Genomic DNA, 71,232 nt, shown 5'->3' with positions numbered 1-71,232 from the left:
GCTGCTCAAAGTGCTCAGAAGACGGCTGCTCCGGGTACTGGTACTGGGGCTCCTCAACTGGATCAGCGTCTACTCACGAACACATGGCCAAAACAATGCACAACAATAAGCATACAAGCAAATACTAACAAAAACTAAGAAACAGTACATCAATACATAAGAACATCACACTAAACTACACTAATACTGTTCTACGCGTTACAACGATCGCGTGGATATAAAGAACGCTAAAAACGGAGCTAAGACGCATAATCTAGGCCAAAAACAAGGTTCAGGGGCTTATTTGCAATAAAAACAGGGTTCCAGGGACTTTTCTGCTAAAACCGAGGGCTAAAACATAAATAAACGTTAAGTCCAGGGCCTAACTCATAAAAGAACCAGGGCTGGACGACGGGTTTAAATCTGGTAAAACTCAGGGGGCTACGCGTTAAAATCAGGACCTCTGCGTAAATATTTTTGAACAAGTTCGGACTGCGGGTTGATTTCAACAGAACCGGGGGTCTCTTTAACAAAAGTACCGGCCGAACCGGTACGTGCGGTTTCTGGCCGCTGGATCTAGATCTGAGGGTCTAGATCTAATGGATCCCAGACCTAATCTGGCGCGTTGATCCAAGATCCGGCGGTCCGGGGCAAAGGGGCGCGGGGTGGCGGCGGAACGTCGCCGGAGAAACCTTCCCCACGGCGGCGCCTCGCCGGAGAGGCCCGAAATCGGCCATCCTGGGGTCGAATCGACGGTTTATTGGGTCGGGAGGACTCCACGCAACATGCGTGATCCACTGGGAGGTTTTCCGGGGCTCAGGGAGGCTCGGCTGGGGCTCGCCATGACGCGGGGCGGAGCTGAGTGGTGGTGCTCGCCGGCGCAGGGCGATTCGGGGTCTCTCGGGGCTACAACTACCAAATTCTAGCGCCAAAAGGAGCGGGGGAAGTTGCGGGTGCTCACCAGGCTCGGAAACGAAGGAAAGGGCCGGGCGAAGTCGATGGCGAGGCTGACCGGCGGCGGAGCGGGGACGGTGATCGCGGAGGAGATGCTGCAGCGGTGCTCTGGTCGTCCTTTCCCCAAGGAAGGTCCGCGGTGGTGCTGTGAAGGCGTTCAAAGGGTCAGCTTGGCCGGCGGTCCATCGACGGCGAGGAATCGTGCGGCGAACAGAGCTCACCCGAGTTGAAGTTCGGGCTCAATTCCGGCGACACAAGGGCCCAAAGTCGGTGCAGGGGCTGCAGGAAGTCTCCTAGGGCTGCGGCGAAGCTTATGTGGGGGTTGGGGCGGCCCAGTATGCAGCGGAGCAGTGGTTCTTCGGCGGCACAGGGGCGCGGCACGGCGGAGCTGCGGCGGGGCGTGGCTGTGCTTGGCTCTGGGCTGCGCTGGAGGGCGAAGGTGGCGGCGGCGTGGCGTGTGAGGTGCAGGGAAGGTCGCAGGCGCTAGATAAGGAGGACCGGGGATCCTGGGCAAGCGTGCCACGGATGGAAAACCGGCAAGATTCGCGGGATTGAATCCGCGCGCGTGAGAAGCGGATCGAGCCGTTGCGCTGCGTGATCCCGGGCTCAGGCGAAGCTTCTAGAGGCTGGGCGAGGCTGTTCTGTGGGTCACGGGGGCGGGTGGCGCGGCTTGGTCCACGGCGCAGAGGAGCGGAGCGAGCAGGGCAGACGGGAGCGCGAGCGGGCGTCACGGCGGGGAAGATGGGTCTGACCCGTGGGGTCCGGGTGGCAGGGGGAGGAGGGGCGCGTGCGACGCGGTGCTGGGTGAACGGGCTGAGGCGCTAGCAGGCCGCGCGCGACGAGTGGGCCTGCCTACGGGGCGTGCGGAGCTGGGCCGCGCTGAGGTGTGGGTCGGGCCGAGTGTGGGGAGGGATTGGGCCGACGGGTTTGGGCTGAGTGTTGGGCTGGGCTTGGGAAGTTGGGTTTGGGTTTTTTGCTTTGGGTTTTTTTTTCCTTTTCTACTTCTATTTCTATTCTATTTCTCACTCAAGCTCAACTATTTGAATTCAAAAGAAATTTTGAATTCAAACCCCTATGAAATCAAACAATTAAAGCAATGCATCAACATGAATGCATCAACAAAATTAAACCTAAGAAAATTTTTAATTACTTGTGAAACAAAAACTAGATTAAATGCAAGACTAACACAATAAACCTTAGGAATTGAATAAAGCCAATTAATTTTTTTTATTAAATGCTGAAATTTAAATTAGGGTGTTACATACCCTACCCCCTTAAAGAAATCTCGTCCCCGAGATTTAGCTGGGCTGGCTAGCAAAGAGGTCTGGATATGTCTTCATCAACTCATCTTCTCGCTCCCAAGTAGCCTCAGCTTCACTGTGGTGGCTCCACTGAACTCTGCACATCTTGATGCGCTTGTTCCGAGTAACCCTCTCTGATGTCTCCAGAATCTTCACCGGATGCTCGGTATAAGTCAGATCTTCCTGGACGTCCACTCCATCCAGGGGTGCCTGCTCCTCGGGTACTCGCAGGCATCTCTTCAGCTGAGATATATGGAAAACATCATGAACTCCTGAGAGGCTGAGAGGTAACTCCAGGCGATAAGCAACTTCGCCTTTCCGCTCTAGCACCTTGAATGGCCCCATATAACGAGGTGCTAACTTCCCTTTGACATTAAATCTGCGGATTCCTCTCATCGGAGACACCTTCAGATACACATAATCACCGACACTGAAAGTCAGGTCTCTCCGTTTGCCATCCGCATAGCTCTTTTGCCTGCTCTGTGCAATCCTCAGATTTTCTCGCACAGCCTGAACCATCTGCTCTGCATCATCTATGATCTCAGGGCCAAAGAGCTGCTTCTCACCGATCTGATCCCAATAGAGAGGAGTCCTGCACTTTCTGCCATACAATGCCTCGAAGGGGGACTTCTTCAGACTGGCCTGATAGCTGTTGTTATATGAGAACTCAGCATAAGACAGGCACTTATCCCAACTAGTACCATACTGAATAGCACAAGCTCTCAGCATATCCTCCAACACTTGGTTGGTTTTCTCTATCTGCCCATCTGTCTGAGGGTGATAAGCCGTACTGAAACGCAGCTTCGTATCCAACGAATCATGGAGCTGCTCCCAGAAACGAGAAGTGAACTGAGACCCTCTGTCAGATATAATCTTCTTCGGCACACCATGCAAGCAGACAATCCGAGAGATGTACAACTCCGCAAGTCTGGCACCGGAGTAAGTAGTGTTCACTGGAATGAAGTGAGCAACCTTCGTCAATCGATCCACTACTACCCAGATGGAGTTGTACCCTTTCTGAGTACGAGGCAATCCAACAATGAAGTCCATAGTGATCTCCTCCCATTTCCACTCTGGAATCTTCAAAGGCTGTAATAGACCTGCTGGCCTCTGATGCTCAGCCTTGACACGCTGACAGGTGTCACAAATAGCCACATACTCTGCCACTGAACGCTTCATCCCATACCACCAGAAACGTTCCTTCAGATCATAATACATCTTCGTGCTGCCCGGGTGAATAGAGTAAGCTGTATCATGGGCCTCACTCAGAATCAACTTCCGGAGATCCTTCACATCTGGCACACAGATCCGGTTCTTGTACCACAAAGTACCCTGATCATCCTCTCTGAAATGAGGAGCCTTGCCCTTCCTGAGCAACTCACGAATCTCCTGCAGCTTCTCATCATCTTTCTGATGCTGCCTGATCTCTGACTCTAGAGTCGGTACTGCCTCAAAAGCTGCACTGGAGGTATGATGCAAGAAACCCAGACTCAACTGCTCGAACTCCTCGCATAACTCTGGTGGCATCTGGAAAGCAACGGCCATGTTGACATAACTTCTTCTGCTCAGAGCATCTGCTACAACATTGGCCCTGCCCGGATGATAGTGAATTTCCAGATCATAATCCTTGACTAACTCTAGCCATCTTCTCTGCCGCATGTTCAGCTCATTCTGCGTGAAAATGTACTTGAGGCTCTTGTGATCAGTGTAGATATCACACCGCTGCCCATACAAGTAATGCCTCCAAATCTTCAGAGCATGCACAACTGCGGCTAACTCAAGATCATGAGTAGGATAATTCAGCTCATGCCGACGTAACTGCCGTGAAGCATAAGCTATCACTCTGCCCTCCTGCATCAGAACACACCCAAGACCATCCTTCGAAGCATCACAATATACCATGAACCTCTTTGTCTGGTCCGGCAGAGTCAGGACTGGCGCCGTAGTCAACCTTTTCTTCAGCTCATCAAAGGCCATCTGACGCTCATCAGTCCATATGAATGCCACATTCTTCTCTAGCAAAGAAGTCAAAGGCTTCGCGATCTTGGAGAAATTCTCGATGAACCTCCGATAATATCCAGCTAAGCCCAAGAAAGATCTGACTTCCTTCACTATCTGCGGTGTCTCCCACTCGAGCACATCCTTCACCTTGCTTGGATCAATAGCAATGCCTCCCTGAGAGATAACATGACCGAGGAATGGAACCTCGTCAATCCAGAACTCGCACTTGCTGAACTTGGCATATAGCTGATGCTCTCTCAATCTCTGCAACACGAGCCTCAGATGCTCTTCATGCTCTTCCTCTGTCTTGGAGAAGATCAGAATATCATCAATGAAAATCACCACGAAGACATCCAGATAATCCATGAAGACCATGTTCATCAGATGCATGAAGTAAGCCGGGGCATTAGTCAAGCCGAAGGACATGACTGTATACTCATATAGCCCGTACTTGCAGGTGAATGCCGTCTTCGGAATATCCCCAGGACGGATCCTCAGCTGAAAATAACCAGAACGAAGATCAATCTTCGAGAATATACGAGCACCTCGAAGCAGATCGAAGAGATCCTCAATACGGGGCAGTGGATGCTTGTTCTTGATAGTAACTGCATTCAGCTCCCGATAATCCACACACATCCTCTTCGAGCCATCCTTCTTGTCTACCAGCAACAATGGAAAAGCCCAAGGAGAGAAGCTGCGACGGATATAGCCCTTGGCTAGCAACTCATCAATAGTTTTCTTGACTTCTTCATGCTCTATAGGCGCCATACGGTAGGGCCGCTTTGCAATAGGAGCTGTGCCAGGCAAGAGATCAATACAAAACTCAATGGCGCGTTCAGGCGGCATACCTGGCAGATCATCCGGAAAGACATCCGGGAATTCAGACACCACGCGAATACCGTCCGTGGGTCTAGCCTCCATCTGATGAAGAAATCCAAAAGGCTCTACTGCACTGATAACAACCTCTTGGCCACTGGAAGCTGATAGCAAGACTGTCCTCTGAGCACAATCTATCCGAACTCCCCATTTGGCCAGAGTTTCCATTCCCAGAATGACATCAATGCCCTTGGTGTCTAGCACCATCAGATCAGTACAGAACTCTACTCCCCTCAAAGAAACACTGACTCTCGGGCAGTAAGTGTGAGACCTCAACTGTCCTCCCGGTGAAGATACTAACAGGCACCTCTTTAATGTGCTAGTATGAATACCATGATGCTCGACAAAAGACTGAGTAATGAAGGAATGCGTAGCACCAGTATCAAAAAGCACTGTAGCTGGATATGAATTAACCATGAACGTACCAATAACCACGTTGGGAGCCTCGGCCGCTGACTCGGCCGTCACGTGGTTCACCCTGCCCTGTGATGGCGCCCTGGGCTGAGCTGGGCACCCCTGCTGTCCCGCCTGCGCCTTCCGGGGGCAAGCGTTGGCGTAGTGCCCCGGCTGGCCGCAGTGAAAGCAGGTGCGAGGAGGTCCCTGAGCCTGCTGTCCGGTAGGAGCTGCCGGACGTGGAGCCTGCGGTGCCGGTGGAGCTGGTGGAGCAGCACGAGCCGGAGGTGCCGGTAACCTCTGGCCCTGCCCCGCCTGTTGCTGCTGTCGAGGCGGGTACTGCTGTGGTGGCCTCTGCTGGTACTGCTGAGGAGGCCGGTACTGAGGCTGGTACTGCTGGGGCTGCTGGAGTCGTGGACGAGTGTTGCTGCCGGAAGCAATGGGGACAACCTTCCTCTTCTTGTCCTCCATCTCCAGGTGCTTACGCTCAGTGTTGAGCGCACTGTCAACCAGATGGTTGAAGTCGTCGAAGCGGAGGTTGAGCAGCGCGTACTGGAGGTAGTCCTCAAGACCCTCCATGAAGTGCTCCTGCTTCTTGCGGTCATCCGCAACCTCGGCAGGGGCGTAGCGTGCCAGCTGAAGAAAGCGATCACGATACTCCGTGACCGACATAGTCCCCTGAATTCACAAAGGCAGATAGATATCGGAAGATTAACTCAAGATTCATAAGGATAGAACAAGGGGCATTAGCTCAAAAGAAACCGCTGAATGATTATATTTAAGATTACCTGCTTCAGTGCAAGGAACTCCTTCTGTTTCATCTTCATAACGCCCGCGGGGACGTTGTGGCTACGGAAACGCTCCCTGAACTGGAGCCAAGTGAGAGACTCGCGGTCATGGACTGGGTGGGACTCCCACCAGTCCAAAGCTGCCCCTCGCAGCTGTCCTGCTGCGTACAAGACGCGCTCATGATCATCGCACTGGGCGATGTCCAGCTGACGCTCCACTGCACGGAGCCAGTCGTCAGCCTGAAGAGGGTCGGACGTGTGAGAAAACGTCGGCGGGTGACCCCTCAGGAACTCAGCACGCCTGTCGCGAGGCTGCGGCGGTGGAGGAGGCGGAGGCTGAGTGTGAGCGTGCTGAAGAGCCTGAACGGTGTTGTTCAGGGTAGCCATCATCTGCATCTGGAGCTGGAAGTACTGCTCCGGAGTCAAAGGCGGAGGCATCGGGATCCCGGTACCCTGGTTGTTCTGACCCTGCTGCTGGCCAGAACTGGAACCGGTGCTCCTGGTGTTCACCATCTGATTTTGGACAAAAGATTTCACGAGTAAGGAATTTGCAGAAATAATTCAGATGGATATGATAAATCTTTGCGGAAAAAGACTCAGCCATGATAAAGTAGACAGGATAGAGTTGACTGTTTTACCCCCAACGATCTAACTCATTTTATTAATTAGTTAACTTTAACATCTGAGTGATTTTTTTAAACAAATTTAAACTACTAAGCTATGCAGTGATTCAAAAATCCAAATCAAACATGTAGCATAATAACAAGCAGACATTCTTCACGACTTAGCCGAGTTTAGCAATAGACTCGACTAACACAACGCGTCGCAGAACGTGCTATCGTATTATTATAAAAGGGTCACTAGCTAATACTCATGGTGGTCAGATGACTGATTCAGGCCAAAATCTACGAAACTATTCTTCAGAGAGAGAAATCGAGGCAAGGAGGGTAAAAGTCAAAGAAGTCAAGGGGTATAATAGTAAAATAGTTTCAGCAGGCAAGGATTGGAGAGAAGAAGTCCTAAAACTCGACCAGTACTATCCAGGCTTCGTCCTACAGTCGATACGGCTCTGATACCACTCTGTAACACCCGGTTTACAAAAGAACATAAACCGAGCAATCATATACGTGCCAGGATCAAGTCACACGTATATACAACAGAATGAACAGTATATCATAGCACATATCACGTAAAAAGATATAATAAAGCGAATACGAATGTTAATTATTACAATAATGACAAAATGTCTGATACAGCGGAAGCGAAGTACAAAAATACGATAAAGCTCTCCGAAGCTGAAGCAGGGCGCCACAGGGACGTCGACTGGGAGACGAACACCTAGAAGTCCTCGTAGTCCTGGTAGCGCTGGACGAACTCCCTCGTGTCGGCAGGAACTGAGCAGCAGTAGCGTAGCCAAGAGGAAAAAGTAGAGAAGAGGCAAGGGTGAGTACACAACTTGTACTCAACAAGTATAACACAAACTATGAGGCTCTAGGCTGGCTGACTCAACTGCATTAGCTTTTAAGTGTTGGCAAAATTTTATTTAAGCTATTTACTACGAGTTGATGAATTACCGTTAACCCAGTTACATAGTAATTAATCAGAATTAATTAAGAAACTACTAAGAACCAAACTGAAACCAAGCCACCAAGGTAAACCCCGAGAAGCACCTCCCTCGTCGGAAGGAGATAACTCCACTAATCAAAAGGAGGATCTGGGCCGCTCATAACCGTGAGCACGGCTAGTATACCAGTTTTACACTCTACAGAGGTTGCACATCTTTACCCACAAGTCGTGAGCTACGCCAGTTGTTCATCACACTTCCTTAGGTGAGATGACTAGCGACTCACTACGAGGCCTTTACAAAGAATCTCGTTGGTAAGGCGTAACCGCGAGAGATAGGTCGGCGACGATGGGGCCCACCTCTGGGGGTACAAGCACAGGAGCGCAATCCAAGCACAGACCAAGCCGGAGGAGCAGGGACCATTGAAGCTTACTACTCTTGCCCCGCAGGTAAGTTACTCCAAACCAAAAAGATCTAATTATTACGCCAAGTCTATCCCATTCTAGCCTTGTGGTAGCGCTGTTGTCCCAGGTTGTCGCTCTATGAACCGGTCCTTATGGAGAGTGGCCAACCAGGCAGTAAGCACCGTGCTGGCCCCCTAAACCATGTTTCTACAAAAACATCTTTTAACGAGACGTGAGCCACTCAAGCCACACAGAGTGCCACTCTCAGAATTAAGTTCAAGTAAACCATTAATCAAATTAATTAAAAAGGACCAAAGTGTGTTATAGCGCAGCAACCTAGCACAACTAACCAAAATGCAACCCAAAGGATATATGTAAAGGATATAAAGTGGCTAGGAAATCCTTATAGGCATACAGTATTAAATGCAGTATGAAAATGTATTTAAAAGTGATGGGTTGTTCATGTTATACTTGCCTTCCTCGTACTGCTCTGGCTGCTGCTCAAAGTGCTCAGAAGACGGCTGCTCCGGGTACTGGTACTGGGGCTCCTCAACTGGATCAGCGTCTACTCACGAACACATGGCCAAAACAATGCACAACAATAAGCATACAAGCAAATACTAACAAAAACTAAGAAACAATACATCAATACATAAGAACAGCACACTAAACTACTCTAATACTGTTCTACGCGTTACAACGATCGCGTGGATATAAAGAACGCTAAAAACGGAGCTAAGACGCATAATCTAGGCCAAAAACAAGGTTCAGGGGCTTATTTGCAATAAAAACAGGGTTCCAGGGACTTTTCTGCTAAAACCGAGGGCTAAAACATAAATAAACGTTAAGTCCAGGGCCTAACTCATAAAAGAACCAGGGCTGGACGGCGGGTTTAAATCTGGTAAAACTCAGGGGGCTACGCATTAAAATCAGGACCTCTGCGTAAATATTTTTGAACAAGTTCGGACTGCGGGTTGATTTCAACAGAACCGGGGGTCTCTTTAACAAAAGTACCGGCCGAACCGGTACGTGCGGTTTCTAGCCGCTGGATCTAGATCTGAGGGTCTAGATCTAATGGATCCCAGACCTAATCTGGCGCGTTGATCCAAGATCCGGCGGTCCGGGGCAAAGGGGCGCGGGGTGGCGGCGGAACGTCACCGGAGAAACCTTCCCCGCGGCGGCGCCTCGCCGGAGAGGCCCGAAATTGGCCATCCTGGGGTCGAATCGACGGTTTATTGGGTCGGGAGGACTCCACGCAACATGCGTGATCCACTGGGAGGTTTTCCGGGGCTCAGGGAGGCTCGGCTGGGGCTTGCCATGACGCGGGGCAGAGCTGAGTGGTGGTGCTCGCCGGCGCAGGGCGATTCGGGGTCTCTCGGGGCTACAACTACCAAATTCTAGCGCCAAAAGGAGCGGGGGAAGTTGCGGGTGCTCACCAGGCTCGGAAATGAAGGAAAGGGCCGGGCGAAGTCGATGGCGAGGCTGACCGGCGGCGGAGCGGGGACGGTGATCGCGGAGGAGATGCTGCAGCGGTGCTCCGGTCGTCCTTTCCCCAAGGAAGGTCCGCGGTGGTGCTGTGAAGGCGTTCAAAGGGTCAGCTTGGCCGGCGGTCCACCGACGGCGAGGAATCGGGCGGCGAACAGAGCTCACCCGAGTTGAAGTTCGGGCTCAATTCCGGCGACACAAGGGCCCAAAGTCGGTGCAGGGGCTGCAGGAAGTCTCCTAGGGCTGCGGTGAAGCTTATGTGGGGGTTGGGGTGGCCCAGTATGCAGCGGAGCAGCGGTTCTTCGGCGGCACAGGGGCGCGGCACGGCGGAGCTACGGCGGGGCGTGGCTGTGCTTGGCTCTGGGCTGCGCTGGAGGGCGAAGGTGGCGGCGGCGTGGCGTGTGAGGTGCAGGGAAGGTCGCAGGCGCTAGATAAGGAGGACCGGGGATCCTGGGCAAGCGTGCCACGGATGGAAAACCGGCGAGATTCGCGGGATTGAATCCGCGCGCGTGAGAAGCGGATCGAGCCGTTGCGCTGCGTGATCCCGGGCTCAGGCGAAGCTTCTAGAGGCTGGGCGAGGCTGTTCTGTGGGTCACGGGGGCGGGTGGCGCGGCTTGGTCCACGGCGCAGAGGAGCGGAGCGAGCAGGGCAGACGGGAGCGCGAGCGGGCGTCACGGCGGGGAAGATGGGTCTGACCCGTGGGGTCCGGGTGGCAGGGGGAGGAGGGGCGCGTGCGACGCGGTGCTGGGTGAACGGGCTGAGGCGCTAGCAGGCCGCGCGCGATGAGTGGGCCTGCCTACGGGGCGTGCGGAGCTGGGCCGCGCTGAGGTGTGGGTCGGGCCGAGTGCGGGGAGGGATTGGGCCGACGGGTTTGGGCTGAGTGTTGGGCTGGGCTTGGGAAGTTGGGTTTGGGTTTTTTGCTTTGGGTTTTTTTTTTTCCTTTTCTACTTCTATTTCTCACTCAAGCTCAACTATTTGAATTCAAAAGAAATTTTGAATTCAAACCCCTATGAAATCAAACAATTAAAGCAATGCATCAACATGAATGCATCAACAAAGTTAAACCTAAGAAAATTTTTAATTACTTGTGAAACAAAAACTAGATTAAATGCAAGACTAACACAATAAACCTTAGGAATTGAATAAAGCCAATTAATTTTTTTTTATTAAATGCTGAAATTTAAATTAGGGTGTTACAGCGGCATACCTGGCAGATCATCCGGAAAGACATCCGGGAATTCAGACACCACACGAATACCGTCCGTGGGTCTAGCCTCCATCTGATGAAGAAATCCAGAAGGCTCTGAAGCACTGACTGTCACCTCTTGGCCATCAGATGCCGATAAGTGAACTGTCCGCTGAGCACAATCAATACGGACTCCCCATCTGGTAAGTGTCTCCATGCCCAAAAATCACATCTATCCCCGAGGAGTCAATAACTATCAAGCCAGTGCGGAATTCTACCCCCTTTATGACAATACTAACTCTGGAGCATATAGAACATGTACGTATCTGACCCCCAGGTGAGGTAACTACCATAGCTATCCTCATACAAGAAACCGGTATACGATGCTGCTCGGCAAATGACTTGGAGATGAAAGAATGAGTAGCACCGGTATCGAAAAGCACTGTAGCGGGGTGAGAGTTGACCATGAACGTACCAATAACCACGTTAGGAGCCTCAGCCGCTGACTCGGCCGTCACGTGGTTCACCCGACCCTGTGCTGGCGCCCTGGGCTGAGCTGGGCGCCCCTGCTGTCCCGCCTGCGCCTTTCGGGGGCAAGTGTTGGCGTAGTGCCCCGGCTGGCCGCAGTGATAGCAGACGCGTGCAAGTGTCGAAGCCTACTGTCCGGTAGGAGCTGCCGGACGTGGAGCCTACGGTGCTGGCAGAGCTGGTGGAGCACGAGCCGGAGGTGCCGGAAACCTCGGGCCCTGCCCCGCCTGCTGCTGCTGTCGAGGCGGGTACTGCTGCGGTGGCCTCTGCTGGTACTGCTGAGGAGGCCGGTACTGAGGCTGCTGGTACTGCTGAGGCTGCTGGAGGCGAGGACGAGTGTTGCTGCCGGAAGCAACGGGGACAATCTTCCTCTTCTTGTCCTCCATCTCCAAGTGCTTGCGCTCAGTGTTGAGCGCGCTGTCAACCAGATGGTTGAAGTTGTCGAAGCGGAGGTTGAGCAGCGCGTACTGGAGGTAGTCCTCAAGACCCTCCATGAAGTGCTCCTGCTTCTTGCGGTCATCCGCAACATCGGCAGGGGCGTAGCGAGCAAGCTGTAGAAAGCGATCACGATACTCCGTGACCGACATAGTCCCCTGAAGTGACAAAGATAGATAGATATCGAAAGATTAACTCAAGATTCATAAGGATAGAACAAGGGACATTAGCTCAAAAGAAACCGCTGAATGATTATATTTAAGATTACCTGCTTCAGTGCAAGGAACTCCTTCTGCTTCATCTTCATAACGCCCGCGGGGACGTTGTGGCTGCGGAACCGCTCTCGGAACTGGAGCCAGGTGAGAGCCTCGCGATCCTGAACTGGGTGGGACTCCCACCAGTCCAAAGCTGCCCCTCGCAGCTGTCCTGCTGCGTACAAGACGCGCTCACGATCATCGCACTGGGTGATGTCCAGCTGGCGCTCCACTGCACGGAGCCAGTCGTCAGCCTGAAGAGGGTCGGACGTGTGAGAAAACATCGGCGGGTGACCCCTCAGGAACTCAGCACGCCTGTCGCGAGGCTGCGGCGGTGGAGGAGGTGGAGGCTGAGTGTGAGCCTACTGAAGAGCCTGAACAGTGTTGTTCAGGGTAGCCATCATCTGCATCTGGAGCTGGAAGTACTGCTCCGGAGTCAAAGGCGGCGGCATCGGGATCCCGGTCCCCTGGGTGTTCTGACCCTGGTTGTTCTGCCCCTGCTAGTCAGAAACACGCCTGGTGTTCACCATCTGATTTTGGACAAAAGATTTCACGAGTAAGGATATTGCAGGAATAAATTCAGATGGATATGATAACTCTTTGCGGAAAAAGACTCAGCCATGATAAAGTAGACAGGATAGAGTGGACTGTTTTACCCCCAACGATCTAACTCATTTTATTAATTAGTTAACTTTAACATAAGAGGGATTTTCTTTAAACAATTTTAAACCACTAAGCTATACAATCATTCAAAAATCCAAATCAAACATGTAGCATAATAACAAGCAGACAATTTTCACAACTTAGCCGAGTTTAACATCCGACTCGACTAACCACAACGCGTCACAGAACGTACTACCGTATTATTATAAAGGGTCACCTAGCTGATACTTATGGTGGTCAGATGACTGACTCAAGCCAAATCTACGAAAACTATTCTTCAGAGAGAGAAATCAAGGCAAGACGGGTGAAAGTCATAGAATTCAAGGGGTATAATAGCAAAATAGTTTCAGCAGACAAGGATTGGAGAGAAGAAGTCCTAAAACTCGACCAGTTCTATTTAGGCTTCGTCCTACAGTCGATACGGCTCTGATACCACTCAAACAAAAAGAACAATGCACCAGCATGAATGCAACATCAAATTAAACCTATGATAAATTTTAATTACTTATAGAACAAAAATTTAGATTAAATGCAAGTCTAACACAATAAACCTCAGAAAATTAAATAAAGCCAATTAAATTTATTAATAAATGCTGGAATTTAAATTAGGGTGTTACAGGCTCTCACCTGGCTCCAGTTCCGGGAGCGGTTCCGCAGCCACAACGTCCCCGCGGGCGTTATGAAGATGAAGCAGAAGGAGTTCCTTGCACTAAAGCAGGTAATCTCAGATATAATCATTCAGCGTTTCCTTTTGAGCTAATACCCCCTTGTTATATCTTTCTGAGTCATGAATTAATCCATCGATATATATATATCTGTCTTTTTCACTTCAGGGGACTATGACGGTCACGGAGTATCGTGATCGTTTTCTGCAGCTTGCTCGCTACGCCCCTGCCGAGGTTGCAGATGACCGCAAGAAGCAGGAGCACTTCATGGAGGGTCTTGAGGACTACCTCCAGTACGCGCTGCTCAACCTCCGCTTCGACGACTTCAACCATCTGGTTGACAGCGCGCTCAACACGGAGCGCAAGTACCTGGAGATGGAGGACAAGAAGAGGAAGATTGTCCCCGTTGCTTCCGGCAGCAACACTCGTCCTCGCCTCCAGCCGCCCCAGCAGTACCAGCAGCAGCAGTACCGGCCTCCCCAGCAGTACCAGCAGAGGCCGCAGCAGTACCCGCCTCGACAGCAGCAGCAGGCAGGTCAGGGCCCGAGGTTACCGGCACCTCCGGCTCGTGCTGCTCCACCAGCTCCGCCAGCACCTCAGGCTCCACGGCAGGCAGCTCATCTCCACGACGCGAGGGAGTTCACTCAGCACTACCAGGACTATGAGGACTTCTAGGCATTCGTCTCCTAGTTGACGTTCCTATGGCGCCCTGCTCAGCTTCCGACGAGAGTTATCGTTTATGTATTACGCTTCCGCATACTCTGTACCAGACTTTTGTCATTAATGTAATAAATAACTTTCGTACTCACTTTATTATATCTTTTTACGTGATATGTGCTGTGATATACTGTTCATTCTGTTGTATATACGTGTGACTTGATCCTGGCACGTATATGATTGCTCGGTTTATGTCCTTTTATAAACCGGGTGTTACACGACTCCTCCTCAAAATGCACCTGGATGGGAGGCCGGCCCCACCTGGCCGCCTCTCGTCCTTATCCTTCTCTGGCAGGCTGACATGCGGGCCCTAATGTCTTTCATTGTATGCATTATGCGTGGCGCGCCCGTTTGCTCTGCCAGATGGGCCCTCTTTGTAAGTGGGTGACGCCCGATGCGATATTCTGTGTAGTTGTATGGTGTCTGCTGCGTGTTTTTGTCTTATTCCGCTCTTGCTCATCTGAAATGTACAAAACTCGAAAACAACTGTGGAGCGAGATTAGTGATACAAATATGTGAGTAAGGCATGCAGTTTTCCTTTATTATTGAGTATATTTGACGGGTGAAAATGGCACTTAAGCACCGTCAACAACTCCCCCAAGCTAGCCCTTTGCTCGTCCCGAGCAAAGTTTTAGACTTAGGTTGTTGATCAGGAGTTGCTACAATGTCGCATTCCTGACTTATGCCCAAGGCACAACCGAGTGTTCTTACCTTTATTCTGAATAAGTTGGCCTTGTTCGCACCTTTTACCTTACTCCTGTGGGGCTTATAGCATCATCCTCATCTTTGGCAGTTGAGGGTCAGAACGGCTTTGTGGAGTACCACTTACCACTCCTTTGTTCAACCGTCAATCCGGAGGTTTTATATAATTTTTGAAAAGAAATTTTGTAAGTTCCTCGGGTGATCTCTCGGATCGCTCAAATGTGTTTCATTCCTCACCAAGGCCTTTTATGTGCCTTTATTTTTCCATCCTACTTCTAATGACTCTTTTTGGTGGATCTGTAGGTATGGAGGATGTAAAGACAACCCGCTTCTCACATTTTGCTAAGTCAAAGACCGGATACAAAGGAGAAACAAGTCATAAGCCTTGATCAAGATGTGCAAGTGTGTGGATATTTTTGGTGGATGGTGGATGAAACTCCTTTATATGAATTCTCTCTCCCTTGTATTTATATATATATATTTTGGTATGGGCTATATTTTCTCTCTTTTTTTTTGACACGCCTTGTGGGCATGTGGCATACCTTCTTTGGGTATGCATCTTTTCTCTCTCTCTTTTTTTGACATACCTTGTGGGCATGTGGCATACCTTCTTTGGGTATGCTTCTTTCATTTCTTTTTTGTATAGCCCATACATCATGTAGATAACTTTGGAGAGAGATAAACATGGTACAACATGGAGTTTTATTTGTGGATGGATGGATGTACTTGCTATCCTCCAAGTGTTAGAAGTATAGGATGTGGGTGGACGTGTACGTGATCTTGATCATGGGCGTATGAAGTGATTCTCACAAAGGGTCACAACAATTTGACAAAGCTCAATGAGAAGACAAGTTGCATATGTGGAAAGGCTGCTTGAACTTGTAACTCATATGGCTCTAGATGGGATTGCATATCACCGAAGAACTTTATTTTATTTTTATATTTTTGAAAAGAAATACTCCGGATATCAAGCATCACGTAGGAGAAGATCATAGCAACTCTTTTCAGCCATATCATAACCCACAACAACCTAGATTCGAATTCTGCTTTTCGCTACCCACAAGTTTCAAGCTTAAGATTTGAACATCTAGCCACCAAACTCAGAACTTAGGGAGAGCACAAGGTTGTAACTAGGCATATGAAAGGAACTAACAGAGCAACTATTCATCATTTCAACAAGGAAAAACTACATATGCTTACTACACATACTGAAAAGCAAGTAAATATTTTTGGGTTTTTAAAGGTTTTACCAATTTTTATTTGATTTTAGTTATGCATATTTTTATGGATTTTCAGAATTTTGCAAATTTTTGTTTGGTTTCATGCAAGATTTTGGAAAGCGGTAAAGGTAGTGGGGTTCCTCCCCCAAGCTTCAGGCTCACTGCTGTTGGTTAGGATTGAACCCAGCCCAACGGTAGTAGGCCCTCCACTCCTCCTGGGATTGCTGCTGTTGCTGCTCCAGGTTGCGGATCCTCTCGCCTGTGTATCGCTGCCAGTTCTGAGTTGACTCGATGTGCTAGCCCAGCGACTCGTCGATGTTGGTGGTGCGCACATTCAGCTCGCCCATCTGCCAAGTCAGAGTGGCGAAGCCTCTTGACGAAGCTGTACATCGTGGGGGACCACTGGAGCTGGAACTGGTGGACCGGTGCCCTGAGGCCTGCCGTGCCCACTCGGTGGAGCTGGCACTCTGCCATGATGAACCTCCAGCCTCATATTGCTGTGGTTGAGGCTGAGGTTGCTGCTGCATGAATTCCTCCCTTCTGGCCCTGCTTCTTGTAACCCTGCTAGGAAGACTAGAAACACTATGCTTGCAGCTCTCCTCTTGTGGAACAAGAGGGATGGTTAGCGAACGGCAGTTATACAAGTGATATCCCGCGTTTGACAACGGAATTTCATTTGCATAACCCAGCGAAAAGAAAATCAAGGAGTCATCCGGGCCTTTCTTGAGTGTGTGGCCTTGAACCAAGTACGCCTCATCGATCATAACACGGGGCTCATCAATGAAGGGAATGGGGTTCACATCTAAGATTTCCATATTTGATGCAATGCGGGTAACCAAAGAAGTGCATTCAATAGAACCCGCCATCCGAAAATTTGTGAGCCATTGCTTAACCATTGCTTGTGCGGGGGAGATTCGGATTTTGTTGACCATGGCGTATAATATCATCAACTCATCGTTCCGCACTGGTCATGGATCATCTCTTGGAAAGAGAGTGATAGCCACCCACTTGTGCATCAAACGAAGAGTCAGATTTTGAATGTCAGTGCACCGAGGTGCAAATTTGCCATGAACAACTTGACCCGAAATCAAACCCCAAAACTCATGTCGATCAAAACCGCGGCAAGCTTTTGCAAGGGAAACTGGCAAGCGCGCGCTAAAACCAAGGAGGTGACTGAAATTTCTCCAATTAAAATAGCATTCAACTCCAAAAAGTCGGAAAGAAACACCATTGTCCACCTCCCGAAGAGTGCAAAGAAACTAGATGGTGAGGAGACGAGAACCATTCTCCTCAACGGGCACAAAACCATCCCATCCAACCACATGCCAAACACGAGCGAAGTCAACATCCAAACCTGTTTTTTCGAGAAGGTCTGGATCAAAGGCTCTGGTATGACCAAAGCTTCGATTCTTGATCATGGCGTAGGCTTGACGATCGCGGTCGTCTCGCAAGTCGAGGTACGGTGCATCATCTTCATCTATCTCCATGTCCTCGGCTTGCGGGTCTGTAGCTTGCTCCTCAAACTGTTCTTCTTGTTCATCTTATTCATAGTCCATCGTGGTCGGTGTTGGTGCAGGTTCAGGGGAATGATGAGAGCTTGACTCGCCCTGTGAACGGGTCGAGCCCAACCTCGTCATCCTCTTGAGAGCTCCGGAGATTTTCCACCCTGCACCTCTCATGCTTGCAACAAGAATGAACGAGAACAACATGCTTTGGTTTACGTTAGTGAAATGAAAATGAAACTCTTACCTGAAAGTTGTTCTTCCAAATATGTGATCAATCTTGCAGCAAAGAAATGAGAGAGAGAGAGTGTGTGTTCTTGCAATTAAACTTGAGCCAAAATCCAAAGGAAACCCGAGCAAGAATGTGAGAGGGAGTGAGAGTGGAGAGAGTGAGCATGAGAGCTCATCACCCCTCTCTCAGCCTCTATTTGAAGGAAACTGGGCGAGTACACCCGAGAAGAAGCCAGGCACAACGGTCAGGTAGCCATTGGAAAAGGTGGGGCCCAGGAGCCATTGGCCCTAGGTCGACCAACCTGTGGGGTCGGCCGGTCCCAGGGTGGGCCCCCAGGCGCCCCCCTTTGGCCTATTGCTTCCTCAACGGTTATAAACTTCAAAAATATGGTGCACAGCCAAAAGTTTGCTCAAAAAGATGTCCAAATTATTTTTCCCAAAGGATTTTTAAAACTCAGAAAATATTTTTGGTGTTTTTGTGAAAAGGGAAAGGTGCTAGAAAAATTCCAGCATGCAGAAAACACTTTTGAAAATTTTCAAATATGCAGTGGGGAAAAACAAATGCGGTGCAAAGAAAATTTGAAAAGGCAGAAAAACAAATATGAGATAAATACCAATTTACCTTTGGCAAGGGCGCGTCGTTTAAAGTCTGACGTGCACGACTTTTCTCCATCGTTCTTACCATTCGTCGGCTTGTCCTGGAGAACTGGACGAGGCCGAACTCTCGACCTTCCGCCACACCTTCTTTTCCTTCTTCTTTCTTTTAGGGGCGGAGGGTCGTTGTTCTGGCTGGGGTTCTGGTGCACCCCAGAGTGCTTGCCTTCACTATCTTGTTGGATCATGAAGCGCTGCTCTTCCCTTTTCTTAAACCTGAAAAACATATCCTCCCTTCCGATACGGAAACGGATTTCTCCCTTTCCAACATCGATCCTTGCCTTGGCGGACCTTAGAAAAGGTCGCCCAAGTACGAGGTCGACTCCAAGGTCGTCCTCCATATCCATTACCACAAAGTCGGCAAGGACAAAGGAGTCTCGTACTCGTATGAAAATGTGTTCGGCTATCCCTTCGGGATACCGAATGGTTGAATCTGCAAGCTGTACGAGCATGGTTGTTGGGGAAAGAGCAGGATAATCAAGTTCTTCGTATATTACCTTGGGCATTATATTTATGCTTGCCCCCAGATCGCAAAGGCATCGCTCGAAGTGTTTGATGTAGATCGAGCAGCTGATCATGGGGACCCCTGGATCCTCTTGCACAGCTGCCACCATGTCATCCCAGACGTCGTTCCTTGGGGGATAGTACCTACTTGCATGGTTATTGCGTGGTGGCCTCCGGGACGAGTTACCCCATCCGGTAGACACCATGCTGATATTTTCAACGGGAGACTCGGGTTGCCCCGGGATCTTCCCGCTCTCAACAGCAGGTAACGAAGCAACAATTTGTGCAAGCTAGGTTTCGATCATTTTATTGAAACTTAACTGGTTTTTAAGAGTTGAAGACAAAGTTTCAAGCTTGACATTTAAACTTTCCAGGGATTTGTCATTGGCCAAATGCATTTTATTTATATTTTCATTGATTTTAACTTGGCCAAGAACAAGTTCTCTTAAGGGAGGTTGGTTTGAATTGAAATTCGAATTAAAAGAAGGATTATAAGTATTACCTCCCTGAAAAGGTGGACGTGGCTGGTTCCACCCCTGGCCTCCTTGTGGTGGACGGTACCCGTTGTTGTTGTTGTTAAGGTAGGCACAGTCTTCACGGGTTTCGGGGCAATCGCTCCCCGAATGTCCATCATTGCCACAGACTTCGCACGTGTAGTGCGAACCCATGGCGTAAACGGGTGCATGGATCAGTTGCTTGCTCATTTCCTCCATCTTCTTGATTAGGAGGTCCAGCTTCATGGCAATCATATCTGTCTCCTTGATGGTATGCATGCCTTTTGTATGGGGTTGGAGTCGTTCATCGCTCCACCCTTGATTGGAGACCTTCTTCTCGACCAATTCTTTGGCTTTGGCGATAGTCAAGTCGAGGAAGGCTCCTCCAGTAGCAGCATCAATATTGGCTCGAGATGTCATTGTGAGCCCATTGTAGAAGCTTTGCAGGGCGAGCCACTCATCCATGCCGTGGTGAGGATAGGCCAGGATATATTCCTGCAATCTCTCCCAAGCTTCTGGGATGGATTCCATCCCCGTCTGCTGGAAACTTGATATTCTTCCACGCAGGTCATTTGTTTTGCCCAGCGGGAAGAATTTTGCGAGGAATGCCTTGGAGCATTTGGCCCAGGTGTCGATGTCTTTTTCCTTGTAAAACCATTGTTTCACCTTCCCCAGCAGGGAAAAGGGGAACAGACGAAGCTTGACAACGTCGGCAGCGACACCCCGTATGACTACAGTGTCGCAGAGCTCCAGAAAGTTCTGCAAATGTGCATTTGCGTCCTCATTCGGCTTGCCACAGAATGGGCTAGCCTGCACCATGTTGATGAGGCTTGATTTGAGCTCGAAGTTCACGTCCCCGACATTGATGTTGGGGCCAGTGGCCACATTGTCGGTGGAGGGGATGGAGAACTCGCGGAGAGTCTTTTCAGCCATAGCCCCAAGAACGAGTGGTGCTTCCGAAATGGGTTCCTGTGCCGGGAGGATAGCGAGAGGAGGAACGATGCGAGGTCATGCCCTTCTCATGAGCCTCTCTAGATTGTCTGTGTAGTTTTCCGGCAGGGAGAAATCGGTCATACACTACCCCTGTCTTCTTTCAAATCAAAAATAAAAGAAGACATAAAGTGACATTAGCCTGAAAGAGTAAAGACTATATCCTGAGTACAAGGTCTAAGTTAATATCATCACAATATCTTTATTCACATGCCGTCCCCGACAACGGTGCCAGAAATGCTTGTTGACATTTCTTAGCGCAATCACTAGGAATGGTTAATCCTTAGCGACAGCGCCAGAAATGCCTGTTGGCGGTCCTTAGTGCAAACACTAGAAATGGGGGATGGCTGGGTAAGTATTCTATGTTATCAAAAGTTCTAAGGAGCAAAAAGAAAGAAAAAAAGAAAGAAAGAGAAAAATAGAAAAAAGAAAAAAAAGGAGAAAAAAAAGAAAAAAAAAGAAAAAAAAAGAGAAGAATAAAATGCTCCTTAGTTCTTTTTGGCTTCATTAATTTTCCAAGTTACTTTGAAGAACTATTTCATACTCAAATCTTCCAACCATGTGCAATTCGATAACGAGAACTTTATTTCTATCTCGGGATCATCCATTTGACACTTGCACATGTCCACCTATCTAAATGTGTGTGTTTTATCTTTCTCCCTCTCCAACATTATTTTCCAATGGCCTTTTTGACTAGTCTCGGTAATTCCATTAGATCTCTCTCTTAGTTTGATAATATTTCAAGTATAATGTTTTGCTAGGATTGTTTTTACCTACCAAGCTCCACATAAGCCTTCCACTTTTATATATGAGTAGAATAGGTTGAAGACAATCTAATGTAGGCTTGAGCGACTTGATGAGATGAGTGTTTCTATGATCTTTTGCAAGAGAACCTCACTTATGTTTGATATGCATTCTTTTGAAAACTCTTCATGATGAAACAAGGTAAAGGTTTGAAGTTCGCTTAAGTTTGAGAGCATTGCATTTATTTGTTATTGTGGCTTGTTCTTTAATTGCTAGTCTATCTTCCATAATGAAAAAGTAGCCGGTCACAACATGAACTTAAATGCTAAATACTTGAGAGAGCAATATGTCTTGTTATGTATGACTAAGTGTAGAAAGGACATTGAGGGGCAACGCTGATTCCTTTATAAGCAAAGCACCTGGACTTACTCGAGGACGAACAAGGTTTAAGCATGGGGGGAATGTTGGCGCTCCTTAAGTACCCATTTTATCCCTTGTTTATCCTTAATAATGGCATGAATTTAATATCAAAATCACTAACCGTCCTAACCCCGGCCTAATTATTGATCATTTTCACATTTGCACATATATTTTGGAGGAACTTCATTTTTGCAGGTTTTTGGCCTATTTTGGAGCATGAAATGACATGGCCCGTGATCGAGCGCTAACACGGAGAAAGACGAAGGCTAAAGCCCAAAGGAAGGACCAAAGCCCATGTTGATTCGAAGCCCATTCATGCACATCCATCCTCCAAGAGAGCCCAAAGGACCAAGCCCACGAAGATGAGATCAAGATACTTCGGGATTAAGCAAAGCAAATGAAGATTTAAGGAAGGAATCCCTATCCTATCCTTTCCTCGAAGATATCTCCAAGATAACGACGTCCAAAGGGGTGCAATCGTGAAGGACATAAACTCTAGAAGATGCGAGGAGTCTACACGCGAAAGATGAGACCGAGGCGGGACCGAAAGAGGGTAGGTCGGCCTGCCTAGGCCCATGAGCCGGCCGGCCTAGCCCATTTCTGAGGCGGTTCGGCCTCCCCTTCGACCGGTGGCTTCCTCGGCTCAGAAATAGCTCGCATCTTATTCAACTCGGGGTATCCATCCACCCAGAACTCGACGAAAACCTTGGGCCAAGACCTGAGGAAGACGACGGCCGCCGCAAGTCTTCGAAGTTGTCTAGGAGATGGCTTAGGCCGCCCCTAGCTGCCATGGCCTCCCTGCGTGGTTGTGTCATGGTGGAGTTCATGAGCTAGTTGGAGTCGTCGATGGTATGTACTCGGTGGTGACGATCCAAACGAATCTATTATGTGAATAATGTCTTCATGTCATCCGATCTATTTAGCGATCAAGTATCTCCTGCGTTGACGCTTGGGAGTACCTCTTGTTGATTTCGTTCTTTCTTTGGTGCACTTGTTCTTAGATCTATTCTTAAGATAGGTCACTTAGGGTGTTCTTGTAGCCGTGGTGGCTAAGGGTTCATGCCGGACATACCAACGGGGTTCGACAAATCTTCGTGCTCTGAAATACCCGACCCTTGTACATTGATGGGACACATTGAATACAGAGAGAGAATCCAATTTACTGTGAAAAGCCTCGTTTCTGGCTTAGAGTTGTTCACTTCGACTGGTGCGCTTTTTCTTCACTGTGGTAGTGTTCGTCCATTCTAGAAGCACTCTCCACCAACAGTTTGCCGCCCACCCGTCGGTTCGACACACCACGCCACACCACATGGCGGCAAAGAAGAAGGGAGATGCTACTACCACTTCGACAGACACGACAACAACAATGACAACTCCGCAAGACGAAGTCACCCCCGGACAAGAGCCCGCAACCGGCAACGAAGACATCACCGTCGAAGACATCACAGAAGGTCAACACGAAGTCGATCTGCTGGACCTTGGCATCTCTGCCAAAGACATCGCTGCAATGCGAAGGGTTGATGCTCGCCTCGAAGAGGCGCGAAGAGCCAAGTTACAAGCTCTTCAGGAAGAATCTACGGATCCTCAAATCATCACGAGGGCAAAGGGGAAGGAAATAATGTTGACTGAAGCAGAAAGGCAAGAGCAGTACAACAAGCTGCAAGAAGAAGATCTTCGCTGCAAGGCGTTACAAGAGATCAGAGCACAACGACTGATGCTCAAAAAAATGCAGGCACCGTAGCCACTGCCGAAGGGCAAGGTCGCAACAAACCCACTAAGAAACGCAAGGGTCCGAACAAGGACTATACCAGTCAAAGAGATCTCTGACCAGTCTGAGCCAGAGGAGGAAGGGTATTATCGAAGAGGCCACCCGCGAAGAACGCCATTGTCTGAAGAGTTGGAAGAGATACAATGGCCTCATCGCCTCAACCCAGCAGTACTGCCTCAGTTTGATGGTGAGTCTGACCCCGAAGAGTTTCTCCTGAAATACGAAGCCACCATAGAGGTAGCCGGAGGAGGCACAGTGTGCAAGGCGAAGGCACTTGTCCTCACGCTACGAGGACTAGCTCAGCGATGGTATGCAAACATACCCCCAGGAAGCATTCTATCATGGAACCAGCTTCGTTCCCAGTTGCACTCAAGTTTTCGAGCCGTCAGGCCCGACGAAGTCACATCCTGCGACTTCCATAACTTGAAACAAGGAAGCATGACTTTACAGGAGTACCTTCAGAGCTTGATAAAGCTTCGCGCAAGAGGGCCAGACGTCACTAACCAGAGCATTATCGACTCAGTAGTCAATGGGATCAGCCTCAGCCCATGTGGGGAGTACTTAACCCGACGAAGGCCGAAGACAGTTACCAAATTGTTCGAGATAATGCAAGAATCTTGCATATCAGACCGTGCGAAGAGGCAAAAGCTCGAAGAAATGAATGAGAAGAGGAAGTCAAGGAATAGCGAGAGGTCGCACCAGAAGCCATGGCATTCTGACCAGTCGAAGCAAAAAACTGTCAATAGCGTCTCTGAGGAGTCACGTGAAACCAGGCACCACAAGAACAAGGGCGGCAGAGATCACCGCGAAGACAGATCTAGCTGCGAAGACAGATCTAGCCGCGAAGATAGATCTAGCCGCGAAGACAGGCCCAGCCATGATGACAGATCCAACCGCGAAGACAGATATAATCGCGGAGACCGCTACCAGAAAGGCCGAAGAGGAAAGGGGGACTGAAGGGAAAAAAACACCATTTTGATATTTCCATGGGAAGGACCAAGGTCATTGGACCAAGGAATGCCCAATCGCAATTGAAACGAAGGCAGAGCTCGAACGTAAAAATGCACAATCATCAAAACCAGTAAATTACACTTCGCAACCACCGCATCTAGTTCCTCTTCCACAAACCACCTGGACCCCAACACCAAATTGGCCAGTATCATACCCAGTTTACAACTACAACCCGTCATACACACCTCCAATGTCATTGCCTTCGCAACAATCCATGCCACCACCTTCGCACCAGTCGATGCCGATGCTACCCGCTCCGCAGTACGCCAACACATGGTCAAGGAGCTCCACGCCTTTACCCCCACCACCGAAGCTCGAGCCAGGACAGATACCGGAAAGAGTAGGTGACGGACCCTCCGGCAGCATGGTTAACATCATCAACGCCATCTCTGGAGGATCCAATGAACCGGTTCATGAGACGAAGAGGCAACGCAAAGAATACTTCAGAACTGTCTCTCATGTGAGCGAAGGCAAATGTTTCCGAACTCCATGGTCGCATGTCCCAATAACCTTCACACAGGCGGATCTTCGGCTACAACACTACCCTCACAATGATTCCCTTGTCATCAGAGCCAACATTGGCAAGAATTCAGTACACTTCGCTGGGAATGACGTCAGAAGGATATTGGTCGACAATGGCAGCTCCGCAGACATTCTGGTATGGCAGTGCTTCGTCAAGATGGGGTTCACAGAGCAAGCTCTGAAAAAATCGCAATACCCTCTCATTGGCTTCGGAGGCAAGAGAATCGAGGCCCTCGGCAAGATAGAGCTCAATGTCACATTCGGCGAAGGGGTCAAGCAAAGAACCGAAGCAATAACCTTTGATGTAGTGGACATCAACTATCCATACAATGCCATCTTCGGCCACAACATCCTGGTGAAGTTTGCAGCTGTAATCCATCAGCCGTATCTATGCATGAAGATACCTTCGGCAGGGGGAGTCGTGACCGTCTACGGCAATCAAGAAGAAGCGCGCAGGTGCGAAGATAACGCGTATAGCACCAACAAAACTGTGCATACCATTGAGGCTACCGGAGAGGACACAAGAACATTTGTTGCCGAAGACATGCGAAGAGACCATAAAAACGAAGGGGTCTCACCAGCAGAACATACAAAGAAGGTACCATTATGCGAAGATGTGCCTGATCGTCTGGTGATCATCGGCAAGGAGCTCGAGGAGCATGAACAGGTAAGACTCATACAGTTTCTGAGGAACAATCAAGACGTCTTCGCATGGTCTTCGTCCGACCTGCGAGGAGTCAGTCGAGAAGTCATTGAGCATACGCTTACAGTCAACCCAAAGGCAAAATCGATAAAGTAGGGGCAGAGGTCAATGTCCGAAGAGAGGAAGAAAGTAGCACAGGGTGAGGTGCAGAAATTGCTAGACGTAGGTGTCAATAGCGAGGTGCAATACCCAGAGTGGTTGGCAAATGTGGTCATGGTACCGAAGAAGAATGGGAAATGGAGAATGTGCATCGACTTCACCAACCTCAATAAGGATTGTCCGAAGGATGAATACCCTTTGCCTCGCATCGACACATTGGTCGATGCGGCGGATGCTCAGAAATGCTGAGCATGCTGGATTGTTTCTCCGGCTATCACCAGATTTTCATGAATAAGGGGGACGAAGAGAAAACTAGTTTCACCACTCCCTTCGGGACATACTGTTACAATAGGATGCCAGAAGGCCTCCGCAACGCAGGCTGTACATTTAACAGAATGATCAAGAAGGTGCTCGGCGAACAGCTATACAGAAACATCTCCGCATATGTGGATGACGTGGTCGTTCGAAGCAAGAAAAAAGAAGATCACATACAAGATCTTCATGAAACATTTGCAAACCTTCGCCGGCACGGGCTAAAGCTAAACCCTGAAAAATGTGTCTTCGGTGTTCGAAGAGGCAAGCTGTTGGGTTGTATGATCACAGAAAGGGGTATAGGGGCGAACCCTGAGAAGATCGAGGCAATCAGCCGGATGAAGCCGCCAACCACAAAGAAAGGAGTTCAAAAATTGATAGGTCGATTGGCTTCGCTGAACAGATTCATCTCCAGGTTGGCAGAAAAGTCTTTCCCATTCTTCAAAGCACTGAAAGGAGCTGCCAACATGTAATGGGGCAAAGAGCAAGTGAAGGCATTTGAAGCCTTGAAAACATTTATAGAAAACCTGGCAGTAATGTCCAGCCCTTCTGAGAAGGCAGAGCTCTTGCTGTACATCGCCACTTCGGGTGCCGCGGTCAGTGCAGCTCTCGTCGAAGAGAGATTAATTGAAGGCGAACTTAAGCAAGTCCCCATCTATTTCATCTCTGAAGCCCTGAGTGGCTCGAAACTACTATGCTCCGAAATGGAAAAAATGGCTTACACAGTAGTCATGGCTTCGTGCAAACTTTGCTACTATTTCCAGAGTCACAAGATAAAAGTTCCAACTTCGTTCCCTCTTCGGGATATGTTTGAAAACAAGGAGGCCTCCGGTAGAATCAGCAAATGGGCGACAAAACTAGCGGAGCATACAATTGACTTCGTCCCCAGAACAGCAATCAAGTCCCAGGTCTTGGCAGAGTTCATTGCAGACTGGACTCCAGCGGTGCCTTCGCAAGAAACACCGAAGTTAGAATCAATATGGCAGCTTGAATGTGATGGGGCACACCAGAGAGATGGGGCAGGGGCTTCGGCAATCCTCACTGCACCATCGGGTACACAACTGAAATATGCAACGAGGCTAGACTTCAAAGGGTGCACAAACAATGTTGCAGAATACGAAGGCCTGCTCCAAGGTCTTCGCAAGGAAAGAGCACTGGGAGCGCGAAGGCTGTCCATCAGATCCGACTCGGAGCTAATCACCGGACACATCAATAAAACCAATAGAGCACTGAAGCCGGAGCTGTCAAAGTATCTGGCAGCCGTCCAAAGCATGGAGATGTTTTTCCTCGGATTCAGCATACGGAGCTTCCCAAGATCGCAAAACAAGCAACCCGATATACTGGCGAAGGCCGCAGCTCAATATGATCCGCTTCACCAGATGTGTTCTTTGAAACATTGAAGCAGAGCTCTGTCAATTGCGCCGAAGAGCCTGTAAAATTCATCAACGCCATAACCAGCGAAGACTGGAGGGCAACCATAATGGCCAATCTGCGAGGGCATTTCGTCCCTGAAGATGACAAGGAAGAAAAGAGAATGGCTCTTCGTGCTCGCAACTACAAAATCATCAACGAAAACCTATATCGAGGGGGTGTCTGCACGCCCCTCCTGAAGTGCATCTCTTGTGAAGAAGGCCGACAGTTGCTCGAAGAGATTCACGCAGGCATGTGCTCTTCGCACATTGCAACAAGGGCATTGGTAGGCAAAGCCTTTCGCGAAGGCTTCTATTGGCCTTCGGCGGTTGCAGACGCGCACGAAGTGGTCTGAAAATGCTCAAATTGCCAAAGGCATGCACCATACAGCAAATTTCCACCAGACGAAGTGCAGTTATTGCCTCCGGTGTGGCCCCTCGCTCGATGGGGCATCGACATTGTAGGGCCTTTGCCCACGGTGCCAGGAAACTACAAGTATGCTGCAGTCGCAGTAGAATATTTCTCGAAGTGGGTCGAAGCCAAGGCTCTCAGAGATATCACAGCCGGAGCCTTGCAGAAGTTCTTCTGGCAAAACATTGTGTGCCGCTTCGGCGTACCGAAAGAAGTCACTGTAGACAACGGCAAGCAATTTGATTGCACCACATTCAGAGACTTCACCATGCAGCTTGGGACGAAACTATGTTTCGCTTCGGTCTATCACCCGCAATCGAACGGCACGGTGGAAAGGGCTAACGGCATCATCTTCATAGGCATAAAGAAAAATATCACCGAGTTGCCGAAGGGGAAGTGGATAGATGAGTTATCAAGGGTAATTTGGCCACACAATACGACAGAGTCAAGGACAATGAAGTTTACTCCGTTCAAGCTCTTGTACGGCGAAGAAGCTGTCACGCCCGAAGAAATCAAGCTCAAATCTTGGAGGACGTCTGAAGGGATGGACAATATAGAGGAAGACATAAAGCCTTCAATCGACACAATCGAGGCAGCAAAGATGATAGCAGCAATCAACCTCGGCAAATACCAAGAAGAAACTCGAAGATGGAAGAACAAGAAGGTGAAGCCCAGGGAGATTCAAGAAGGGGATCTTGTGCTTCGCAGAATCCCGAAGGCCAAACAGAAAGGGAAGATGCATAGCAAGTGGGATGGACCATTCATTGTCGCCTCCATGGTGAGACCAGAAGCCTGCAGACTTCGCACACTGGAAGGTGTCGAAGACCCATACTCATGGAACAAAGATATGCTGCAAAAGTACTATGTGTAGGAACAATGTAAGAGCCCGCAGAGAAAAATAACCGAAGGGGCTCAACAGTTTAGTATTTATTTCTGCAATTTTTTTTATTTTATTTTTTGTTTGCGAGAAATTCGCACAATGTATCGAAGGGACCATACTCTTTTTCCTGACGGGGGAAGCCTTCGCATGTTCACTCTGGATGTCGGAGATGTGAGGTTTTAACGAGGCGGAACCCTATGTAACCCCTTGTGAAATATAAGCAAGGTCCCCCGAAAAGAAAAACCTCTCAGGAATAGGAATATGGTGAAGGCACCGAAGCGTCTATCCCTCTTCATCAAGCGAAGAGGGGAGTCATCGGCGCATAAAACAAGCAATGAAGCTTGAAAGAAGTAAGCACGGGACGCAATCCCGGATAGGGGCTTCCCTCCCCTTAGCTTTACTTCCAACTAAATAACAAAGTCCTTATGAGCGAAAAGCCTAAGGCAGAAAAGTCCTTGCGAGCGAAGAGCCCAAGGCAGAAATTCGAAGACATAAAAGTCCTTATGAGCGAAAAGCCTAAGGCAGAAAAGTCCTTGCGAGCGAAGAGCCCAAGGCAGAAATACGAAGACATAAAAGTTCTTATGAGCGAAAAGCCTAAGGAAGAAAAGTCCTTGCGAGCGAAAAGCCAAAGGCAGAAATTCGAAGACATAAAAGTCCTTATGAGCGAAAAACCTGAGGCAGAAAAGTCCTTGCGAGCGAAGAGCCCAAGGTAGAAATTCAAAGACATAAAAGTCCTTATGAGCGAAAAGCCTAAGGTAGAAAAGTCCTTGCGAGCGAAGAGCCCAAGGCAGAAGTGCGAAGACAAAAAATCTTCATGAGCGAAGATCCCAGGGCAGGAAAGTCGATGAGCAAAGAACCAAAGTCAAAATCTCACATGTGAAAATTCATCGCCCCCCGCAAGTCGAGCAAAGGGGGGGGAGGGTGGCGCTTCGCAAAACTTACATATGCTCGACTGCGGCGTCGATGACTTTCATCCTCTCGCCCGTGCAAAAGGGGGGGTGGCACTTCGCAAAATACAAATTTGCACAGTCGAAGGGTAAAACTAGGAAGCATAAATATATTCATTTGTATATAAAAAGAACAGTTCGTGTTACAAGAAAAATTACACTTCACAATAATAGTGAAGAAAACGCACGTGTACACTTCGCACAAAAGCGAAGAAAGGTACAAATTTCTTCCCTTCGCACTAAGTCGAAGACTCCACGAAAACTAAATCATGAAGTTACATCTGAAATTTCTTCGTCGAAGATAAGGCGGTCCAAGTCAGATATGACTTCGTGGACCGCAACATCTATTATTTCTTCTGCTGTCCGGCGAAGAAATGCTTCAAATTCAACCCCTGCAAGCGAGTGCACCCCATCGTTAAGAAGAGCCTTCGTCAAAAATCCCTTGGCGACAATACATGAATTCATGCGGAGCAACCATGTCTTCAACAGGCTCCGGCTTCGGCTCTAGAAGGCCCGTGGGCGCTTTATAAGGCCTATCGGTGTCCAAAAGACGTTTTATTTCACGGCGAAGCTGGCGCTCAGACAGAACTTTTGCGTGTTCTTCGGAATTGCGCTAGAATTCCGCGAAGAAACATTTTGTATCGGCGTTCCGATAGTCATATACGCGTTCTCGGTCAAACCAAAACTCATCAAATGAAAGTCAAGGGCAACGGGCAGGGAACTTCTCTCAAGTTAAACCAGAAACATAAAAATTCCCGTGGTTCAAGCGCCAAGGAATAATACCTTCGATGATCCGCGCAGGGGCCAACGCAGGGTCCTGCGCAGACATCGAAGGCGTTAGATATAGTGATACTTCTGTTTTCAATACTACACTACTACAAAAATCACTAGGCCTTCAGTCATCACACCTCGCCGATCTTCGGCGCATCATCCGCTTGCCCCCCGCCATTTTCGCCCTCGCCATGGCCAGGGGCTCCGTCTTCGCCGCCACTGGGAGCGCCGCTGCGCAAGTTGCCGGCTTCAGCCTCACCAAGGAAGCCTCGAGCGAAGATTTCTGCCTTCTCTTGAATCTAAGAGAAATCAAGCATGTCGATAAGCGAAGACGGTAACAAAAAGTGAACCTTGAGAAACGCGAAGTGGTACCTGATCTTTCATGCGCTCCAGCTCAACATCGACAAGTAGCCGCCCCTTTTCATGGAAGTACTTCGCGAAGTTCTTGGCGATATTCTTCGGCAGGGCAGAAAGGGCTTCGGGACACAAGGAGTCCAGCGAAGGCCATTCAAAACATGAGTCCCAAAGAAGTCGCAGCTGAGCCTTCACAATGCCCGTCGAAGAGGCACTGCTCTCCGCTGGAAGCAGACGGCAGCACTAAGAGTAAGTGCCGCAACCGTAGCGGACAGCTCACATTTGAAGTCCGCGCCAGATCTGGCAATCACCAAGGAGGCACAGATCCAGCAAAAGAGCTCTGCCACTTCGACGTTCTCCTCTTGCGATATCTCCGGAGGGTCAATAGCGAACTTCGCTAGCAGGCCGTGAATGTCAGTTTGCACCAAATCTGCGAAGGAGCTGATAGCGGTGCGCCATCGCTGAACAACATCTTTCCCATGGGCACGTTGAGCTTCGGCAACCCTCCGGGCCTCTTCGGCTTCAGCTTTGGCTTTTTCAGCATTTTCCTTGGCCTTCTACGCAGCAAGTGCATCCCGGCGAGCAGCCTCGGCTGCCTCGGCATGTTTCTTCGCCTCAGCACGTGCAGCAATGAGTGCCTCCTCGAGAGCAGTTTTTTTCCTTTTCCAGGGCTACCACACGCTCCTCCATTCTCGCCAACTGCGAAGTTCGTTCGTTGTCAATCCTGAGTTGACTGGAGGCACAGCGCGAAGCGACGAAGGCCTTTAAGGAGAGGTCTTTGATGTCTTGAAGAATTTGGCTGACTCTGGTGGACATCAGACGCTTCTCCATAAGGGGAAAGCCGAAGGAGGAGCCGGCTTCGGCGAGGAATCTCCTCTCCCGATCGCTGCTCGAAAACCGAAGACTGCCGACGATGTTGTCCCCGATCAGCTTCGCCTCCGGCATCCCGAGAGCGGCATCCACCTCAACAGGGTCGGAGGTGCTTACGTGGTAGCCGCTGCTCTCTGTCGAGGTGAACGTCGCGGGCCTTCGGCTGGAAGACCCGACGGCAGGAACCCGGCCGCCCTCGCCGACAGCGACGGTCAGGGCCGTCTCGGGGGCAGTGGCATGTCCCTGAGGACCAGGACCGGACCCCTCCACGTCCTCGATGCTTGACGACGACGACAAATCCAAAGACGTCGATGACGAATCCGGAGACGAAGGGCTGCGGCTGAGTTTTTAGCATGGGGCTCCATGGTCGCCAGGACAGATTGGATCTCCTGGACGAGTTCGTCATCGCTGTCTGGTTCCATGGCGCTATACTCTAAAGCCAGTGAGGGCTTCGACGGTGGAGCGACAGCCGCGATAGGACGAGCGGCAATGGGAGGTGAAGAAGCGGTGACGGGATTTCCGTTTCCCCCGTTGTCTTCGGACTCCCTAGCGCTGCGAAGGGGCGAGGAAGTCAGGAACTCTAGAAGCTTCGAGCGTTTCGCTCCGCCAGGGCCAGAGCCCCCCTTTTTCTGTTTTTTCTTCTCAAGTGTGGCAGTGATGTCACCGGTGCCACCAGCTTTTCCCCTGCTTTCTGAACAGCGAGAAGAGTTTCGGCAGCACGCTGAGGGGCTTCGATGCCGAAGAAGGAAAACACCGATTGCCTCGCGCGCTGGCAAGTTTGGACAGAAGCAAGTCATATTCATTGCCGGACACTGGTCCAAGCATCTCGTCAGCGCGGGTCTCTACCTCCGCTACATCTATTTCTGAAAACGAAGACAAAAGTTCTTATTGTCCTCGCAAAAAAAACTTACGTTCTTTTCGAAGTCCGAAGACTTCGCTAAAGTTGGGCATCAGAAGCCCATAAACTTCCCTCTTCGAAGGAGCCCAGGAGGAAATGGTCCAGCCCTCTCTGAGGGGGAAGCACCCGCATGCGACGAACTCTTCTGTTATGTCACGCATGCTGAGCACTTTCGACACCTCACGAAGTACGGTCAAGAAGGCTTCATTCGCAGGGATGCGAGCCACGTCCACCTTCGGGGTGTCGCCCAAAATTTCCAAACTTCTGAACAACCAAAGGGTGGCGCTTCATCTCCGGGTCGAGGGGAACCTTGTGGTAAAACCAGAACGAAGACCAGTCCCCCGGCCACTTATTCTTTGATGCCCCGACGGGGCTAGGAGCAGTATGTTGAAAGGCGAAGGTGTAGCACCCGTACTGTGGCTCCATCTCCATTGAGATACCGTCAGAGCCATGAACGGAGATGCTCTTTGGCTGGTAGTGCACCCGCATCACCCGAGTGAAGCTCTCCGGGGTCGGGGCGAGGTGACAGGTCTTCGACAACCACATGAAAAGGTTGACGCGGGCAAAAGAGTTCGAGGTCATGTGGTGTAGGAAGACGTCGTACCGGGCGAAGATGTCGACGACAGCGGGATCGAGAGGGAAGCGAAGCCCAGTGGGAAAGAAGTCCTTGAAGACGACCACTCCGTCTTCTCTTGGCTTCGCATAGGTGTCCGTCTCCGGTGGAACACGTCCAAGGCCAGGAGTCAGTACCCCTTAGTTCTCCATTTCTCCAAGCATCGCCAGAGTCATCTTCGTCGGACCGAAGAAGGTGGTAGGCGGGAACTTGCTCTTCTTCGGAGCCATCGCAGGACCAAGCGAGTTCGCCGTGGCGCAAACGATAGGAGAGGAGCTAAAACTGAGACGAAGAGGAACAAAAGCAGAGTGAAGCAAGAGAGTTCAGCGCCGAAAAGCAAAGAAAGCGTACCATCCCCCGCCCGAGCACCCCCACTTATATAGGAGGGGGAGACGTGAAAAATCTATTTTACCCCTCCAGAATTTTCGCGGAGGGATCGCGCGGGGAAGGGCAATGTCGGAATTTCGCACCGGAAACCTCATGCGACGCTTCGAACAAAAAAGTCAAATTAATTTTGATTAACTCTTTAATGCATTTACTAATACACCTCGATGTCTGGTCCGTTGCTTAGCAGGTGAACTGAAAAGACTCAGGCCTCGACGGACCGCGAAGCGATCGGTCGAGGCCCGAAGGGTGGCGCTTCGGGTGAAGAAGTCAAAGTCATCGCCCCTCCAAGGATGGGCAATGACTCCGAGGGGCTACTATTGGGGGTGCCACCTTCGGCCATCGATCGAAGGCCCGCGCGCAATTTGAATGCAACGACAAGGTCTACTCCCGGCTCGGCAAGCCGAGTAGTCAAAGGGCTTCAAGCTTTGGGCGAAGACCGAGGCGCCTACGGCGAAGACCGGTTCGTCACAGGCGAAGACGAAGACCGAGGCGCCTACGGCGAAGACCGGTTCGCCACAGGCGAATACGAAGAGAAGCGAAGAGAGGCGAAGACCAGGGCGCCGACTGCGAAGTCGAAGACCAGAAGGGAAGGCATCGGAGAGTAAGTGTATTGAAAGCCGCGAAGGGAATCTTGTAATGGGCCCAATGGGCTGTAATGGGCCCAACGGGCAGAAGAGGCTCGAATGTAATTTACCAAATGATGTAACAATACGGTTGTACCCCGGGAATATTCCGGGAATATAATTGTTAGGGGGCATTATGGTGTAATAACGGAGGGTGGTAGGTGAACCATCACCTATAAATACCAGACTCCTGTACATTGATGGGACACATTGAATACAGAGAGAAAATCTAATTTACTGTGCGAAGCCTCGTTTCTGGCTTGGAGTTGTTCACTTCGACTGGTGCGCTCTTTCTTCACTGTGGTAGTGTTCGTCCGTTCCGGAAGCACTCTCCACCAACATCCTCCTCGAAATGCACCTGGACGGGAGGCCGGCCAGGTTCGGCCGACCCAGGGGGTCGGCCGGCCCCACCTAGCCGCCTCTCGTCCTTATCCTTCTCTGGCAGGCTGACATGTGGGCCCTGATGTCTTTCCTTGTATGCATTATGCGTGGCGCGCCCGTTTGCTCTGCCAGACGGGCCCTCTTTGTAAGTGGGTGACGCCCGATGTGATATTCTGCGTAGTTGTATGGCGTCTGCTGCATATTTTCGTCTTATTCTGCTCTTGCTCATCTGAAATGTACAAAACTCGAAAACAATTATGGAGCGAGGTTAGTGATACAAATATATGAGTAAGGCATGTAGTTTTCCTTTATTATTGAGTATAGTTGACGGGTGAAAATGGCACTTAAGCACCGTCAACACCTGCGCAGGGGCCAACGCAGGGTCCTGCGCAGATACTGAAGGACGAGAAGAGGACTCCCTCTACACAATTAGCAACAGTGCCCTCACACCTCGCCAGCCGGAGGACGAGAAGAGGACTCCCTCGTCTGATCTTTGGGCGCCGGAGCTCCGTTGGTAGCTCGTCGGCCGCTTTTGCCATTTGCACCCTCACCGCCGGGTCCCTCTTCGGCAGTCGTAACTTCTTTGAGGATTGGCTCCGCAACGGCGTCAGCCTTGGCCTGGAGCTGAATGTTGCCAACCAGACATCGTCAGAAGGTTTTCGTAGTGAAAAAGGGTGGCAATAGAGAGAGCAAACAATTACCTGGGGCTTCATCCGCCCGACTTCACATCGAACAATGGCACGACCTTCGCCCTTGAAGAAGTGCTCCATGAAGTTCACAGCAATGTTTTTCGCTAAGGCCGGCAGCGTCTCCGGATGAACAGCTTCCTCGCCCGGCCAGCGGAAGGATGAGTCACGAAGGGAACGAAGTTGAGCTTTCGTTACCCCCACCCGCCTGTCCAGCCTCGGAGGGAAAAAGACCATAAACTACGTCACTAAGAGTACGGACGGCAACCATGGCGCTGATATCTTTGTGGGAGGGTACCCCGGCGTCAAGCATGGCAACGCAAGCACGAAGCCACTGGAAAAAGGAGCCCAGGCCTACAGTGTCGGTGCCCTCTGGAAATATATCCGCAGCCACAAGCCCATACCTTGCGAGGAGGTCAGGAAGCTCCTCCTGCAACTTCTTCGAGCCGGTCTTTATAGCCTCTTTGAACGTACGAATCCGGGTTTGCATCGCGTCTCGATGTTTCTCAGTGTCTTCAGCAAGCAGCTTGGCTGCCTTCGCGGTGTCTTCCGCCTTCACTGCCCGGTCAGCGGCCGCAAGCAGCTCCGTGGTGAGAGTCACCTTCTCCTCAGCAGACTTGTCGAGGCGTCTTTGCAGCGCTACCTTCTCCTTTCCCAGGGCAGCCACCTTTGCCTCCAGATCAGCAACAGCAGCTTTCGAGCTGCCCTCAGCCGCCAACTGTCGAGCAGCACAGCGCGCGGCCACGAAGGCCTTTAGAGACAAATCCTGAGCGCTCTCCAGGATATTGCTCAACCCGCTCTCCATCAAGTCTTTTTCCATCAGGGGGGAAACAGAAGGAGTCTCCCGCCACCGTCAAAAGCCCACGCTCGCGGTCCCGGCTCCCAAAGTGAAGAGACTTGACGATGTTCCCGCCGAGACGCATGGCGGTGGGCTTCTGTAACACCCGGTTTATAAAAGGACATAAACCGAGCAATCATATACGTGCCAGGATCAAGTCACACGTATATACAACATAATAAACAGTATATCACAGCACATATCACGTAAAAAGATATAATAAAGCGAGTACAAATGTTATTTATTATATTAATGACAAAATGTCTGATACAGCGGAAGCGAAGTACAAATACGATAAAAACTCTCCGAAGCTGAGCAGGGCGCCACAGGGACGTCGACTGGGAGATGAACGCCTACAAGTCCTCGTACTCCTGGAAGCTCCAGGTGAACTCCCTCGCGTCGGCAGGAACTGAGCAGTAGTAGAGTATCCCCAAGAGGAAAAAGAGTAGAGTAGGCAAGAGTGAGTACACAACTTGTACTCAACTAGTATAACACAAACTATGAGGCTCTAAGGTTGGCTGACTGACTGCATTAGCTTTTAAGTCTTGGCAAAATTTTATTAAAGCTATTTACTACAAGTTGATGAATTACCATAAACCCAGTTACATAGTAATTAATCAAAATTTATCATGTTACTACTGAGAACCAAACCGAAACCACCAAGGTAACCCCGAGAGGCACCCCCCTCGTCGGAAGGAGATAACCCCACTAATCAAAAGGAGGATCTGGGCCGCTCATGACCATGAGCACGGCTAGTATACCAGTTTTACACTCTGCAGAGGTTGCACATCTTTACCCACAAGTCGTGAGCTATGCTAGTTGTTCATCACACTTCCTTAGGTGAGATGACTAGCAAACTCACTACGAGGCCGTTACAAAGGACACGTTGGTAAGGTGTAACCGCTAAGGATTCAGGCAATGCAACGATGGTACCCACCTCGAGGGGTACGCAGACCAAGCCTCGTAGCCTGGGCACCATTGAAGCTCGACTCCCCTCTTGCCCCGTCGGTAAGTTACTCCCGAACCAAAATGACCTAATTAGTAAGCCAAGACCGTCCCATTCCAGTCTTGTGGTAGCGCTGTTGTCCCAGGTTGTCGCTCTATGAACCAGTCCTTATGGAGAGTGGCCAACCAGGCAGTAAGCACCATGCTGGCCCCCTAAACCATGTTTCTAACAAAACCAATTTTAACGAGACGTGAGCCATTCAAGCCACACAGAGGGCCACTCTCAGAATTAAGTTGCATATACCATTAATCAAATTAATTAAAAAGGACCAAGTGTGTTATAGCGCGACACCTAGCACAACTAACCAAAATGCAACCCAAGGATATATATAAAGGATATAAAGTGGCTAGGAAAGTCCTTATAGGCATACAGTATTAAAATGCAGTATGAAAATGTATTTAAAGTGATAGGTGTTGTTCATGTTATACTTGCCTTCCTCATATTGCTCCTACTGCTGCTCAAAGTGGTCAGAAGACGGCTGCTCCGGGTACTGGTACTGGGGCTCCTCTGGTAGCTCAACGTCTACTCACGAACACATGGCCAAAAACAATACACACATAAACATACATGCAAACACTAACAAAAGCTAAGAATCAGTACATCAATACATAAAAACAGCACACTAATCTAGTCTAAAACTATTCTATGCATTACAACGATCCCGTGGACATAAAGAATGCCTAAAACGGAGCTAAAACGCAAAATCTAGGCTAAAAACAAGATCCAGGGACCTAGTTGTAAGAAAATTGGAGTTTCTGGGGGTTTTCTGCAAAAACCGAGGGCCTAAACATAATTAAACCTTAACTCTGGGGTCTAAATCGCAAAAAGGCAAGGGCTGGACGGCGGGTTCAAAATCTAATAAGGTCAGGGGCTTAAACGTTAAAAACTGGGCCTGGTTGGAAATAGTTTTGACTTGTGATGGACTGCGGGTTGATAACTAGGAAGCTGGGGGGCTCTTATGTAAAACTGACTGCGCTGACCGTTTTCCTGGGAGTTTGACTCGGGCTGGAAATTAATCTGGGCCGTCCGATGGAGATCGCGCGGCCCAGGAGAGACTCGGCGCGCGGGGCGGCGGCGCTGACCGCCGGAGCTGAGGCTCCCGCGGCGGCACGTTGCCGGAGTAACGCGCAAATGCGTTCCCGGCCACGGCTTGGGCTTGGGTTTGGTCCTGGAGCATGGGCGCGGCATGGGTAATCTACCTAAGTGCTTAGGACGATGGATGGGGGGTTCGGGTCGGGCTCGCCACGGCGAGGGCGGCTCGGGGTCGCCGGCGAACTGCGTTAACGCAGTTCCGGCCTCGAGAGAGGTCTACTGGCTGTGAATCCTAGCTAGAAAGAGAGAGGAGGTGGAGACGGTTCTCACCGTGGCCCGAATCGGGCGGAGCCATGACGTAGGGTCGTCGGCGTTGAGGTTCTGCGGCAGCGGGCGGTCGGAGCCGGGGAAGGAGCTCGCGGTCCGGGCGGCACTGGACTCCTCCGGGCTCCTGGGTGGCACGAATTGCAACCAGGCGGTGCTGCAAAGCCGAGCAAGGGGGTCAGGGAGGGCCGAGGACCACTGGTGGCGAGGAATCGTCACGACGGGCGGGAGCTCCCCTTCGGTGGTGCCGATGCGATTCCGGTGGTGTAGCGACCTCGGGCCGACGCAGAGGATTCGGATAGCTTCGTGGGTCTACAGCGGAGCTATTGCGGGGGTTGTGGGCGCTCGGGTTGCGGCGGAGCAGCGTGGCCGCGGCGGCGCAGAGGAGCAGCGGCAGGGCGGGGTGACTCCGTGCGGCGGCTAGGGTTGGGCGGCGCGCTGGTGGATGGAAGGGGGCAGGGGGGTCTCGGTTCGGTTTAAAGGGGGCGCCCGGAGATTTCGGGGTTCAGTTTGGGAAGGAAATCCGCGAGGATCTCGGGCGGACGCCGCGGCCGTTGCGCGGGCGAGCGCTGCGGGGACGACGGGTCTGACCCGTGGGGTCGGCCTGTCAGTGGGACGCAGAGGCGGGGACGCGGGCGAGCGCGGGCGTGGGAGGAGGCGTCTGACGAGCGGGACCTGGTGGCAGGCGGGTGAGAGCGGGCGAGCGCGGAGAGGGGAGGCAGGCCGAGTGGAGCCGAGCGAGCGGGCCGAGCGCGCGCTGAGGGAGCGGCTTGGGCGCGCGGGGGTGCTGGGCCGGAGGCTGGGCCGCGCGCGACGCAGGCTGAGCGCGGAGGAAAACTGGGCCTGCGTGGAGAGGGTACAGGGCCGGCGTGCGGTTTAGCTCGCTGGGCTGGGAAGGTAGGTTCCGGGCTGAGCTGAGCGCGGGCTCTAGGCCAGCTCGGGGGAAAAGGAAGAGGTCGCGGCTGGGCCATGGTTGAAAGGACTGGGCCAAGATTGAAAGGGTTGGGTTTTCCTATTTTGGGTTTGGGCTGGGTCCTCTTCTAATACTTATTCTATTTATTTTCCTTTCTAATTCTAACTCTATTTCCTATTTCTATTTCTAACTCCAACAAATCTATTTGAATTCAAACAAAATTTGAATTCAACAAGCTTATGCACACAAGCAAATAAAATAAATGCTCCAGCATGAATGCAGCAACAAAGTTTAACCTATGATAAAATTTTAATTACTTGAGGATCAAAATTAGAGTAAATGCAAGTCTAAACACAATAAACCTTAAAAATTTAATTAAAGCCAATTAAATTTATTATAAAATGCTGGAATTTAAATTAGGGTGTTACAGCTTCGCACCAAGTTCCAGAGCCGCAGCTTCAGGATCAGCATCACAAATGAAGAAGCTACTGTTGTCAGATGAACTGCTTGACCCTTCGCCATCGTTCCCTCTCGTCCTAGAGCTGGAAGCAGTTCTCTTGGGCGAGGGCGGTGCTTCGGCGTCTTTGCCGGAAGGCACTTCGTCTTCTTTGCTTGCGGCAGGGGCTTCGCACGTGGAAGACGGGCGACGGGGGGAGTCCACGACATTGACCTCCTCGTCGCCGCCCTCGTCTTCGCTCTCCAAGGCGGTGCTGAATTCAAGGTCCAAGATGGGATGAACCGCCTTCAGTGGTACCGCCAGTTTTGGGACGCCGAATGGTGTTGCTTCGGTAGGAGGATGGTTGCTATCTTCGCTCCCGCCATCCTCAGAGTCCCCTTTGCTCCGCAGGGGTGACTGATGCAGGATGTCATCCAGGATGCGGCTTTTCTTCATCAATGCCGCCGAAGAGGACGCCCGCTTCCTTTTTGCCCTTTCCAAGGCCTTCGCCTTCACCAAGGCATTTGTGGGGGCGACTCCTTGGCCTTCAGCAGGCTTCGCCTCAGCCGCCCGCTGAGGAGCGGAGAGGCCCAAAGCGTGGAACACCCGGTTCCGTCGAACTCCACTGAGGTGACTCACCGAAGACTTGAGCTCATCCCCCGAGACCGGTCTGACCATTTCGTCGGCATGGCTCTCAATCACAACAGGATCAACTCCTGCAAGGTCGATGAAGCACAAGACGTAAGCAACAAAGTGGGCATTAGCTCTTGCGCGAAAGGAAACGAGGAACGAAAACTCACGATCGGCCCAAAGATTGAAAATGGACACAAAATCAGGTATAGGGATACCCTCTATCCACCGATCTTCGGTCAACCAGCTGGAGATCGTCCAGCAGGCCCTGACAGGGAAGCAGCCACACGCAACGAACTCCTCGACGAGATCCCGGGTGCCGAAGGTCTTCGACAGCTTCCAGAGCAGTGCGAACAGTGCCTCGTCTTCGGCTCGGGCATGGGAAGAGACCTTTGGCACATCGCCAAGAGCGGGGATGTGGTCGATGACAAGGGGATGGGTCTTCGTCTCTGGATCCAACGCCACTTTGTGATAGATCTAGTGGGACGACCAATCATTGGCCCACTTGTTCTTGCTCGCAGCGACTGGACTTGGCAGGTTCTTGTGGAAGGCGAAGGTATAGCAACCATACTAAGGAATGGCCGATATCTCCCACCTCCCGTTGATTGAACGGAAATTTTCTTCGGTTGGTAATGAACCCTGAAGGCACGAGCAAAACCTTCGGCGCTTGGACAAAGGCGGCAGGTCTTCGCCACCCACATGTGCAAGTTGAGCCGCACGATCGAAGTGGCAGTCATCTGATGCAAATATACCCAGAATAGCCGAAAGATGTCCACCACCAAGGGGTCGAGGGGCATCCGAAGGCCGGCGGTGAACAAATCGCGGAAGACGATCACTTCGTTCGCACGGGGATGAGCGACGGTCTCACCCGTCGGAGGGGCACAGACATTATCCGCAGAGACGAAGCCCCGACGGGCCAGATCATCGAGGAGGGACGGAGTCATCTTCGACAAGCCGAGCACGGTTGTCGTCGGCCCTTTCGACATGGACTGTGCTTCGCTGGCTACCATCGCGGCGCCCAGCCCGAAGGGTTGCGCTTCGGGACGCCGACGGCGCCCATGGAGTCGAAGCCGCGCTCCTCTCGAAGATCGGATTGAGGCTCCGAGGGGCTACTGTTGGGGACACAACCTTCGGTCCGGTCGCCGAAGACACGCGAAGACAGGATGTCAAGAACGCTGAAGCCGATAACAGGAGCAAGCGCAGTGGTGGCCTGTCTTCGCTGGTCTTCGGGTCGGGAGGCGAAGACACGCGAAGACCAAACGACTCCTAGCATCGTGGCTAGGAATCGATAGGCCCTATGGTCTTCATCGGTCAGGGCGAAGAAGACCGCCTGGAGTTGTGGGCCCTTCTAAGCTGTACCGCACCCATGTTGTAATAGGGAAATCACGTGTAGGTCCAGGAATATTCTAGGAATATGGCCGTTGTAAGGGTGTAAAAGAGTAATTGTACATGGGAGGCATAACGCCACCTATAAATACCCCCTGTAATGTTCATTGATGGGAGACATTGGATAGAGAGAACATTCCTTGCTTGGATTTGCGCGCTCATTCATTACTGTTGTGGTGTTCACCAATGGTCGGGGGATTTGCCGGGCTTGTCGGCACTCTTCTCCTCTTGTACCTCGACGGATGCTTATTCGGTTGTAAGTGTTTGAGACTTTCTTATTTAGAATTAGAGTTTAGATTGCAAGTTATTATCTCTGCCTTATATTACATGAGTGCATGCTTAGATAGTAGTATTTGACTCTAGAGTTGGGCTCCGAATAGAAAAGGACAACCCTGATCGCCTCTAGAGTTAGTAGGGAATAGCTTAGACGTGGTGTCTAGGCTGGACTATACCACTCTGTTTTTTGATAGTCCCACGATTTGTAGAGATAGCCGGCAGGTTGTGACAACCCTGTTCGAGCCCTAGTAATCCTCGACGTTCGGATATCGGATAGAGCACGTGTTATTGGAGCTATCGGCTTGTATAAGCCGGTCGAAACCAATAGCTCGAAGTATAACGGCGACGTGATCTCTCCTTCTAAACATAGATTCTAGATCTTAGAAAGTCATCTCTATCCTATCCTCCTACACCAGTGTGTGTGTGTCCTTGGATGAGCCTGAACCTGTAGATAGTGTACTCACGTTCCCTAGTGGATACGATACCCTAGAATACTCTTGGGTAAAAGCTATAGCGGTATCCGTGCGCTTGCGGATTTTATTCGTGACGTTACAAAGTACCAACAATCACGCACCTCACGAAGATGTTGTTGGCATCCGTAAACTTTCTCCTCTCCTCGGGAGAATGATCACCTGGTGGAATACCAAGCCTCGCTTCCCATGCATGCAGCACAGTAAGCCATTGACTTGCCATCTCTTCAAGTGCACAACAGTAAACTTGTTTGGCCTCAGTGCATCAGCAAAATCAGCCATAGTAAAATCAACAGATTAAATATAATAAGGTTTTTGGATTGTTGAATAATTAGGCAGTTGTATGATTAAATTTTGAAATAAATAAATCATGAACATGACTAGATCTAGCATGAACAGTTCTATCACAGTAGTAGCAAGACGCAGCACGATCATGATCTCAGAAAATATGATTAAGAAGCGGATCAAATAACAGTGTACGTACTGAGTCTTGGCCTTCGGAAAGATGAATGGCGCTGACTGGACGAAGACGGTCCTGCAAACAGAGTGGAGCAGACGACGCGCTAGAGCACGACTTGGATGAAGGTCAAGCTGTGATGAAGATCGTTGAGCAGTCGTGCCGAACACTTCCCAAAAACCTTATTTGCCCTCTCCCAGTGCAGGATCCCAAAGGTTCCATAGACCTGCTCTCTCGTTCGCCGGTGCATGCCGACGCTCGGGATGGATTAGGCTACAGTGACAGTGCAACGGCAAGAAGAGGCAAAACTCTAGCTTGAGTTGATATATTCTCTGGTGGCAGCCTATAGGTTGGATATATAGGAGAGCCACATTGTCTCCTCAACTTCCACTAGTAATGTGGGATTAAAGATTTGCACCACATGAGTCTTTGAGATTTATTTAAAATAGCTGAAATACTCAATGGGCTAAGCCCAAATTTCAACATAATTTGGATGCTATATGAGTCTTTATATGCTATATAATTTTTTCTTTTTTACTATCATTTGGATGGCTCGAAATTCATCCTTGGAATCTATGAACTACAAAGGTATACTTTGACAAATGCATTAGTTCTAATAATTATATTTTTATTTAGTCACCAAAATTATATGCAAAAGTTGCGAAAGGGCCTGTAGCCTAGTAGTTAAAGAGCATCGGTAGCACCTGAGGTCCTGGGTTCGACTCTCCAAGGGAGCGAATATTTTGGGATTTAATGGCGTTGTGCATTAAGTGGCAGGCGACGTTCCCGTCGACAAAGAAGCAACTGTGGTGACTTCGTCAATTTCGAGCATTTACCGGCTCAGTCTTCGAAGATACTTATAGGGGTAGGCGCATGTGGTGACTTCGTCAATCTCGAGAATTTGCCGGCTCTGTCTTCAAAGATACTCATAGGGGTAGACACATGTGATGACTTCGTCAATCTCGAGAATTTACCGGCTCAAGTCTTCAAAGATACTCATAGGGGTAGGTGCATATGGTGACTTCGTCAATCTCAAGGATTTGCTGGCTCAGTCTTCAAAGATACTCATAGGGGTAGGATTTGCTTACGTGTATTTATAGATGTGTGAGTGTGCGTGCGTTGTGAGTGTCTGAGTTATACTGTGTAATCTCAAAAAAAAATTACATGCAAAGAGGTATTTTCCTTACATGCAGTGCCGGGCTCGGACTCGGAGGCCGCTCGCTTGCTCTCGGCTCTCTGGCATCGAGCATGAGCGTGTCCTTGCCAGGGATCTGAGCTTCTCGGCGAAGGCGACCACGACTCCACGAGTGTCTCCGAGGCGCACGCCAGCAGCAACACGAAGGCCATGGCTGAGTGTTGACCGACTCTTACAGTGGGTAGTTTGACACGTTGCTGTGAAAAACTAGCTGGAGGAACAGGAACCCTTTAGCTATTGGGACAGCTCGGTGCACGGTGCCAGACGACCATGAGTCCGTAACAGGCGAAGAGACAGTCGCACTGCACGAGGGACAGAGGCACAAGCAAAACAGAACCTAAGCGTAATCCGCTGTATGCGTGTCCATGTAGCGAACGTATTTGATATTTTGCGTTGGTGTCGAGCTATTGGCGTGCGCGGGACCCGTCTGACAGTGTCGGACGACGGAGGCTATAAGTTATGAACCGAGCGTGACTGGAAAGCCAAGGGAAAGGCGAATTCCTTCTGCTAAGTTTTCTTTCGATCCCTACATGTGAATGAGTGAATCTCACGTCCCCATTGATCACCCACGGTTTCTCTTAAGTTTGGTAATCGTTGTGGTAGTCTTCCATGTTTACAATGTACAAGTTGCCAAGATCTGTTCTACGTTCACGGATATACAAGTCGAGAACAGATTGTTGCTGTTATCTTTTGATGCAAGAGTTTAGCTTAGATCCATGTCTTCGCCACCCAGTTCTACCATGTACTCCAGTCCACACCGGCATTTAACAGGTTCAGAAACGCCCTGCACCACAGAAAAAAGACAAGTTAGCATACTGCCAGTCTGCCACTGCTAAAACAGTTTCATGAAGTACGAACAACGCTCGCTGAGGACAGGAGGAAGTCAAACCAAACATTTGATAATTGATTTGGTCATGATGCAGCACGAAACTGAACAGCATCTGCAAAGTACCTTCATGCCAATAATAGTTTCTTCAAGAGAGTGGAAGTACTCAATTTCTCCAACTTTATCACCTTGCAGAGCATTATATTCCTCACACAATGACTTCATAGCCATCTGCTGTAGCGCGGCCTGCATGGACCAGATTTATATAGCACTGCATATGCGAGAATTTAACATAAACTGTGTTTAATAGGAAAACAAGAAGTAAACTTACAGGAAAGCCAGAAAATATGTTTTTCTCTTGCTCTAGACTCTGCTTGACCTGCAAAGTAAACAGGCATCAGTTAGCTTCACCCAGAATAACCAATATTAGATAATCTGAGGTACATGAGAGTATCCTAATTGGTATACTTTGCTGATTTCTGAAAGAAGTGTTGATCTTTTTGAATTGATGTCTTCTATCTTCAGCTGAGCTGACTCCAGTCGGGTGTAGAGTTCCCTATGGTTTTTCCCAACATTACTTCCCTATTTGTTAGAAAAAAATGTAAGTACATGATGAATTGATTATCTGTGGAAGGGAGAAAGGGGAAGGATATGAATACTAACCAACTTATCCAGGCTGCCTTCTGAGTTAAAGGTTCCCTCTCTCTCCCCTGCAAGTGGGAGGGCACATCCAAGGTTCAGATGAACTTACAAATCATTCAGTTCGACCATTTGACAAGCCAACTCTTTGGAATTTTAGAATTGTTGGAGGGTATGTTATGTCATTTCAATGTGAAAACAACATGTGGAAACCACGCACCACCATGTGGAAGCATGTAAGAGTGAAGAAAATATGTCCATGACACTATGGAAAGTCACTATTTTAGTTCCCTCTTTTTTAAAAAGAACCCATACCTTCAATGAAGGTTTGCTTGCTCTGAGATGCGGTAACCTGCATGCATACATTGCAATTCATTAACATTGACTGATTCATGCAACTAGCCATTTAAAAGAATATGCAGCTCTCCTGCTTATTCGAGGAAAAACATTTAGAATGGAAATGATTTGACAGACATCCACGTGTATTTGTTAAACTTCTTCCAGTTGATGCAGCTTTGCAAAAGCTGGTTTAACATGCATAAACAGATCCTCTATGAAAATACTTCAAATCTCCATTATCGAGAAGAATTAGTAGCTAGTCGGTTAATGAAATTCTGAATCCCCAGTGCAAGTATGAATTTATCACCAGGAACTTGAATTAGTTAACTGAATTTTCAGACAAATAGAAGGGCACTGAATAGAGTTTTCTGCTGTTATTTGGCGTAAACTTGAATTGGTTTGCTTCTTTGATTTCACAAGGATCAGATGGTTTTTGTAAAGTATCTGTTACGAATTGGGCTAGGAATTGATCCAGGACAGGCATCAGACATTATCAGCGGCTGGAAAAAGATATAGAGCCTGCTTGGTTGGCTACCAAAATGTGGGCATGCCAAAACATGGGCAAGTATAAAAATTTTGGCGCTCGTTTGGTTGAAATCCAAAAAGTAACCCACCTAACAAAATGTTATTCTAAAATTGCCAAGGTTTGGGTAAAAAAGATTGGCATGCCCACATTTTGGTATACCAGCATTTTGGTAGCCAACCAAGCAGACCCATAGGACCCAAAAGCACAACATAATATGTTGGAGTCTCATGCATAGCATGGTACTTCTGTTACATGTGTCGCTATATGTCTATAATCAAGACAAACGATCAAGAGTTCAGCACTGCAGACAAATGACATAGGCAACGTGTAGCAATGCTAAATTCTCTTGATGCAAATTAGTATATAATGAACCTCTGAGTCCATATTTGAAATGCACCACATTCAAGTCCTCATTAACCTGATAATAAACAGGTCAATTGTTTATCCAACTTGCAGTTCACAAGTTAAAAAAGCCTAAAAGTTGATTTACAGTTTTGTTTCTCCTGCCAGTTCAAATTACAGTTGTGATAGAATCATGTGCTGTCATCTTTGGTTAATAATGCTCCCTGCTCGCTTACTCCAAATCCTCATGACCTTATCATCAAATTAATAATCCATACTTACATAGGGATAAAAAAGGATGCGGAATCATAACTCTCCTACCAGAATTATCAGATGTGAACCATAGAGCGAACATGCTCATTATACCCTGGTAAGTGATAACTCTACAACATACCCCTAATCTTTTGAGATGATACAATGCTCTCCTATGTATGTGCTTGCCGATTAATACTCAAAACCGTCATAAAAGTAATACATGACTAATCAGATAATAGTTGTACAAGATTTTTACAGAAAAACATTAATCACAGTAAACAAGCAAAATAATTTCTTTATGTGAACAAAAGGCTTACATGTGGCTCCATTGTAGTACTCTTATTCTTCAATGAACCAAGCCATTCCTGGAAAAATGACGAATGTAGGATTGATAGTGTAATGGTATCCATAGCTGAACCAACTTCCTTGTGAGATAAACAATATTGGCACAAAAAGATTAACATAAAATAAACATAAATATACCTGTTGCTCCTGTAGTTTGACAGTCAAGGTTTCTGCTGTCTTTCTGTAGAACAGTCTGTCCATGCGCAAATGGTTAGTGCATGTTACAACTCAGAACTTAAAGTATGTGCTTTTGATAGGATATAGAGGTGTACCTTTTCTCATTAAGATTGGCAGATGCACTCGCAATTTCCTGATGGAGGAGCTCCAAGGTCTTCAAGGCATGAAGCGTGTAAATGAGGTTAGAAATTTGAATACATTAAACCTAATATTTGATGTGGTTTTGAGTGTTCATTCAATAAAATTCATAATAAAGTTCTAGCATACAGTGATGGATGAAACACATATCTATAATTAATTATTTCAGGACAACACGAGCCACAATCAGATATTGGTAATTGATTGGAAAAAAAAAAGTTAGGCAAGGTAAGGCATTAAAACTTCAATCCTATAAAGAAAAATATGTCTCTAATAAAGGACTGCATAGAGTTTCTATTTAGTGAAGATGAAACAAAAACCTGGTGCTATGAAATAAATACTTGTTTCCGAGAAGGTAAATCAAGCAGAATAATCTCAATTACTAGATATGCATTAGAAAAAGAAAAAGCTGCCCACTATTACAATATGAAGTATGTAGTCTTCACAGGTTAATATCCATGTTTGAAATCACCTATTTTTATTAAAACAAGAAAATATTGCCTTGAGAATTCTAGATGTACTCACATTGTTATAGGATATAAAAATAAATAGAGGTCTAGAATTTTCCTCTAATGTTACAATGGCTTATTGCCCTGATACTTACATTCATTGTGATATTATGTACAGGCAAGAATTTACTACATGAGCATATGGATCATTCATATACTCCATCATTGTCATATATTAACATTTAACAAGGAAGACAGTATTTTCATTTTTCAGAAAATTAAGTATTTCTTTTATTGTTTCATCCAATAGCTGATTCATGTTCTCATAAGCCATGTACAGATAAGTATGCCATTTTATAATTAAAAAGAAGTTTACCTCAAGTAAGAATTAGAAATAATGCAAAAAATCACGTCATTAAGGTATTTATATTAACTTTGCACTTGACTATGTCAAACCACTGGTTCTCATTTCAGATGATTTATCCATAAAGACAATTAGAATATCATGCCCAATAAATTACAACTTTCTTAGGACCCATTTGGAATGCAGAAATGTTCCATATGAGTATACCACTGAACTGCTTTCATGGACTTCCATCAAAATTCCTATCAATTTCTTGCATTAAAGTGGTTGAGAAAGAAAAAAAGTGAGCATCTCTTGTCTATTGTTTGTGCCTAATAGCCTGCTACCCTGTTGGTTAGCAAACGCACGGTTTGGAATCCTAAATAACAGGAATTGCAATATCAGTGTATGAAACTCAAGTAAAAAGGCAACACAACAGAAAATGAAAAGGATGATAATCATATCCTAACCAGGAAACAATCAAACGTCCTGAACTAGTGTCAAAAAGTTTAACCTGCACAAATCATCAACTATATTAAGTACTAGCCTCCAGCAACAGTTATTAGTTCAAGTGTCTAGTCCCAGCCTTTCTGGCCTAACAATTGACCAATCCCTTCTCTTTCCTCCACCAAATCTTCACAATTCCCTCAATAGTTCCACCAACCATCAGTTTACTCAATAACTAAGCAATGCTGCACAATATACTACGACTATATGCTCATATTCCAGGATATCGAACTTGGCAGCTACTGATTGAACAATTTTTCGCCCTCACCTGCCTCAGCGTGGCACACTCGACATCTAGCGTGGCGATCCTGCCCTGCTTCTCGGTCATGTCCACGTATACCTGCGCCCTTGCTGTGGCCAGCTTCCCAGCCACCTCGCTTGCCTGCTTTGCCTGCGCCCTCACTGCCATAAACCGGGCCACGGCAAAACCAACACTTAACGAAGTTAGCGTTGGTGGCAAGCGAAGAAAGGAAAGCAACACTTTACCTAGCGCGATGTCAGCGTCGTGGGCTTCGATGGCTGTGCGCTGCTGCTGCTCTTCCGCGCACCGCTTCGCGGCGTCCTCCTCCAGATCTGCAGCCCATTACGCAACCATCCAGTAGCGGGGGCGGAACGATCAGCGGCAGGGAATGGGTAATTTGGATTAAGATATGGAAGCGTGCGCACCGTTCATGTAGGAGCGGAGAGACCTCATGTTCTCCAGGTACTCCTCCATGGCTGACGGGACGGCGCGGTGGACCTGAAACGGCGGCGACGAGGAAGATGTTGATTGAGGTCGGCGGAACAGGAGGGGAGGGGAGAGTCTTACAAGTAGCGGCGGCGGCGGCGGAACGAGCAGCACAATCGTCTTCCTAATTTCAAGGGGTTTTTACATATTTACCATTCTAAGAAAGTGCACTCGCTCGTTTACCATTCTTAAAAGAGCTCTTACATATTTAGCACTACTGTAGCTGCAACTCTTACATTTTTACCACTTTGGCTGACGTGGCACGCCACGACGGCCTGACACTGCGACGCTGAGTCAGCAAGGTCGTACGAAATGTCCTCGCTGCCCTGATCTCCTCTCTCCTCCCTCTCCGACAGCTGGATCCCGCAGCTTCTCTCACTTACAGGTGGCCCCCACTCGTCAGTTCCGTCTTCCTCCTCGTGGCCCATGACGCGCTCTGCTCTGACTCGTAGCGTCGCTCCAGGGGAAGGCATTGCCGCCGCCAAGCATCCGAGGGGCCCCTGCCCCGGGGCCCTGCTCCTCGCCGCAGCCGCCGTCTCGGCCACCATGATGGGGCGCGGGGGCGCGATGCGGACGCCAGCCAGCGCCGCGACGGCGAGCAGCAGCCGCCAAGCATCCGAGGGGCCGGCGGTGGGGGCGGGCCGCTAGGAGCAGCAGGAGGGCGGCGAGGCTACGGCGGCGCATTGCGGGGACTCGCGGAGGTGCTTGAGGAGGCCCGCGGTCGGGATCCGCAGCCGCCGGGACGGCCTCGCCGGCGAGCTCGGCCAGGTCCGCGCCCTCCTCTCCATACTGTATCGATGCACACACAAGCTAGCTTCGCACGAGAGCCAGCAAGCTAACCAGCAGGCAAGCTGCACACGCAAACGCCATCCGCATCAACGCATGGCAGGTGGAGCGGCAGCAGCAAAGCAGGGCCACCCGCCGCGCGCGGCCATGGGTGCCGCATAGGAGGGGCGGCGCCCGCGAGGGGCGCAAGGCCGGCGGCGGGGAGAGAGCAGGCCCCTGGGCGGCGCATCCGGGTCGGCCGCGGCCGGGGCCTGGCGCCGCGGGGAGCAGAGCCGTCGTCATGTCCGTGGGCAAGGGCGTCGGGGTGGGGTTGAAGAGGAAGCTGACGAGTAGGGGCCACTTGTAAGTGAGGGAAGCTGCGGGACCCAGTTGTCGGAGAGGGAGAAGAGAGGAGGAGATCAGGGGCAGGGAGGACATTTTGCATGACCTTGCTGACTCAGCGTCGCCATGTAAGGCCGCCGTGGCGTGCCACGTCAGCTAAAGTGGTAAAAATGTAAGAGTTGCAGCTACAGTAGTGCTAAATATGTAAGAGCTCTTTTAAGAATGGTAAACGAGCGAGTGCACTTCCTTAGAATGGTAAATATGTAAAAACCCCTAATTTCAATGGGTGGTTTGATTCTGTTGTTTCTAGAGCAACTCTAACAGATTCTCTGAATAGCCAAACAAGAGTAAAGACTGGATCCAACAGCTTCTTCATTTGCTCATCCTTGCTATCTGATTAGATATCCTGCACCCCTTATGATATATTTTTGCCTCGTCACATCACTTCTCTATCTCTTTGCGGGCCCACCCTCTCTCCTCCTTCCCGACCGTGTCGCACTGGCCCCGCGCTCCCGCCATGCCCCGTCGTGCCCCGCCATGCCCGTCGCCGGGCCACGCTCGCATCGCTAGTGCGTCCCGCCATGCCCGCCGTCGGCCCGAGCTCGCCGGTCGCCGCCCCCGCCATGCGCGCCGCCGACCGGCTCCCTATCGCAGCAGGGACGCCGCAGGGGGCGCCTCCTCGCCGGACCTCTTCTGCAGCAGGGACGCCGCCTTGTGCGCCGCCTCCTCGGTGGACTCCACCATGTGTTGCTGCCGCCGGGCACGCCTCGGCCTCGAGCTCTCCGTGCTCGTCCTCTTCCTCGCGTTGCTCGAGCCGAGCTCGCCGCCGACGTGCCCCGCCCCTGCAACTCGCCTGGGCTCCATTCATCGCCGCCCGCACGACCTCCTCCACTCGCCCTACCTCCCCAGCCGCCCAATCGCCGCCTTGTCGCTTCCAGTGCGCCGCTGTATGCCGCCTCCGGTCAACCATCCGCCGAGCTTAGGCGAGGAATGGGTTCCCCTCACCTCGAGGATGCTCGCCAGCCTCTTCTCCCTCGCTAGAACCTCACTGCCGCCGAGGAATCGATCGGTCAAACCACCGGCCGGCTGATTCTGACTGGGCTTGTGCCTGGGGTTTGGAGAGGGATTCGATTTGGAGAGGCTGGTTGAAGAACCTGTTGGATTTGGTAACCTTTTTACTAGCTATTTTATTTTACATAATAGCTAAATCAGAATTTTAGCTAGTAACTTTTAGATACTCTATTGGAGATGCTAAGAGTGCCACAAAACCAAAACATAAATAAAATTATAAATGAAACTCACCTCACAATGCATTGTTTCATATTTGCTATTTTATAGGCTCTGATACTATTTAATTCTAAGGCCCAACAAGTGTTGTTAACCGTGTATACATAATTTTATATATATGAAACTCATTTCACCTCTCTCCTCTTTAAACCAGTATTACATCAAAATACTGATATGAGACCCTATTTAATGTGCATGAAACTCTCATAAAACCTCCACGGGGAAATAGCCTTACAACGAGAAATTTTTTAAATAATATTATTTTTTAGATAATCACAAAAATAACTGTTTGGGAACTAGTCGACCGGTTGTCCATAGAGCCATGCCGGCCATTAAGCAGCCGGCTTGTGCTGCCACGTTGGCACCAGTTGTGGGCCCTCAGGCCAGCAGGGCCTGTTCCAATCGGCTCTTTAATGGCTGACACGACTAGTCGGTCCGATAAGTATCTTTGTCGGCCGCCTATTAGCCCATTTACCCACCTTGCATCCCATTCACCGCGGCTAACTATTTATGGCCGCCCCGCCACGCCCATCCGCTCACACCTCTGATGCCGCCGCTCCAACACCAGGTTGACGACAAAAATTGGCAGGAACCGGTCTGACCGGTATGTTCAGGCGGTGTGATCAGTCGACACGTATGTAGCCGGTTCGGCATGACCCACCGGTCTGACCGGTGGGTCCAACCGGTCTAACCGGTCCAAGCAGAGTCCGAGTACAACTAGAGTTTTTCATAGATTTAGATCTTATAATAGGATTTCTTACGGGGCAAGCTGTGACACCCTAGGTGTCTGCACAATAAAAACTGCATTTGTTTGCTATGCTTCATGTGTGAATTGTTTGAACAAGGGCTTAATTTAAATTTATAAGGGCCTTTGTGTAATTTTGAATTAACGTAGGGTCATTCTTAGAGTTTAATTTGAATAGGGTGTGCAATTATAGCTTTTGTGGATGGTGTTTTTGCAAAATTCAGTGCATTTATTGCATGGCAGCAAATTTTGCTTTTAAGTCTAAATTTGAGGTGAAATTTCTTTGAAAAAGACAAGTTTCCTTTAAATTCAAATTCCCTTCTATGTTTTCAAAATTAGCTCTCTATCCTTTGTTCAAATAATTTTTTTTGCACAATATCAAAGTTGTAGATCTTGAAAAATTGAGCAACTTTCATGTTGGGCACTTTTCCATCTGAGCCCTAGATTAAAAGTTATCTTTGTTTTACAGTTGGGTCCCCGGAATTTTCTGAAATTGCAAACTAATCCTCTTTCTCCTTCCTCCTGCCTGTTTCTCTGTTTCACCCCCGCCGCTGTTCAGTGCGCCGCCCGCCGCCGCTCAGAGCCCGCCGAGGCCACCTCCTGCTTGCTGGGTAGCCCACGTGTCGTGCCTGAGTTCCTCACCGCTTTTCCCCTCGCGCTGGAGCCGTCCTTCCCATGCCACGCACCCCCGCAGTCTCCCCGCTCGACACGCCGCCGGCCACCACCGCCCTTTCTGTTTCCCTCGCCAAACCCGCTCACTTCCCTCACCACCGAGCCCAAACGCTCACCCTCATTCCCCTCTACACGCTCGAGCCCAAAGCACTGAACCACTCCCTCCCCGCTCGCTCAGAACACCGCCGCCTCCGCCATGGCCGCCGCTCCCCCTTCCCTGTGGAGCACCCCCATCCAACCCTCTTCGACCCAATCAAAGACGCCATTGGCTCCACCTCGCAATAGAGAAGCTCTCATGCCCACACATGAGCTCTCTCTCTCCACAGAATCACCAGTAAAGCATCGCCGGACTTCCACTGCGCCCCGCTCGCCGGCCTCACCGTGGGGCTCCCCACTCCGGCCACCCACGCCTCGAGCTGACCCCGGGAACGGAACCCCCTCATCCCCGTGAAGCTTTCAAGCCTATCCACCACCGCCCCCTTCGCGTCGGAGCGCCGCCACACTGAGCAGTCAACGCCGCTGTCCGCCGGAGCACGTGGACCCGCCGCCACAAGCCACCTCGAGCCGCCCCGAAGCCACCTAGAGGTGCTCCTAGACCTCCTCTTCCTTTCCCACCCCGGTCCCCTCGCCGCCGGCGACTTGCGCCGCCGGAAACTGGCCGGCGAGCCCTGCCGGTGCCCTTCCCCTGTTTTGGTCCGGCCAGGGATCTGGTTTGAGGAGGAGCAAAAGTTCCAGGGGGTTTTAAGCAAAATCTAGGGGCTATTCTGTGAAACAATTTAAGTTTTCTTTATTTCTTGATGTGAACTTTGAAAATACCTATAAATTCATAGAAAATTCAGAAAAATACAAATCCAAATGTTTTGGAATCCTTGTTAAAAGATCTACAAAGTTTGTTACATGCATATTTTCAGTTCTGTTCTGCTTTTTAATCTAAGAAATAGAATAGAATTAATAGGCTTTATTTGTTCCATGAGTTCTACTCATTACCTGTATATGATTCTTGGCCATCTTGTATCTTGCAGTGTTGTTAGCCTCTGGTAAAAAGTTGAAACCTTTGTGACATTATTAGCTAGGTCAAAACTTCAAGATTCTTTTATATACTAGTGTTGCTAATTTATTTGTTCTGGTTGAAATACTAAAGATCTGTATGTGAAACTTTTTACATGATCACATGTTGCTAAAACAGTACTGTTTACCAAGGTTGGGAAATTTTTGATCTGTTTAACCATTTATTTGATTTAATCCTTGTTTAGTAGACTTTAATTATGATAAATAGTTTATGCTGATGATAAATCATGAAAATATTTTTGAATGTTTCTCTTGAGTAGCTTAGTTTGTTCATGAAGTTTGAGCATCAGTTCGTGACTAGAACAGGACCTAAAAATGATTCTTGCTAAACTGATGTCTATTTTGTTTATTTTATCAGAATTACTTATTTGTAGATAAAATCATGAAAAATTCACAGTAGCTAGCTCGTCTCTGTTTCAACCTCCTGTTAAATTTTGAACTTATGCTCTGTTTTAGTTTGACCTGTGTAATTCATGCTTGTTCTAGATGTTATCTGAGTGAATGAATTATTATGAATAAATGGTTAGATGTTATGGCATGATTTTTACAGGGTAGATTACTTTGTTCATGTTCTGTTTAGTGTAATTTTTGCATAATTTATTAATGTTTGTACTCTGAGTAGTTGATTTATTAGCAAACTATGTTTTGTTTGTTATAGAAAACCACCCCCCACTTGTTTAATGAAGTTAGTAAACTTCATTTGTGCTGTTGATCATGATGCCTTGTATAGTTAGAATTGTTATTTAACTACTCTATAAACGATTGCCCATGTGTGTTTATACTGTTGTTCTTGCATTACATATAGACACGACTGCCTTATCGGACGGGACGTACGAGTTGATCCCGGAGTCTGACGGAGGTAATCTCGAAGCTCAAGCGAACACCGCCGTACTAACTGAAGCCCCGGACCAAAGTTCGGAAGAGCCTAGGGCTGAAATAGTTAGTGACTACCGAGAAGGCAAGCCCCGGACATAACCTATATTTCAAATTATTACCATTTACTGTTATTACTTACTTGTGCATTTACAGTTCTTAGGATTTGAATTGAAACCCTAGATGCATGATCCTAGGAACCTATGTACTGAACACTAGATCTAAGTTCGACTACTTGCTAAGCTTATAGGACCGGTAAAAGTCGAGTGATTGCCTGTCACTCGCGAGCTTTATAGGAATTGCTTGTTTACTTTCTGTTATCAATATAAGGACGACAGACGGGGTTGTGTTCGATATCATGACCTTTGGTGAAACCCCGTCTGTGTTGATAAACTTGCTAAGGTCGCGGTGTGTGGTAGCGATGGTTAAGTTTTTGAAAGTACTAGCCACATGCCGTAAATATGGTACGCGGTAAGCCTAGTAACCGATTTGACCGGGGAGTGGATATACCTCCCACTCTCTCTTTAGAGATAGGTTTTTAAATGTTATTGTTGATCAACACTGCGACTTCAAGGGACAAGGGTGGACCTCGTAGAAGGGTGGACCTTGGAGCCCTGTAGTCGGGGAGAGTGGCACTATCCACAAGCCGGAAAGAAAGGCAAACGGTTGTTTGGAAACGACACGACGGTGTTCCAAACGTGTGTGTTAGGTTTGTCTGGCCAGGTTGAATTTCGATTCAGAATCGTCCGCCTCTCACGATGAAATGAGACTGCTTGATCTCTTTGCCACACAGAGTAATAAGAGCAACAATATTATTTATCAATCTTGATGTTTGCTTAGTTTTCTACCATGATTGGATAATAGTTGCTTACATAGAATGGTTAATCAACTAGAATCTTGAAAGCTAAAACTTGAAAGTAAGGACATACTCTTTATTGCTTTTCAGCAAAAAGGAAAACCAGAACCTCACAAACCCTGCATAGTCTAGCTAAAGTGGGTTAATTATACCCGTTGACGGTTAAGTCTTGCTGAGTATTCTCTTGCTGAGTATTAGAATACTCAGCTTTGCTGTTGGAAATCTTTTTCAGGTTTGAGTTTTGAGGATCAGGTCGCTAGTTTGCCTTGGCCCTTCTCTTTGCCTGCTGACTAGTCCGTAGAGTGGGATACGTCTTCGGCCGGCAATGACCATGACGAGTGATACCTTGCTTGGGCTAGCTTGGTATACCTTTGCGACGTGTTGTAGCCGTCGTTGTCTCTCCCGCTGTTAAAACTCTGAAGTTTTACACTTTTGGCTTGTATAACTGCTTACTAAGTTTGGTTTTGTAATAAGTACTTTGAAACATGTTGTAATCACTACTTGCCTATGTTGTAAACTTGTGGTTGTAATATCTCTGGACTCGCCTTCGTGCGGGGTATGCTTGTTCGATCCGAGAACCGGTGGTTGTATCGGGACGTTACCCGACAGACCAAGAATTGTTCCGTTTGAAGTGCGTTTGAACTAGTGTTGCCTTTATGGCGATGCCCTGCGCACTTGAGCCGGGATAATTCTGGTGGTTCTGCCACACAAGTCCACCCACCCTATAAATATAAAGGGCCACGGCCGATTGAGGCATCCAATCGATCAAAATACAAAACAAATCTACTATTTCATTGCCTTTACTTTAATCTCTCAATCGTAGCTCTTCCAACCTCATTATCTACTGTTCTTCCTTCGTCTTCACGATGTCTGAAGGCATTTTAGATGGCATGCCGATCCTAGAACAACCCTACGTGCGCCTCCCCTGACGGGGTACCTCCCGGGCGAGCATTCGTCGGAATTCGTCGCTTCACCCCGGCGACCGGTCTGACCGGTTCCTCTGATCGGTCTGACCACTCTATGCAGGAGGCACTGCATCGAGCCCCTCCTCGCGCTGCGCGACCTAGCGCGTTCGTGTGTTGGCCCGGATCGCGCGCCAACATATTTTGGCGACTCCGCTGGGAAAGAAGAAGTCATCATCGGCAAGTATGGCCGAGGATCAATCTAAGATCGATCCTAGGAACACTATTGATCCTAAGTACGATGAGATTCCAGAAGATCAATTCCAAGCTTTGGAGATCAAGCTCAAGGAAATAGAAGCTGAAGCCAAGAAGATGCTGATCACATGCTATGGGAAGACTCGGCAAGGTGTCATACAGAAGGAAAAATTCGTCTTGCCGACTCTCTCGTCTTCTGCTCCTACTACGGATGCATCTCCTAAGGTAACAGCCCCTGTAAGTGCAACATCTTCTAATGTTACCATGGAGCAAGTTGAAAATTTGTTCGTTGAGCGAGATGTGCAATTAGTTGATTTAATTACTGAAAAGATGTTGAAATTAGCCGGTAAATAACCAGTAATTGAGGAAATATTGCCTAATTCTACCATTGCATCTACTGAAATTCCTGTCCCTCAACCATCGGTAACTTTACCAGCGAGTCAACCGCCATATGGAATGCCGATGCATTATTTCAGTGGTCAAACGGTAACGCTAACAAATGCATTGGCTGCTCAGCAAATATATTCATATCCGCTTACAAGCATCACCAATTCGGCTAACTTTTGCCGAATGAATGAGTTGGAAAATTCTATGCTACCATATTCCACTCATGCTTATAATATGCCAACAGTACCCCCTAGAGGTAACATTCCGTAGGTAACATGCCGTATATCGGTCCTATCACAGACGAGATGTTCGACTGATACGTACAGCGATGGCAACATAGGCAGCAACCGGTCAGACCGACCCCATCAACCGGTTAGACCGGTTCACCTCAACCAGTCAGACCAGTCGTATCGACCGGTTCCCCGATCATGCAACATCAAACCAGCAAATCGTGTCTACTTCCACACAGCCAAATTCATCAGTTGATATTGCAAAATATCTTGCTGAATTTAAGAATGATTTGGTTAAGATGATCAAAGAAAATCTTGGAGTAGATGTTAGAGGAAAAACTTAATCCTACCAAAAGCCGTACCCTATGTCTTTTTATACGGTTACTTATCCTACTGGTTTTAGGTTGCCTGAATTTGTGAAGTTTAGTGGAGATGATAGTAAAAGCACTTTTGAGCATGTTAGCCAATATCTTGCACAATTAGGAGAAGCTAGTTCTATAAACGAATTGAAAGTTCATTTGTTTTCTTTATCTTTAATCGGAACTGCTTTCTCTTGGTTTAGTTCTTTGGCTCCTAACTCCATTACTTCATGGGAACAATTAGAGCAAAAGTTTCACGATCACTTCTTTTCCGAAAGTCATGAGCTTAAATTGTCCCATTTGACATCGGTTAAGCAAATGCTCGATGAATTTGTTAATGATTACAAAATACTGATATTTTATTGTGAATCTTGCTGAAAAAGATCTAGTGGATTTACTTTTAATGGCTTGAGATCTCACATTAAAGAAAAATTAGAGGATCATGACTTTTTTGCTGTTAATCAAGTGCATCAAAGAGTTTTGGCTGCAGAAAGCGAAGTAAAGAGTTGCAAGAAAGTCATAGACATCATCGTCCCAATACTCATGCTCTTGAGTATCATTCAGATTCTTCGGACGATGAGTCTAAAGAGGTTTATGCTGCTAAGTTTGTGTGGTCACCAAATGACATGCTAAGCACTTGTGCCTCTTTAAAGCCGATTCCTAAAAATCGGCATGATGAAGTTAAATATAATTTTGATGTGTCAAAGTGTGATAGAATTTTTGATGAGTTAGCAAGGCTTGGAAAAATTAAGTTCTCTCACACAATTCCGTCGGCAGATGAGTTGAAATGGCGTGCTTATTGTAAATTACACAATACTTTTTCTCATGCTACCAATGATTGCAATGTTCTTCGTAGACAAATATAATCGGCCATAAATAAAGGACGATTAGTTATATCTGCAATGCAAGTTGACTAGAATCCTTTTCCAATCCATGCGCATGTGCTTGAATTGAAGAATCCCAAGGTTTTAATTCGGCCAAGTCAAGCCGAATCAACTAAAGGGAAAAATGTGATCATTGGAGAAGAAAGACTTGAGAGGAAGATGCTACAGAACAAAACTTCTCGAGCTGCAGCAAAGATTGCAACACTCGAGGGGCAACGCAAAGAAAAAAAGACCGGCAGCAATCTGACCGGTCAGATCGGTTCGTCGAGCGGTCTGACTAGTCTCCAGGGCGGTCTGACAGGTGCTCCAACTGGTCTGACCGGTGCATCCAGTAATTCTGGAAGTTCCTCTACAGCTGAATTTAGAACAAGGTCGAGCTTTAAAGAACTCTTGGCCAAGTACGAGAAAGAGGAAGCTGTCCAGAGGCTGAAGGAACGACTAGATAAAGCCAAAGATACCAAGTCAAAGTTAACATCTAGTGAGCAATCGGATCCTCACCTACATCAAGGTAATTATGTTGTTATGCCAGATTCTGGGCTGATTGCTCCATGGTTTTGGTCATATCCTTGTTATTATACACCTTCGGATTATAGTAGGATGTATATGCAACCATATTATATTCAATATCCTTCTATGTATCCAAATTGTATTCCACAAAGACCGATTAGCAATAATCTGGTTGAAAAAGATCTTAATTGCAGCAAGGAGGGTGAGAAGAAAATGAAGAAAGATTCAAAGTTCTTACAGCCGAGGTGGTGTCCCTCAGGCTTATCTCACACTCAAAAGATGGAGCAATGTTTGCGCAATCAAGAAAAGATGGAGCAACAAGTGGAGGTCGAGCCTTCAAAGCCGGTAGCCATGAAGAAGGCTTGGAGGCCAAAGCAAATTGTTTCATCATCAACTTGAAGAAAAGTAAGACATGGCCGATAATTTTTATGGCCCTTAGCACAAAAAATGTCCGATGTATTATTGATCATCGCCCTTAGACAATTTTGGTCCATAAGAGTGTCCTCGAAAGAACAGGGGGCATATGTTGAAAACCAAAATTGGCAGGGACTGGTCTGACCATTATGTTCAGACGGTCTGACCGGTCGACACGTATGTAGCAGGTCTGGTACCACCAACCGGTCTGACTGGTGGGTCTGACCGGTCCAAGCAGAGTTCGAGTACAATTAGAGTTTTTCATACATTTAGATCTTGTAATAGGATTTCTTTCGGGGCAAGTCCACTCACCCTATAAATATAAAGGGCCACGACCGATTGAGGCATCCAATCGATCAAAATACAAAACAAATCTACTATTTCATTGCCTTTACTTTTATCTCTCAACCCTAGCTCTTCCAACTCCATTATCTGCTATTCTTCCTTCATGTCCACGACGTCTGAAGGCGTTCTAGATGGCCTGCCGAACCTAGAACAACCCTACGTACGCCTGCCCTGACGGGGTCCCTCCTGGGTGAGTATTCGTCGGACTTCGCCGCTTCACCTCGGCTACCGGTCCGACCGGTCCCTCTGACCAGTCTGACAACTCTACACAGGAGGCGCTGCATCGAGCCCCTTCTTGCACTACGCGACTTAGTGCGTTCATGTGTTGGCCTAGATCACGTGGCAACATGCCGCTGGCCGTCTGCACCCCATCCGTTGGGCGCTAGCCATTTGCTGGTCCCGCAGCTCGCCGCCGCCCCTCTGCTGGGCGATTTGAGGGTGGCTGTGGCACCAAGCGGCCGCCCGTCGGTAGCGCATGGGGCGTGTGGCGCCTTAATCTTCTGCTATCCCAATCCCAACAGCGCATAGACGCGGTTGCCTTGATCGGTCACTGGTGAGATTTTTTTTAATTTAATCTTTTTTAATTGCAGTTAGATTAGAGTATTATATGTTTGTGCGGTAGTTAGTGTATTGTAGCAACTTATTGTTACAAAATTTTGGAATGATGTATGATTAGTCAGATTAGGTGAGTAGTTTGGTATTTGAATATTATAATGCCAAGTTAGTTTTGACTGTGTTCTAAATCGGTAAATTGTGAGCAGGCAGAAGGATTTGATTGTTTAATATCGGTTCCAATTAAATCTACATAGTAGTGTAGGGATTTGAATTTTAGATCAGGATTTTAGCAGCATTGTTATTAGTTAAACCAATAAAAAATAGGGTTTTTTTTTGTCTGTGGCACACTCCAAAAATGTAGTTTTGTGCGCTGCACACTACACTCTCTAAATTATTTTGTAGCACATCGTGAATGCTTGATGTTGTGTTGTGGCACATTGCCGCCATTAAACAACCTTTTACAAATTAGGAGGTGAGAGAATGTCAAAGAGAAAGACCAAAATGCCTGCAGAACCTTATCACCTTACCGTAGCCCTATCCATTCATGGGGTGGAGGTGCTTGAACTGCACAACCGCACACGCGATGCGGCGGCCACCCCTACGTGCGAAGCTGGCTCCCCGCCGCTAGAACCTCCACCACACCCACTGCGCGTGACGGCAGCGCTCCGCTGGCCGCGCATCCGCCCCAGCCCCGCCGCCCGCGCATATGCACCACCCTCTGTGCGCGACGGCGGCGCTCTGGCGGCCGCGCGTCCACCCCAGCCCCCACATGCGCGTTCTGGGATGGCGGCGCCCCCCGCGTGTGTCTGCCTCATGTGCGTCCGGGATGGCGGCGCTCCCCGCGCACGTGCGCCTGTCCTCGATGACCGTGCAACGCTAGTTGCTGCCGCCCTGATCGGGCTCTTCTAGGTAAAAATCGCTGCTCAGTCCTGGCTTCTCCTTTGATTCTGTTAATCACTGGATCTTTTTGTTGCTGCGCCACCTTATCACACTTGGCTGACCACATGCTAACTTGATGTCGTGGAATCGATCCCCAATTCCACGGCGTGTTGTGCGGCAGCCAAATTGATGTAATTTGTGACATGTTAACAATGGTGACATGCTAGTTAATTATCCTACATATATTGTCTCAAATGTTGTGGCTGCAAGGCTGGCCAATGGCTTTGGAAGGCTCTGTAATAGCTAGGGTCATTTTGGTCTTTTTACCCGACGTTCTCTCACCTCCCATATTGCAAAAGAGTTGTTTAATGAGGAAAATGTGCCACAGACAAAATCAAACACTGAGGATGTGTTATAGACTAAATCAGGGAGTGGAGTGTGCAGCGCACAAAGCCCCATTTTTAGAGTGTGCCAAAGACAAAAAACCCTAAAAAAATATTTGGATGTGTCATGTATTAGCAGGAATGAATTTGAAACTGGTAAATATCAGAGTTCATGATGACAATGAATTAATCAATTATTGTGACTCTAAGCAGATTTAAGTCAGTTTCGTAGATACAACTATGAGCAATCTGTTACACATGCGACATGCGGATCTCTTAGGTTCGATGCATGATTTTCTGCAAGTTGACCCATGCCACTGGAGGATCAAAGTTAGTGGTGTAGTTCCAAGACAGTGTGAGCATGGTTGACGGTGGGAACTATACGAGATGAAGAACATAAAATGATGGTGTGCATTCGTGGATATGGCTATGAACAAATTTAAATTCCCTCTTGTTGTGCTTGTTCAGCAAGAACTAGCTATGGAAACTCAAGGGGAGAGTAGCATGAGCCCTGCAATAGAGGTAGTTTTTGAGACCAATTGGCCCCATGAAAATGCTATTGAGGAGGCACAACCTATGGTCCACGAACAAGTTGAGCATGAAGTTGAAGGTGCTAACGAAGAATTTGGTAGTGACATGAATGCTGATCAGGGGTAATTGGATGAAGCGATTGTTGATCAAATGGAGCTGGATGATGAGGAGTATAGAACCTTTGTTGGAGGTCGAGATAGGAGTACAGAACCTTTGTTGGAAGTCGAGATGGTTGACTATTTGAAAATGAAAGTACCATCCCTAAGGACTGGGGCAACGTTGAAATGGATGTGCTCACGGTTAGCGATGGGTATTGTTGACGCTCCTTAGCGCCCCAATTTGTATACCGCAAGCGCACGGATCGTGGTAGCTTTTCCCTTAGAGTACTCCCCCAAGGTTTATCAATCCGTGGATCGACAAAGAACTACCTAAGGTTTTCCATCTAATCTAACGGATCTATCCTAACATGAAGCATGAATTGCACATATAGAGTAAACCTTTGATAGATATGAGTGTTGTGTAAAGGTTGATCTCATCCATGAACATAGGCGTAACCATAGCAAAACCAAAGACATGACTAGGCCTATCGTCATCTAGTTGTAGTTCAAGCTAACAAGCAAATAAATCATGCATCTCAATCAATAGCATCCTTAAATCAAAACCTCCAATCCAACCCCTCGGGAACCCTTCTACTCAGGCCACGCCCTGTCACGACGCTCCCTTTGGACAAAAGCACCCCGAAGCACGCTAGACGTGTCGAACCCCCTTGGGTAGATCCGGTATGAACTCCTAGCCACCATAGCTACAAGAACACCCCATGCAATCTATCTCGAGAATAGATTTAGGAATAAGCACGCCCAAGGCAAGAACGAAATAAAAAAGGAGAGACATGATCGCTAATAGATTCGGAAGACATGATTATCATTACTCACATAATAGATGTGTTTGGATCATCACCACCGTGTGCACACCATCGATGAATCCAACTAGCTCATGAACTCCGCCATGGCACAACCACGCAGGGAGGCCATGGCGGCTAGGAGCGGCCTAAGCCATCTCCTAGACAACTTCGAAGACTTGCGGCGGCCGTCGTCTCCCTCCGGTCTTGGCCCTAGGTTTTTGTCGAGTTCTGGGTGGATGGATGCCGCGAGTTGAATAAGGTGCGAGCTATTTATGAGCCTAGGAAGCCACCGGTCTCATGAGCCGAGGAAGCCGAACTGCCTCGGAAACAGGCTAGGCCGGCCGGCTCATGGGCCTAGGCCGGCCGGCCTACCCTCTTTCAGGCCCGCCTCGGTCTCATCTTTCGCGTGTAGACTCCTCGCATCTTCTAGAGTTTATGTCCTTCACGATTGTACCCCTTTGGAGGTCATTATCTTGGAAATATCTTCGAAGAAAGGATAGGATAGGGAATCCTTCCTTAAATCTTCATTTGCTTTGCTTAATTCCGAAGTATCTTGATCTCATCTTCATGGGCTTGGTCCTTTGGGCTCTCTTGGAGGATGGATGTGCATGAATGGGCTTCGAATCAACATGGGCTTTGGTCCTTCCTTTGGGCTTTGGCCTTCGTCTTTCTCCGTGTTAGCACTCGATCACGGGCCTCGTCATTTCATGCTCCAAAATAGGCCAAAAACCAGTAAAAAACAAAGTTCCTCCAAAATATATGTGCAAATGTGAAAATGACCAATAATTAGGCCGGGGTTAGGACCGTTAGTGATTTTGATATTAAATTCATGCCATTATCAAGGATAAACAAGGGATAAAATGGGTACTTAAGGAGCGCCAACATTCCCCCCATTCTTAAACCTTGCTCGTTCTTGAGTAAGTCCAGGAGCTTTGCTTATAAAGAAATCAGCGTTGCCCCTCAATGTCCTCTCTGCACTTAGTCATACATAACAAGACATATTGCTGCCTCATGTATTTAGCATTTAAGTTCATGTTGTGACCGGCTACTTTTTCATTCTGGAAGATAGACTAGCAATTAAAAAAGAAGCCACAATAATAAATAAATGCAATGCTCTCAAACTTAAGCAAACTTCAAACATTTACCTTGTTTCATCGTGAAGAGTTTTCAAAAGAATGCATATCAAACATAAGTGAGGTTCTCTTGCAAAAGATCATGGAAACACTCATCTCATCAAGTCGCTCAAGCCTACATTAGATTGTCTTCAACCTATTCTACTCTTATATAAAAATGGAAGGCTTATGTGGAGCTTGGTAGGTAAAAACAATCCTAGCAAAACATTATACTTGAAATATTATCAAACTAAGAGAGAGATCTAATGGAATTACCGAGACTAGTCAAAAAGGCCATTGGAAAATAATGTTGGAGAGGGAGAAAGATGAAACACACACATTTAGATAGGTGGATATGTGCAAGTGGCAAATGGATGATCCCAAGATACAAATGAAGTTCTCGTTATCGGATTGCACATGGTTGGAAGATTTGAGTATGGAATAGTTTTTCAAAGTAACTTGGAAAATTAATGAAGCCAAAAAGAGCTAAGGAGCATTTTATTCTTCTCTTTTTTCTTTCATTTTTCTTTTCTTTTCTCCCTTTTTTTCATTTTTCTATTTTTCTCTTTCTTTCTTTTTTTTCTTTCTTTTTGCTCCTTAGAACTTTTGATAACATAGAATACTTACCCAGCCATCCCCCCATGCTTGAACGAATGCTCGTCCTCGTGTATGAATAGTGGGAGAACCAACTAGCTAAGGTAAGTATCTCAAATTCACCTTCTTCTTCGTAGAACCGCTTGAATCTCCGGGGAGCATTGTCTCCCAAAACTTTTCTTTATATGGTGCCCTTGATTCTTTTGATTCCGTCGAAATGATAATCCATACTCAAATTGGGTTGTGGTCAAGGAGGTAATCACAAAAAGATATTTTTGGTTTAGGGTGGATATCCAGCGAGGTTTGCAAAATTCCCGAAGTCGAAACTCACAATGCATGGATAAATAGGCTAGCAAAAAGAAGGTTACACAAAAAAAACGGAATGACCAGCTTCTTAGTCTCATACCAAAGAAATCAATCTTAATCCAACTCATCAAAATATAAGTTTGCAATCTAAAGGTTTCATCATGAAAGAATATGTATGTATAGGCTTTGGTAGGTAGAACTTTGCAAGAGATTCACAAATGTAGATAGCATAGGAATTAAGTTTTCAAATTAAACAACACAAAGTGTAAGTTCATCGGTAGACTTAAATCAAAGAGCAACATAGAATATGTGGGTCTAGAATTTAGTCATTTAACCTCCACAAATAAAAGAGCCGGTATTTAATCATTTTAATTCCATTTAATTGAGAGCAAATGGTCAAGTCATATACAACATAGTGTAGGTAAAACAAAGCATCAACTTTCATCATTTTTCCATAAGCAAAAGGCATTGCCAAAATCTATCAATGTGGTGAGCACAAATTATGGTGATCCTACACTTATTGAAAACAAAAACAAAACTAGGTTACAACTTGTGGGATAGCTAACTTAGCGAAATCTGATGAGTGTGCGTGTGTGCAAGTGTAAATGCAGATGAAAGGAAGATATATAAACAATGACAATGTTTGCACCAAGTTCTAAACACCATGTTTACAACTAGGTTGCTTAACACTACAAGGTTTTTGGACAAATGCAACGCCTCTGAATTGCAACGCCGAAAATTTGGTTGCTAGAGATCGTTGTATTACAACCATTCTAAAAAATGGTAGCGATACATGCCTTTAATACAACGGTTTTCAAGATGTTGCAAAGCTCTGTTGCATTTGGTGGACGATATTGCAATGGTGAAAAATGGTTGCAGTAGACTTGATTTTGGTTGCAATTGTGTGGTAGTACTACAACTACATTTACGTCTGTTGCATTTGGTCTGACTATTGCTACGGTTTTTTTATGTTGCATAAAATTTGACAAGCGTTGCAAATGCTAGATGCTTAATGCAACGAGAACTCTTGGAGGCGAAGCAAAAGTTGGGGTCAATTGCAACCTTTTTTGGCAGTTGTAATATACTTTGATATTGTTGCAAGTGCTAAATTTTATTGCAACGAGATCTCTGGGGTCGAAGCGAAAATTGTGTTCAAGTGCAACGCTTATTTGTGGTTGCAATATACTTTGATAATTGCAACGAATTCAAGTGCAACGCTTATTTTTGGTTGCAATATGCTGGCCCCATCTCAGCATCTCCGTCCTTATGCCTGGTGTCCAAAACTTTCTGTTAAGTAGTAGTTGCTGTTAAGTACTTGATGTTAAGTACGCGTGGATGTTAATTAGTACTTGATGTTGTACCGGGGTGGTTGGCCACTTTGTTAGCGATAGTAATTATGCCTGACCGTGCACCATCGGTCACATGGTGACCACGCCAATGAACCTTTCCTTGTCCAAACATTTGCCGACCGGTGATTACTCTTGGGCAATCGTGATTTTTATTTCAAAACTTTCCACTTACCTCTTTATTGTTCCAAAATATTTTAATTCTGTTATATATCCGTATACAATTTCGTGCCTGTTCTGAGCATTACAAATCAATTGCATTATATTATATGTTTTAATTTATTTCATATTGGCACAAAGTTTAATAGCAAATTAAGAAAAAGGAATATTGTCTTCAAACAAAGAAATCATCTTCTATATTTTATTCCATGACTGGTGCAATAACCCCATCATCAATGTAGGTGTCATCGTCGTCAGAATCATCATCACCAATATAGTCATCAACAGGTTCGGGAATTGCTTCGCTACGCACTTGATTAATAATGGCGGCAGAACCAGTTGTGCCTGCCCTATCTTGTCTTGACCAGCTTAAGAATTCCTGACCTTGGCCTGATTCATTCATTTCTTGGATTCCCACATCAAGTGCATCGGCGTCATTTCCTGTGTCTAGCATGGAAAACAAATTTCTTGGTCTCACCAAAACAACAGTAGACCATCCCGGCTTGTACACGATAGGGACATAAAACACTGGTTCAGCGTTTGAAGCAAGAATGTAAGGTTCATCTGAATATCTCAACATGGAAGTAGCAATGTCGATAATACCATATTTATCCCTAGTGTACCCTCTGCTTCTGCTGGTACTGGTAGCTGGCACATCATACCAATCACACTGAAACAATATAACTTCTTTTGCTTGTGGGAATTCCAGTGAGATTATATTTCTAATGACTCCATACCAGGTCATGTTGCCTGTACTATCGTCACCCTTCACAAGGACACCAGAATTTTGTGTCATGAGGCTTTTCTCTGTGGCAACTGTCCGAAATAGCCAATTATTCATGTGCACTATTCAACACACGAGCTCGAGGGTCAGGTCCTTGAGAAAGGGCATGCATCAGTTTACTTGCTTCCCCTTTCTCGTATAGTTTTGCTATCTGCAATTTAAAAATCAAGTTAGACATCTACCGGTTAATTACTACGTCGGTCTGACCATAAAGTGGAATTTAAAAATATAAAATAATACTACATACCTCGATTTCAAACCATCTTACAAAATGCTCCTTGTGTCGTTTTTTAATGTTGATTGAACTATCCCTTGTTAGTTGTGTCTTATGCTCCCTACATCAGAGTTCACCAAATTATTAGTTGATGCCACAAACAAGCAGATAAAAGATAAATTTAGTGGTAAAAATTGCGACTTACTCTACCCATTTCCTGGCTTCATCACAATTAGTAATTATGTAGTGCCTCATCTTTTGAAGTTCAACTTTCTCCAAATTCTTAACGTTATTTCCTCTCCTCTTGTAATCAATTTCACTAAATATGCTTAGATCACTTGGAGGCTCATTCACAACTGTATTTTCATGACGATCAGCTCGACTCAGCTTGGTGTCGATGTTGAAGAATCGAGAGCAAATTGTAAGACACTCCTCAGCTATGTATGCCTCGGCTATTGATCCTTCTGGTTGTGCCTTGTTCCTGACATATCCTTTAACAGTACGTAGATACCTCTCTACTGGATACATCCATCTGTAACACACGGGCCCTCCTAGTTTAGCCTCTTCAGCTAGATGGACCGGCAAATGAATCATTATGTCAAAAAATGCAGGCGGGAAAACCATCTCAAGCTGACAAAGAGTCTCTTTAATTGAACTGTCTAGTTTGTCAAGATCTGCTGGCACCAACTCATTTGAACAAAGTGCACTGAAGAACCTACTGAGCTCAATCAATGGCCTGGCAACATCTTCTGGCAAAATCCTTCGAATGACTAAGGGCAATAGTTTTTGTAGAATAATATAGTAGTCATGAGTTTTGAGTCCAGACACCTTACATGTTTTATCGTCAACACATCTCTTTAAATTGGAGCAGAACCCATCAGGCATCTTCACTCCTTGAAGAAATTGGCATAAAATCCTCTTGTCATCCTTGTCTAGAGAGTACAACGCTGCTGGCAAGGTGTACGTGTCATCATCAATCATAGGATGCTGATCTTGCCTGATCCCAAGGTGTTCCATGTCAAGGCGGGTATTCTCACTGTCCTTACATTTCCCTTCGATTTCAAGCAAAGTCCCTAATATGCTCTCGCATATGTTTTTCTCAATATGCATCACGTCCAAATTATGCCTTATGAGCAAAGAAGACCAGTAGGGGAGCTAAAAAAAAATACTCTTCTTCCTCCAATTGTGCCATCTTGCGTCTTCATCACGCTTCCTCTTTTTTGATATGTCCTTTCCAAATCCCGTTTGATGAAAAGTTGCATATTGGTCTAATACATCTTGACCAGACAGTGGAACTGGAGCCTCCCTGGTTTCCTCCTCATTGTTGAAGCTCATCTTGTTCATGCGCCATGGATGGTCTAAGGGCAAAAACCGACGATGTCCCATGTAGCAGAACTTCTTCCCATGTTTCAACCACAAATAATCTGTATCCTTGTGACAGTAAGGACATGCAAATTTTCCTTTTGTGCTCCAACCAGAAAGCATCACATATGCAGGGAAGTCATTGATTGTCCAAAGTAGCATAGCACGTAGTGTAAAGTTTTCCTTTGCCTTTACATCCCTACAATTAACACCAGTATTCCACAACTCCTTCAACTCATCAATGAGGGGCCTCAAGTAAACATCAATATTCATTCCAGGAGTTTTCTTGCCAGGTATCAACATCGACATGATCCAATAAGATTGTTTCTCATACAACCAAGGAGGCAAATTGTAAGGTATTAGGATAACAGGCCAACAACTGTAAGTAACATTTTGCATACCAAATGGGTTGAAGCCATCAGAAGCAAGACCCAGTCGAACGTTACGAGCTTCTATAAATTGTGGAAACGTATTGTCCACGTGCTTCCATGCCTTGGAGTCAGCAGGATGATGTAGTTTGCCATCATCTATTCTTCCTTCCTCATGCCAACACATTTCTGATGACGTTCTCTCTGACATGTACAATCTGCGTAGCCGAGGTGTGAGAGGGAAGTACCGAAGGATTTTGTTTGGGACACGACGACGTTTCGTATCATGACCATCGTCCACATGGCCATCACCATGGTCATCTGTTTTCCACCTAGACGCTTTACATTTGGGGCATATATCCAGCTTCTTGTATTCCTTCCAAAATAACACACAATGATTCTCACATGCATCTATCTTGATATAGTCCAAGCCTAGATCGCGAACGACACTTTGCACTTTCTCCATTGTGTTTGGGACACAATGACCTTTAGGGAGAATCTTTGAGATCAGAAAGAGTACCCCCTCCAATGCTTTGTTACTTATCCCATACATGCACTTAACCTGGAAAAGTTCCACAATAAAAGATATCTTTGTACCATCTTCACAACCTGGATATAATTCCTTTTTTGCCTCCTGTAGTAACTTGAAGAAGATCTTGGCTTCCTCGTTTGGCTCGTTTTCATCAACGATCTCTCCTCGTATTTCACCTCTGATTAGGGATTTAATCAAATTACTGGCCTCATCATCTTCACTCGGTGCGCCGCCTTCTTCATTGTCTACTCCAGAATCATGTGGTGCACCTTCATCATCGTTCTGTACTTGTACATCTGCTGCTGCTGGGTAGTCATTGTGTACTTGTACATCACTAGGTCCTACATCTTCATTGTGAAATACCACATCAGCTGAACCTTCCCCTTCCATTATAAAACTTTCAGCAAAACCTGTTGAAAGGACATGAATCTGAAGCACA

General features: G+C 47.8%; 2 protein-coding genes, 1 long non-coding RNA gene and 1 other non-coding gene across 5 annotated transcripts; 3 read left to right on the top strand and 1 right to left on the bottom strand.

Annotated features, from left to right (window-relative positions):
* Positions 1 to 19,963: 19,963 nt before the first annotated feature.
* Positions 19,964 to 20,070, top strand: LOC120639339. Its single transcript, XR_005661346.1, has one exon. It is a non-coding gene; the product is annotated as a small nucleolar RNA R71 (small nucleolar RNA).
* A 5,042-nt stretch (positions 20,071 to 25,112) lies between these two features.
* Positions 25,113 to 26,542, top strand: LOC120713375 (uncharacterized protein K02A2.6-like). Its single transcript, XM_039999355.1, has 2 exons — positions 25,113 to 25,622; positions 26,039 to 26,542. Exons 1-2 carry the CDS (start codon positions 25,113 to 25,115, stop codon positions 26,540 to 26,542), a joined length of 1,014 nt encoding a protein of 337 aa, XP_039855289.1.
* An 18,219-nt stretch (positions 26,543 to 44,761) lies between these two features.
* On the bottom strand, positions 44,762 to 50,005 carry LOC120712183. 2 transcript variants are annotated; one of them, XM_039997900.1, is made up of 13 exons: positions 49,958 to 50,005; positions 49,816 to 49,888; positions 49,636 to 49,722; positions 49,418 to 49,551; positions 47,808 to 47,866; positions 47,674 to 47,728; positions 47,508 to 47,555; positions 46,044 to 46,080; positions 45,753 to 45,799; positions 45,558 to 45,671; positions 45,421 to 45,468; positions 45,216 to 45,335; positions 44,762 to 45,047 (listed from the first exon to the last, which is right to left on the bottom strand). In XM_039997900.1, exons 2-13 carry the CDS (start codon positions 49,862 to 49,864, stop codon positions 44,967 to 44,969), a joined length of 879 nt encoding a protein of 292 aa, XP_039853834.1. In that variant the 5' UTR covers positions 49,865 to 49,888; positions 49,958 to 50,005; the 3' UTR covers positions 44,762 to 44,966. The 2 variants fall into 2 exon arrangements, with proteins under 2 accessions (XP_039853834.1, XP_039853833.1); XM_039997899.1 differs by having other exon boundaries at positions 44,766 to 45,047; positions 49,816 to 49,970.
* An 11,920-nt stretch (positions 50,006 to 61,925) lies between these two features.
* Positions 61,926 to 68,732, top strand: LOC120712182. Its single transcript, XR_005690744.1, has 2 exons — positions 61,926 to 62,231; positions 67,776 to 68,732. It is a non-coding gene; the product is annotated as an uncharacterized LOC120712182 (long non-coding RNA).
* The last annotated feature ends 2,500 nt before the right edge of the window (positions 68,733 to 71,232 follow it).

The sequence above is a fragment of the Panicum virgatum genome, chromosome 6K, assembly GCF_016808335.1.
Source record: "Panicum virgatum strain AP13 chromosome 6K, P.virgatum_v5, whole genome shotgun sequence".
Lineage (NCBI taxonomy): Eukaryota > Viridiplantae > Streptophyta > Magnoliopsida > Poales > Poaceae > Panicum > Panicum virgatum.
This window is presented reverse-complemented; position numbering and strand designations above follow the sequence as displayed.

Excerpts from the sequence above, each read along its gene's own strand:
- LOC120712183 (XM_039997900.1), bottom strand. The coding sequence starts at position 49,864 with ATGGAGGAGTACCTGGAGAACATGAGGTCTCTCCGCTCCTACATGAAC. Across the intron at positions 45,469-45,557 it reads TTCTTTCAGAAATCAGCAAA|GTCAAGCAGAGTCTAGAGCA; the intron begins GTATACCAATTA and ends TTTACTTTGCAG. Across the intron at positions 45,048-45,215 it reads AAACTATTATTGGCATGAAG|GGCGTTTCTGAACCTGTTAA; the intron begins GTACTTTGCAGA and ends TCTGTGGTGCAG.
- LOC120713375 (XM_039999355.1), top strand. The coding sequence starts at position 25,113 with ATGGGGTTCACAGAGCAAGCTCTGAAAAAATCGCAATACCCTCTCATT. Across the intron at positions 25,623-26,038 it reads AGCTCGAGGAGCATGAACAG|ATTTTCATGAATAAGGGGGA; the intron begins GTAAGACTCATA and ends GGCTATCACCAG.